Source organism: Vitis vinifera, chromosome 14 (assembly GCF_030704535.1).
Source record: "Vitis vinifera cultivar Pinot Noir 40024 chromosome 14, ASM3070453v1".
NCBI lineage: Eukaryota > Viridiplantae > Streptophyta > Magnoliopsida > Vitales > Vitaceae > Vitis > Vitis vinifera.
The window spans coordinates 11510284-11582372 of record NC_081818.1 but is presented as its reverse complement, the minus strand read 5'-3'; the positions used below and the strand labels follow the sequence as shown (position 1 = coordinate 11582372).

At 32.5% G+C, this 72089-nt stretch overlaps 2 protein-coding genes across 2 annotated transcripts; one reads left to right on the top strand and one right to left on the bottom strand.

Moving 5' to 3' along the window:
• Positions 1–16688: 16688 nt before the first annotated feature.
• Positions 16689–19345, top strand: LOC100247643 (uncharacterized). The gene is made up of 8 exons (XM_002266639.4): positions 16689–17113; positions 17214–17304; positions 17433–17578; positions 17721–17964; positions 18082–18186; positions 18285–18467; positions 18560–18764; positions 18855–19345. Exons 1-8 carry the CDS (start codon positions 16689–16691, stop codon positions 19343–19345), a joined length of 1890 nt encoding a protein of 629 aa, XP_002266675.1.
• Positions 19346–34446: 15101 nt separating this feature from the next.
• LOC100242512 (uncharacterized) lies at positions 34447–42762 on the bottom strand. The gene is made up of 3 exons (XM_002266679.5): positions 42258–42762; positions 39809–41813; positions 34447–35182 (listed from the first exon to the last, which is right to left on the bottom strand). Exons 2-3 carry the CDS (start codon positions 41402–41404, stop codon positions 34796–34798), a joined length of 1983 nt encoding a protein of 660 aa, XP_002266715.2. The 5' UTR covers positions 41405–41813; positions 42258–42762; the 3' UTR covers positions 34447–34795.
• Between the last annotated feature and the right edge of the window lie 29327 nt (positions 42763–72089).

The following is a 72089-nucleotide window of genomic DNA, read 5'->3' as shown; positions in this document are numbered from 1 at the left end:
GCAGGAGCATTACATAACCCAAAGGGCATTCTCCTATACGCAAAAGTACCAAAGGGGCAAGTAAAGGTTGTCTTTTCTTGATCTTCCAAATCAATCTCTATTTGGAAGTACCCCGAGTACCCATCTAGAAAACAGTAGAAAGGATGTCCTGAGACTCTCTCAAGGACTTGGTCCATGAAAGGCAAAGGAAAATGGTCCTTCCTAGTCACTGAATTCAACCTCCTATAGTCTATACACACCCTCCATTCTGAGGTAGGACGTGTAGAGACTTTCTCCCCTTTCTCATTCTGGACCACAGTAATTCCAGATTTCTTTGGGACTACTTGGGTGGGGCTCACCCACAAACTGTCTGAAATGGGATATATGATCCCAGCTTGGAGTAGCTTCAGAACTTCACCCCTCACCACCTCTTGCATGTGAGGATTCAACCTCCTCTGGGGCTGCCTCACTGGTTTTGCATCATCCTCCATATAGATATGGTGGGTGCACACCAAAGGGCTAATCCCTTTCAGATCAAAAATTTGCCATCCAATGGTTTTCTTGCATTTCCTGAGGACTCCCAAAAGATTATCCTCTTGATCAATAGTAAGAGTTGAAGAAATCGCCACTGGACATTTCTCATTTTCCTCCAAATATGCATATTTCAAATCAACAGGAAGTGGCTTCAAAACAAGTTTTGGAGGGTCCTCCACAGTTGCTTCTTGTGAGTCTTCCTGGTTGAACAGTGGTAAGATCTCTTCCCGTCTCCTCCAAGGAGACATGATAGGTAGAACATCAGAGGGTTCAGGTAACCCTTCTTCAAACATTTCTAGGCTTTCATTCAAGCTCTCTTGTAAATTCTTGTCACAATGCTCTTCAACCAAGGTGTTGATCAAGCACACATCCTCCAATCCTTCCTCTTCTTCTGGGTGAAGATGCCTCTTGCATAGGTGGAATATGTTTAATTCCAAGGTCATATTCCCAAATGTGAGCTGCATCACCCCATTTCTACAATTGATAATGGCATTGGAGGTAGCTAGGAAAGGTCTCCCAAGGATGATTGGTACATAGTTTGCTTCCTTCACAATGGGATCAGTATCAAGCACAACAAAATCCACAGGATAGTAGAATTTGTCCACTTGAACTAGAACATCCTCTATCACCCCTCTTGGGATTTTGACTGACCTGTCAACTAAGGAGAGAGTAATGGCTGTGGGCTTCAATCCTCCAAGTCCCAGTTGCTTGTACACAGAGTATGGGAGCAAATTCACACTTGCCCCCAAGTCTAGTAAAGCTTTCTCCACATGTGTCCCTCCAATGTTGACTGAAATGGTGGGGCATCCCGGATCTTTGTACTTAACTGGAGACTTACTCTGAATGATAACACTTACTTGCTCAGTGAGGAATGCATTCTTTGTCACATGTAACCCTCTCTTGACCGTGCACAAGTCCTTTAGAAACTTTGCATATGTGGGGACTTGCTTGATCATATCAAGTAAGGGTATATTCACCTTCACTTGTCTCAAGACTTCAAGAATTTCTGATGAATTCTTGATTTCCTTCTTTCCATGTAAAGCTTGAGGAAAAGGGGGAGGCATATGTTTCTTCATCATATCCTCTTTAATCACTATCCTTGGCTCTTCTTCAATGCTTGATTTGGATGCACTTTTCTTCCCACTCTTCTCTTCTTGGTTATTGCTCTCTTTGACCAAGGTTTTCTTTGACATGAGTTCTTCATCTTGCTTCACCTTAGGCAGGGGTTGATCAACCTCTTTTCCACTCCTTAAAGTGATCACAGCTTTAACCTCCCTTAACTTTGAAGACTCCCCCTCTTGGGTTTCAACTTCATGAACACCCTTGGGATTTTGGCTTGGTTGAGAGGGAAACTTTCCCTTCTCATTCACAGTGTTGAGGTTGGTAAGCCTAGAGATGGAGTATTGAATATTATCTATCTTCTGAGATAGATCATTTTGCATCCCCTCCATTCTCTTAATTTGAGAACTCTCAACATTTTCAATCTTTTGATGCAATTGGGAGTTGATTGCCCTTTGTTCACCCACAAAGTCACCCATGACTTTACTTAGGTTCACAATGGCTTGCTCCACTGAAGAGGTTTGTTGAGGTGCTTGGGTTTGGGCTTGTGGTTGGTATGGAGGTGGTCTTGGTTTCCAAGAAAAATTTGGGTGGTTTCTCCAGCTTGAATTATAGGTGTTTCCATAAGGTGCATTGTTGTTAGGCCTAAATTGCCCCACAACATTGGCTTGATCACCTAACATCTCTCTCACAGCTGGCATGGTTGGGCACTCATCTACCACATGATCACATAATTGGCAAATGGTGCATGGCATGACATGGGCTTGGGTCTCGGAAATGGCTTGGACTTCATGCATCTTTTTCAACTCAAGTTCTTCCAATCTCCTTGCTATTGTTGCCACTTTAGCTTTCATGTCCATGTCTTCACTTAATACATACATTCCACCTTTTGGATTTTGGGTTGGTTGAGAGGGAAACTTCCCTTTCTCTCTTGAGTTGGGCTCATCCCATCCTCTTGACACCTCAGACACATAACTTAAAAAGTCCATGGCTTCTTCCGGATTCTTACTCATAAAATCTCCTCCACACATGGTTTCAAGAATTTGCTTCATGGAGGAAGACATCCCATCATAGAAATAGCTCACCAAGAGCCATGTATCAAAGCCATGATGAGGACAAGCATTGATGGCCTCCATATACCTTTCCCAACATTCATGGAACTTCTCATTTTCTTTTGCAGAAAAGTTTGAGATTTGTCTCTTCAACCCATTGGTCCTATGGGTGGGGAAAAATTTCTTCAAAAATTCGGCCTGAAGATCAACCCAATTCCTTATGCTCCTTGGCCTTAAAGAATTAAGCCATATTTTTGCTTTTTCCTTCAAAGTAAAAGGGAATAGCTTGAGTCTCATCAAGTCTATTGAAGCTCCTCCCTCTCTAAAGGTATTGCAAACCTCCTCAAACTCCTTGATGTGGGCATATGGATTCTCACTCTCCATTCCATGGAAAGTTGGTAGAAGGGGCACAATATGGGGCCTTATAACCAGCTGCTCAAGAGGAGGCAGGATGCATGAGGGTGCACTCATCCTTGGTGGATGCATTCTATCCCTCATGGATAAATATGCATTGGGATTACCCCCTTGACCTTGTTGAGAATTCTGATCCTCTGGTGGAGGGTCCATGATGTTAACACTAATATCCAACTCTGTGTCTTGAGGATTCTCAATCCTTACTAATCTTCCCTCTTGGTCCCGAATCCAATAGGGCATGCAAAAGTTACTACTTACCTGAAATAAAACAAAAACAACAAAAACAAAAGAAACCTAGAAAAAAGTTAAGGTTAGAAAGAAAATGAAAATAAACCTAACAAAAATAAAATGAAAGGAAATGCAATTAGTGAAAAAGGAATTCACCAAACTTGTGATGGAAATCACAAGTAGCCTCTAAAAGGTTGCATCACTGTATTGTGGCACCATCCCCGGCAACGGCGCCATTTTGATTCGCATGTGTAACTCCAAATGGGTCATTTAATCAAAAACATTTATAAAACCTATGACCTCATACTAATGTAGGAAAGCTACTATAGTATAGTGGCTCTAGGGTCGAACTCTGGGATGGGTTTTCATTCTACCAGTGATGTATTCAAAATTAGAAATTGTATTTAATGATTTCCTTAATCAAAAACTTAAAGTTTAAAAGAAAATAAATTTTTTTTTGAAAGTGTTTAAAACTAAACTAACATAAACTAATTAAAAATGGAAGAAAGAAAGTCTCCCGGAGCTAAGGGTTGCTAGGATCAAGTTCAGAATAGAAAGTGGAAAATTCCGGATTTTTCTCCTCGCATTGGGGATTTAACCTATAGTTATTTCCCGAACCGGTATAGGTTTGACAATGAAGATTTAATCCATAAAAGATCAATAGAAATGGTAGTCAAGGTCCATTAATGGCTTAAGACACTATGGGTCTTCACCTTGAATCACTTTCCAATGACTCGTACATGATAACTAATGGACTAATATGAATCTAGCAATAAGCATCCATAAAGACCTGAAGCTTACCATGTATTGGTCATTCAAAGTGATTCTAAGGGGTTTAAAGCAAAACTTTGGATTTAGAAGCCATTTATGAATTCCAACTACCTGAATTTAATGCACGGGAGCTTTCCACCTTTTCATCTGGACTTTTCACCTGGCTTCCTTTACTCCAAGAAACCGAAAGTTTAGCCTCTCATCCTCTGAGAAAACATCCTCAGAGGTTGTTTGGCTTCCAAGAAAAAGAAAATAGTAAAGAGAAAATGGAAAACGAGAGAGCTCTGTAAAATATATTCTAAGTGTCAAACGTAATACCTATATTTCATCAGAGGTAATTTCCACCCCTTATAAAGTCTTTACAAAAGCAAAAGCTTGTGATTGGTTAGTTACAAGGATAGGAAAGGAAATTACATCAAAAATTACATAGGAAAATATCTAAAGTGGAGTCGGCAAAAACAGAGCACGCATGGGGTGTGCGAAATTTTCGCACACCTGAAGGAGGTGTGCGAACTTCGCACACCATTCGCACAGCTAAAGGGGGGTGTGCGAAATTCTCGCACACCTGGAGCAGTTGTCTTCCAAAGGCCATATCTTCCTCGTTTCAGCTCCAAATCATGCACGGTTTGAAGCGTTGGATTCTTGACTTCAAAAGATTTAAAATGGTATATAGCATGTAAAAATTGGACTTCGGAAAGTGCTCCAAAAGTGCGAAAGAAGACTGCAGCTGCTACATTTTGATTTTTCTTCACTTTGCTTCTCTTTGGTTTTCTCCTTTGCTTGACTTGTTTTAACGATCCAAAAAGCTGTCAAAACATTAAAACTAGCCACAAATATGATTAAAAGACATTGCTAGGTCCTTAACATGCCAATTGGACTAAAGATGGAGAACTACTACACAAAAGTGCTTAAAACATAATGCATTAAAGGTGTAAAATAGCACTTTTTGGGTAGTAATCAACTCCTTTCCCATTAATTTCCATTTATATGTGTTCACCATTGTTAGATGTTTCAATTTAGGAAGCAACTTCGTAGTTGGGTTCTCAAATCGATTTAAGGGTCTCTATTCTACATATTCAAGAAGTTGCCTATCAGAAAGAGATTACAGGATTATTACTTGTAGAACCCCTCATGGTTTATGTCAAAAGCCACTCTTGTATGTATTTTTACTTGTCCGAGTCTAGTCAAAGTTCAGTTGGTGGGTCAAAATATGGAGTCTCAACAATTGTGCCTAGAAAATAATTATTTGGTATTTTTACTTTCTTTTTTTAGTGAGCAAGTGACAAAAATAATAAAGTCCAAGCAAAAATAATCTATGCAATTTTAAAGTATAAAAACTCAAGCATATGATAATAGTAAATACTCATGTTAAGGATGAAGGTACTTGTGGCAAAGTTTTCTTTAGGATTTAGGGCCTGTGCAACCAAGGAAGAGAAACTTTGGAGAATAAAAAATCTATTGAAATTTTAGAATTTTTTTAACCTTGATAGTTATGCACTTTTTTACAAGTATTCTTGAAAGCTTCTTTTGTACTAGGACATAAGGTCTTAAATTGAGATTTCTGGTGAGCCTGAACTAGAACTTGTTCCCTTATCATCTATAGCAACAGAAAAATCAAATGTAGCTACTATTTGGTTGTCTACTTGAAGCCATAGAAATGGAGAACTCTATCTAATGAAATATTTTTAAATGTTAATATGAGGGAATGAAAACTATGGAGCAAACCTAAGAAGTGATAAGAAAAGAAATAAACATAAGGATGAAACCCTTGATCAAAAATGAATTTAAGGTGAAGTCTCTAGTCTTCATTGTATTCAACTTTCTATTCAACTTGATATTATGTTAAGATATTTAAAACTATGGGGGATAGGAGCTCACATCAAGTCAAAACAAGGCTACAATTCATCGATAAAAAATCAAAATCATTTACCTTGTAAAGATTTTTCATTTTCTTAATGCTAAATGCCTTTATAGTTATGCGGTAATAACACTTGATTTGAATACAGCATATATAAAAAGTACTAGCAAATATAAATATACAGGTAACCAATTTAAACCTTGAGGTATTTTAAAAGTAGTCATTTTCCCTCCTACTCTATTATTGTTTGTTAACAATTGACACTTCTTTGATCATTTATTCCAACTTAAAAAGAATCATGAAAATTTGTTAAACCCTAACTTTTTGCTATGATGAGGCAAACTCCAACAGCTTTGTAAGACCTTTGTGCTATAAAATGTAAATAAACGCAAAATGTAGTCAACCTTGTGGTGAACTGGTGCTTCCATTAGAGTTTTAAACCAACTTCAATCTAAAAATTTTAGAAAAATAAAATAAAAGAAATAGATGGGGAAGTTATACTTGAAAAACCTCCAAATCCTCCAACAAAAGTTGTAGCAAGTTCAAACCCTCAAAAACCAAATGATATGTAAGACAATTAGAAAGTGAAATAAATAAAAATAAAAAAAAAAAAATGAACGATTAAGGAAATTAGAGAGTGAAAAGCAATTAAAAAAAAAACTCAAGGTAAAGTGTTGATGATTCATACCTAGAACGATGAATATAAGCAAATGGGTCTCGATAGCTTTAGCTATCAAGGGTATGCAAGAAAGGTTTTGGGTTAGCTTATATATGGGTTTTTATTATAATAGTTGAAGCCCATGTGGCTTTAAACCACATACAACAACAACTTGAAGACATCTGTGTTTATTGGATTGTCTTTGGTAGTGGTCAATTTTTGTTGTAGCTATATAGGAATATAAAAATGGGTCATTTAAGTGCTACATGTATAGGAAAATGAGATTTACGCAGCCAAAAAAATGGTCATGCCTATTATCTTGGCGGGAACCTTTTAGATGCAATTGGAATAGGTGTGAGGTTGTATATCATTTTTAGTTAGGGATTTTGTTGACCCTACTAAAATTATGTGACCATATCATATTTTTCTTGTAGTGACTTAGCTTTCAAATGTCTTCATTCCATTCCTCATCCATTTGAAACTCATGTTGTTGCCTCCTACATTAGTCCATGTACCTATCCTTCAAGTCCCTGATATGTGGTGCAACACATCTTCCTTAGGTTTGCCCAATGCCAAGATATCTCAATATAGTCTATCGTATTCATCTCTATGCATCTTGTGTGCATGTCAAGCCCTTTCTTGGCATGCACATCCAAATCATGTACATGCATGCCAAGGCAACATGCTCATGTATCCATTTTGTTGTTGTTGTAACACCATGTCATGGCTAAGCCCTTTCTTAGTATAAAAACAATGGCATTGTGCCCATGATTCCTCATATTCGTACACAAGGCATTATGCCCTTATACCCAACATTAAGTATCACATCTAAGTTAGCTTTGTTGTTTTTACATCACCATGTCTTATCCAAGTCCCCACTTGGTGCAACAATGAGTCATGGCATTGCATCCATGACTCTACCTTGCTTTTTCTTGGAGCCCTTAGGGATGCAAGGTGACTACCCATGAGGCCCTTAATGCTGCAATATTCAAGTCAAGGTGTTAACAAACTATCCTCGTCTGATAAGGTCAACGCCCTCATTGAATTAAATTGCAGGTAGTCTTGGACTGCATCTTTGAATTGCCATAGTGTGACACTACACTTCTAACTTGTTTCAAATTCAAGCCAACCCTTCTATTGAACCAAAAAATTAGCTTTACGATTTTTCTTACTTGCCCTCATGGTCCGATGATCTAGTATCCTCTCAACCCCACCATAAAACTACTTTTTAATCACAAGTAAAGCATATTTAGTCTGTATCTTTCCTTGATCTAGGTTCTTGTGATAAGGCTTATAGAAACTCAAATAAATCATACAGTGTATCTTTAGCCTACTTAGTAACTTCAACGTTTAAGCCACTTGACCCACTCTCATCATTACTTCAAAACTTAAGAATCAAACCCCTCTATACAATCTTGTTATAGATATGAGAAGTCAATTTTGGGAGGACCTTGTCCCCAATCTAAAATTTCAAGGGTTTTCTACCCTTATCAGAATACTTTTGCATTATTCTTATTGCCTTCTCTAAGCTCTCATGAGCTTTACCAAGCATTTCATTTCTATACTACACAAACCTTTTGGTTGTTGGACACACACACCCTAAACTTCTGTTTTGCCACTTCCAAGGGTATAATTGGTTGTTGCCCTATGACTAGTTCAAAAAGACCCCTGTTGTCGAACTCTTCTGCAAGTTATAGGACATCTAAGCTATAACCACCAAATCAACCCAATGCTTCTATATTGAAGAAACATAGTGTTTGAAGTATTCTTTCAACAAAGTATTGACATGCTTTATTTACCCATTTGTCTGAGGATTGTCTGTTGTAATTTCAACTTTGAACCTAGGAGTTTGAATAGTTTGGTCCAAAAACATCTAATGAACTACGCATCATGATCACTAAGAATGTCCTTAGGCAACCTAAAATACCTGTCCACATGACTAAAGAATAACACGATTGTCTCCTCCATTAGACAAGTAAGTAGCACAGGTATGAAACATATTTGAAAATCTATCCATTATCACGAAGATATATTAAAGTCTCAAACCTTTGGAAAGCCACTAATGAAGTTCATGCATATAATTATCTAAGGTTTCTCTGGAATAGGGGAAGAGTTACAGCACTCTTGCTACTTTCTTTTTCTCTATCTTGTTTAATTAGCACACCAAATAAGACCTTACATATGTTTACATATCATCTCTTATCTTTGGTGGTATTCTAGAGTTCGTTTTTCACTAGGGTGCCCTACCCATTTTTGCATATCGTAGTTCTCTCTTAGCAACTCTTTTTGCAAGCTACTTCCTAACATATATAGTCTACCTCCCTTAGCCATCAAAAGGTCATCTTCTAACCATTATTTTATGATGAAACCATATTTGACTTGCTGCCTCATCTTCTCATAAGTTTCATCAAGCTTAGTTTGCTACTTGATGCTCTTGTTGGATTCAGAAATCACTTATGATAGTGCAATAAGATATTCTATCACATTCTTCCTACTTAAGGCATTTGCACCTATGTTGTGTCTTTCTGGTCAATATGATCATTCAAATTTGAATTCAACTAATAACACTTACCATCTAGCCTACTTAGGACTTAACCTCTTCTAAGTCTTGAAGAAAGTGTTGGTTATGTTATTATGGAAGATAAATGATGTGTGAACTTCTTGCTGCAATGATTAGAACAAACTACTTGGTAGACTACAAGATGGTTGGTGCTACCTTCACCAATTAGAAACCCAAGTCAAAGGGAATAAAGAAACCCAAGGTAGAAGGAAAATCTTTTGAGAAGTCGGGTTGGAATTATCCAAAGACATCTAATGCAACACCAGAACAAGTGGAGAAAACCACTAAATCGGGTTAACAAATGACTAAAACTATGGGTTGTTTCATTTGTAATGAACCTCATCGTGTTAAAGATTGTCCAAAAATAGAGAATCTATTAGTCCTCATGACTGCCGAAATCAATGGTGTTTTTTATTCTAATGCGCCTTCAAGGAGTTACCTCTTAGGCATCTCATAGACCATAAGATCAAGATACTACCTAGAACCAAGCCTTTTGTGCAAGTTCCATATCGAATATCACCTTCAAAATTGTTAGAACTAAGGAAGCAATTGAAAGGGCTATTGAATGTAGGTTTGCTCCAACCTTCAAGAGGCTCCCTATAGTGCTCTTGTCTTGTTCCAAAAAAAAACAAGATGACACTTTATAGATGTGTGTTGGTTATAGGGCCTTAAATAAGGTTATGATCAAGAACAAGTATTCAATCCCATTGGCAGCAAAGCTATTTGATAGATTGGCCAAATTAACATTTTTCTTCAAATTGAACTTGAGGTCGAGATACTTGCAAATGAGAATTGCATAAGGGGATAAGGACAAAATAACATGTGTAACCCGCTACAGGTCATATGAATTCCTTATGATCCTATTCAGACTAACCAACAACCTAACAACATTTTTCAATCTAATGAATGAGGTGTTATACAAGTATAGCAACTATTTTATGGTGGTCTATTTGGATGACATTGTCATCTACAACATAACATTACAGGAGCATAAAGGACACTTGAGACTAGTGTTTTAAAGATTAATGGAAAATATACTTTATGTGAAGAAGGAATAATGAGTTTACAAAAAAGCAAATCACTTTCTTAGGGCATCAAATAGTGAAGGTCTGATCAAGATGAATAAAGCCAATGTTCAGGCCATCAAGGGTTGACCAACTTCGAGTCAAGTGATAATATTGAGATCCTTCTTAGAGTTGACAAATTATTATTGATGGTTCATAAGGGATTACTCTAAAAATGTGTCACCCTTTACTAATCCATTAAAGATGGATGCTAGTTGGGAGTGGGGCATGGAATGTCAAACAGATTATGAGAAGTTCAAAGTGACTATCTCCACCGAGTTGGTTTTGCATCTACCATACTTAGATCTCACTTTTGAGGTCCACACAAATGCATCAATTAGGGCCTTAGGAGGGGGTCTTTATAAGAAGGGCATCTAGTGACATTTGAAAGTGGGAAGCTTAATAAGGTAAAGTAAAGGTACTCTACTCATGAGAAAGAGATGTTAGTTGTTATATATTGCTTGTAGCAATTGAGACATTATCTATTAGGAAACATCTTTATAATGGGAAATTTAGTCCAAGCCTAACCTTGTAACCCAGACATGAAGTTAAATAATTTGTCTTCCTCGAACATATTTTTGATATCCAACATCAAGGAGCTAAACTCCTTGATATACTCTTACAAAAACTTAGTGTGCCTTAATCTCTTCAAAGAATCTTGAGCCAATCATGTGGCTTTAGTGAAGAGGAATTGATCTTTCAACTCTTTCTTGAGAGTATCCTAGGTGATGATTTGGGGCCTTCCTAACTCAGTATTATTCTTATCCCTTGTCTGCCACCATAACTTGGCATCACTAGTAAGTTGCATACTAATGATAGTGACCATCTCTGTCTCTAGAATTCAAGCAATCTTAAAATACCGTTTTATATCTCATAAGAAATTCTCTAACTTTTTAGCATTTTGGTTACTATTAAAGCCCTTTGGTTCTGGGACATGAATTTTGGAAAGGGTTTGCGAACTAGATAAGGTTTCTTGCATTAATACAACCTTCTTAAGGACTCCTTTGTCTTTTTCAAAAGATTGGATAATGGCATTGAAGTCATCTAACATGGCCTTGACATCTGCTCCCAACCCAACAACCCTATCCTCAATGAATTTGTCATGAGACTCTAACAAATCCTACTATATAGCAATGTCTGCCATAGTGTGTTCTACCCACAATGCCACTGTGTCATTATCACGTGGCCATTCTCCCAATAATTCTTCCAATCAAGAAGTCTTTTCTCTCAAGGATTTTGAAGCGCTTCTTAGAGCCATTCTCTTGCTAGGCTCTCATATCAACTATCACAAGCACGAATTCTCTATGCAATGTTTTGTGACTATGCAATGCTTAGGAGCCCTCTAATCCAACCTATTCTACTCCACATGAGTTGGTAATAAAGAATAACCTACTAAGGAACATGAGATTATGGGGCTCAGCCCTTGTATTTTATTTCCTCTTTGAATAATAATATAAGACATAGTTTAGCAAGATTCCCACAATAACTCTAGTGAGTTGATACTTACTCTTATGTTATATGCTCGGAGGCTTTCTAGGCCTTCATTTTATAATTGTGGTGCCACCCACTTCCAATTTGACTAGGAGTACAATCCTAGTCCTACTCAACTATAATTATAATCAGAATTTGAACTCCTAGTCATACTCAAATCGGAATCACAAATTGACTCCAATTATTAGCTTTCAATTTGAAACTCTCATATTGTTTCCTCTTACATCAATCCACATACTAACCCTTCAAGTCCCTGATTCGTGGTGCAACACATCTTCTTTGGGTTTGCCCAATGCAAAGACATCTTAAGACAGATTGCTACATACATCTCTATGCATCTCGTGTGCATGTCAAGCCCTTTCTTGGCCTGCACATCATCATGTCCATGTCGAGGCAGCATGATATGCATCCATCTTGTTGCTATTGCGGCACCATGCCATGGCCTAGCCCTCTCTTGGTACAGTAATGAGTCATGGCATTATTGTTAGGATTTAGCCCAACAAAGCATAACATGATGTGACAGTTTAAGATACATTTGTAAATTTATTTATGTTTCTTTGTTTTCCTTTATTATCATATTTACATTAATTGGTTATTTGAGCATACATGACCCACATTACTTGCATTGTACATGACTTGGGTGCATCATGGGTTCCATGAAAAGTGATGAGTAGTCCACAATCTATTCATGGATTTAGGCAATCCATCTAAGACAGTAGTACACTACCTGTTAGTTGGAGGGATGACTTGTCTTAACCATTCAGATGGTTTTCCCATGGCGAACGTACTAGTGTATGTGATGTACACTAGATAGAACCTATGGTGAACTGTGATGTAAGGCTATCAATTATTGTAATTCACTAAGCTACTATATTTCATGGACTCTCAACCTTGAGAGGATATTAAGCTTGTGCTAAAGTCAACAAGAGGCTTTAATCTATGGGTGTGACCCTAAGGTGGTCATATATCCCTATGAATTAGGTCACTATTGATAGAGATTGGTCTTCCAAATCCAAAGAGAAAGAGCCTAGTATTCTCTCTTTCAAAGCCTACACTTTGGAATGCCATGATCATGGTATGAGTCATCAAGCGAAAAATCTTGGGTGTACGAGATCTCTAAAGTCTTCAAGCTTCATCTTCACTACGTATAATTGATTTCGAAATGTCCAAATTTGAGCTAATTCTAATATCTTTAAACTTGATTCTAAAATATTAAAAATGTTATTTTTCACTTCCATTGCATAGGATCTAGAGGCCTAGAGTAGTTTGCATGCACCTATATGATTTAGGGCTTAGGAACCGAGTGATATAGGGTTCCCAAAAATTACCCCCTTTAAGAGCATTACGGGCCATTCTCAAGATGTCTGGAGAAGACATCAGACCCCCTTGAGGAGTCATAATGGAATATTTAAATAATTAATAATTATATTCCCTAAGAAACCTCACCCTTCATTTGTACCATCTCCATAGCCCCACATGTGCATGATGTGCGCTAAGTGTGCACGCGGGTGTGGGCTGATGCGCGCATAGGTGCAACATAGTGCGCGAATAGGCACGGTATGGTGCGCGCATGGGCATAGCCTGGTGCGTGCGCAGTGCCTGTCTGGTGTGCACGCGGTGCCCGTCTAGTGTACGTGTTGTGCTTGTTTGGTGCGCACGCGATGCTCGTTTAGTGTGTACGCGGTGCCTGTCTGGTGCGCGCACGGTTAGCGCATGTCCAACCTGTCTCCCCATTTTTGTTTCCTAGGGTTTGAACCACCAAACCTCCAGGCTATCCCTGCTCTCTACCTAGGATTCCCATGGGCGAAAGGCCTTCCCATGAGGCCCTTTCTCCGTCATCGGGTCAAAAAGCTAAGGGGCTGACAGTAGGGGAGTAGCAGTGCAATAAAGACAAAAAAGTTTAATAAATGATGGGTCCCACAAATATCAGCATAAGCATGTGATAAGTCAAATGGGTATTTTAGTCCATCACTATTTTATATCCTTAAATTCAATTATAGGTGATATAGGGATCTTGGGTCAATTTTCAAGCCCATCTTACCTTAGAGTACAATTCTCCTTAAAACTTTTGTGCAACTATAAAATTAAATTACCCGATAAATTGATCTAAAAAACTCTAAATTAATTATCAGTAAATTCAATTTAAATTATAAATTAATTATAGGTTGTTATAAATCAATCACTAAATTAATCATTAGTAAATCCTTAGCTTAATTAGATGAGTACTCCCTTGATGAGGATAACGCATGACTAATGCCAAAAGCCTATGATACTTGCTATAGTTGTATCGAAATTGAAGGTTGTTGTTGTTTAATTTTTTTTAACCTTTCAATTTTTTTTTATTTTTTTATTTTTTTATTTTTACAATATGATGCAAGAGCTTTGAGTATAAAAGACTATCACACTGTATACACAAATTTCTCTTTAAGAAAAATTATTAATCAAATTGAAATTTTCTATCATGTCCTCTGACTCCTCTGCATAAAATATTAATAATGATCAAGGCCTCGAAAGCACTAGGGACATGGTTTTGAGGGACTTTAAATATATATGTTTAATTTATTAATTTTGTTATGAGCTTTTAACCTTCAAACTTTTCTATCAAGAATCATCAAATTTTTAACTTGATCTTGAAGAAACTGTGAATCCTTATATCTGTACCTGAAGAATCTTCAAATGTTCGAGTTTGGACATTAAAATCGAAGGTGAGGCTTAAAGAGCTGTTTAGGCTTTAAAATTTTCCATATAAGTTTGTTGTTCTATTGTGTCCTAACAAAAATATTTGTTGATACCTTGTAAATATTTATTAATTAAAGTTAATATTTTGTATGATTTTTTAAATATATTTCAATAGTTTGGACTCTTAAAATATTATTCTTTAATTAAAATTAATATTTAGAAAATTTGACAAACCATATTTGCTTACTTTTTAATTTATTTTCAATTTTTCGCAAATTGCACATTATCATTTATCATGATGCTCTAATGTACTTTATTGAATCCATTTTCGTAGTTGTGATGAACTTGATTTTCATATGGTCGAATTATTATTTTTTTATATATATGTTATAAATTTTTTAATAATCAGTTGAAACATTAATGAATTCATATTATAGGGACTGGATCATGTAAAGTAAGGCTATGTTTGGTTCTCAGAAAATACTAGGGAAAGAAAAAAAATGTTAAGGAAAATGATTTTCTCGTCAATCTTGCTATAAGAGAGAGAAATAAGTAAAATGAGTTTGAAGAAATATATAAAAATAATTTATTAAATTTAAACCTTTTTTTTCCTTCACTTTTTCTTTCCTTTTACTTTTCTTTTCTATTTTCTTTCCTTCGCATTTTTCCTCAAATTTTCCAGGAACCAAACACAACCTAAAGAAAACATTCATGATCCTCAAAGGGGATGTTTTAGTTTGAGACATAATGGCTTATGAATTTAGTGTCTACTATATAGTCACCATATATCCCTAATTGTAAATTTACAATTCAAGGTTAATTATCCATTGAGAACAAATAAAAAGTGAATAAAATGTGTGAAATACAAATAAAATTGGAAACAATAAACTAAAGTTTTTGAATTAATGATGTGTCACATCTTTATTTATTTTAATCTTTTGTTATTAATCTTCATGAACAACCAATTTTCCTAAAAGTTTAAGCTTATAGGATTTGAGTTTACAATATATATCATGCTCTTCAACACCCTTCCTCACATGTAGCCTCATTTTTTTAGGCTTAAACATGAGCTTAATAAATTAAGGAAATAAGCTTACAGTGATGAGATATGAACATGTTTGGTAAATAAACTTATGATGGTGAGATTTGAATATATAACCTCTCACCAAATGAGACTCTGATATCACTTTGAATAGAAAATGTTCCTAAAAGTTTAAGCTTATAGGATTTGAGTTTACAAAGTATATTATGCTCTTTAACAAATCTAAATTGTCATGACCTCTACATCCTAACATTCGAGTCTTCATCATGGTATATCGTTCAATCAGCACAGGTACTTTAAGCTCAAAATAGTATTACTTTTAGACCAAAACACATCTAAGGGTAGTTTGGAATAATGCTAATTAAGTGGGCACTATTCCAATGCATGAAATGAGAATTATTTTTTTGGGTTCTCTTCTTATCCATATTTTGTAAATTGACCATGTTTACATAATTCCCCTCATTCTAATGCCACAACCTATCATTTCAAGAAACACCTCATATATTATTTTACATTTTTTATTTCCTTAGAATCTTTATATCAGACAATAATCACTCTAATTATTGGAGGGCATGAGGCATTGGAAGGTGAAAATAACTATGCAGAGTGAAAAAGAACCGCAAATCAGAATCTCAAATTTTTGGTTTTAAATTTATTGTGACTAATAAGTGATTATGTGTTACTACGAAAATACAAGTAAAGTAAGTTGCGATTTGGTGAGCTTCAAAGTTTTAGTGAGAAATAGTGATCAATGGAAGAATCATCGAAGTGGTTCATTTGTTTTCTTTTAAAACTTTTAGCTTTCTTTTATCTCCTAAATTTCGGTTATTTTTAAGCAGTTACTAGATATGGTTCTCATTTAATTGGCATGAGCTAGATGTTTATGCTATAAATAGCTTGTTGTGATTGTATTTGTAGTTGGGTCTTTGAACGAGAAGACTAAACTTAGCTTGAATTCAGCGAATTAAGCCAAACCTGATTCTGGTAAAGGGAATTAGTTTGGATTAGGGCAATAAATTTAGAAGGCTGTAGAAGAACATGTACCTCCCATGCTCCTATAAATTCCAGGCTTCAATGCTTGTTTCAGATCAGAGAGTTGTGAAGAACAACTCAGACAGCTCTTGTTTTTGCTATCAGGTTGGTTGATAATGTGCTTGTGTTTGATAGTTTCATGGCGTGGAGGTGTTTGACTCATCATCACTATAATTATTTACGTACATTTTAGTGCAAATTAAATTACTGACGGTAATGAATTTTTTGTTTCAATTCGCAGAGTCATAAAGAGTTTGGGGAGCAAAGATGGCAAAGGTTTCAGTGATATGGGTAGGGCTTCTGCTCGTATTTGGTTTGGCAGCCATGGGAGAAGCGGCTTCTGAGAAGTACAAAGACCCAAAACAGCCCATAAACATTAGAATCAGAGACCTTATGAACCGAATGACTCTAGCAGAGAAAATAGGTCAGATGGTGCAGCTGGAACGCGCCAATGCCACTCCTGAGATCATGAAGGATTTCTCAATTGGCAGTTTACTGAGTGGTGGAGGGAGTGGGCCTGGAATCCAAGCTACTGCAGAGGATTGGATCAACATGGTGAATGAGTTTCAAAAGGGTTCTCTGTCAAGCCGCCTTGGCATCCCAATGATTTACGGTATAGATGCTGTTCATGGGCACAACAATGTGTACAACGCAACAATATTTCCCCACAATGTTGGTCTTGGGGCTACCAGGCAAGCATATATAAAACGAATGCCCTTTCAACCTTTTAACAATATTCTGGAAAGCTAGCCTTAATTTGCAATGCTGTCATTGATGGATATCATCCTGCAGGGATCCTGAACTTGTGAAGAGGATTGGTGCTGCAACCGCCATTGAAGTTAGAGCCACAGGCATTTCTTATGCATTTGCTCCATGTATTGCGGTATACAATCTGAGTTGATGATGAGAATCATTTCACAAAATTAAATGGCATATATACATATGTTTCTGTAGGTAAAACAAGGACATTGATCACTTTGATTAATCTTGAACCCTCTGTATATATAATAGGTGTGCAGAGATCCAAGATGGGGTCGGTGCTACGAGAGCTATAGTGAGGATCCCAATATTGTTCGAGCAATGACAGAAATCATACCTGGGTTACAAGGCGAGATCCCTGCCAACTCACGGAAGGGTGTTCCTTATGTTAATGGAAAGTAAGTGTACAAAAATAAAAGCTTAGATGATCTTCTGTTGCTCTTATGTTATTTTAAGTACATTAATATTGCATGGTGATTGTCTCTACTTGACCTTCAATTATTGCCTCTCGATCTCTCAAACACTCTTGTTTATGAAAAGGGATAAGGTAGCAGCCTGTGCAAAACACTTTGTGGGTGATGGTGGCACCACTAACGGCATCAATGAGAACAACACCGTTATTGATCGGCATGGATTGCTGAGCATTCACATGCCCGCCTATTACTCCTCCATCATAAAGGGTGTGGCAACAGTCATGGTTTCCTACTCCAGCTGGAATGGGAAGAAGATGCATGCTAACCATGAACTTGTTACTGGATTCCTCAAAAACACCCTTCAATTCAGGGTAATGTATTTAATTATTCGTTAGTCAATTCAAAATTTTGAGAAGCAAGCAATCGATCAATAAAATTAAAGCGCTAACTACTGCTACTGCATGCACTATTCTGTATAAATATTGCAGGGCTTCGTCATCTCCGATTGGCAGGGCATTGACAGGATCACCTCACCGCCCCATGCAAACTACACATACTCTGTCCAAGCCGGGGTTCAAGCTGGGATTGACATGGTCAGTGGCTCCCTTAAGTCCCTCCTTTGATGCTAACAAGTATGCATATGCATATGCAAGGGCTTCCTAACTCTCAAGCCTTTCTGGGTGTTTTTCAGGTCATGCTTCCATTTAACCACACCGAGTTCATTGATATTCTGACCAACCTCGTGGAGAGCAATGTCATCCCCATGAGCCGTATTGATGATGCTGTCCGCAGGATTTTGAGAGTCAAGTTCAGTATGGGTTTGTTTGAGAACCCCTTGGCTGACCTCAGTTTTGTTGACCAGCTGGGAAGCCAGGTTTAATTCCCCTCCTCTCTATCTCTAATCTCTTAACCACATGCTTTCCTAAGTATTAATTGAACAGGCTCATGATGTTCATTAATGAACAGGCTCATAGAGATTTGGCTAGAGAAGCCGTTAGGAAGTCACTTGTTCTTTTGAAGAACGGAGATGAGGCAGACGCTCCTTTGCTACCTCTCCCCAAGAAGGCAAACAAGATCCTAGTTGCCGGAACCCATGCCCACGATTTGGGTTATCAGTGTGGTGGCTGGACCATAACTTGGCAGGGACTCAGCGGAAACAATCACACCACAGGTATGCATCCTCTCCCCCATTCCATGCATACATTTGGGAATTACGCTCAGGCCTCAGCACATAACTAATGGGCATTAATAATGAAAACAGGAACAACCATCCTAAGCGCCATCTCAGCTGCCGTTGACCCTAGCACAGAAATCGTGTTTACCGAGAACCCTGATGCCGAATTTGTCAAGTCCAATAACTTCTCCTACGCCGTTGTTGTCATTGGAGAGCCCCCCTATGCAGAGACTGCAGGGGATAGTTTGAACTTAACCATTTCTGAACCAGGTCCTAGCACGATTACTAATGTATGTTCGGGGGTCAAGTGCGTGGTTGTAGTAATCTCCGGCCGCCCTGTCGTCATTCAGCCCTATCTTTCATCCATCCATGCTCTTGTTGCTGCATGGCTGCCAGGTACTGAAGGCCAAGGTGTGACTGATGTTCTTTTTGGGGACTATGGATTCACCGGCAAGCTTCCTCGCACCTGGTTCAAGACTGTAGACCAACTGCCAATGAATTCTGGGGATCCTCACTATGACCCGCTCTTCCCCATCGGTTTTGGACTCACAACCCAGCCAATTGTGGCAAGCTACTGATAATTAACACTATCAGCCTCCCCAAACATATACCATCTACAAATATTTGGGCTGTCATACATTAATTTTACTCCCGTTAATTTTCTTCACAAATACTGGTATTAATTCCATCAATTTATGCCATTCTTATGCATGTCATATTGCTTCTATTTCAGGCTGTAGAAACCCCACCCACCCTTACAATTCACCCTCCCAAACTTAATTATTACTTCACTAGACATTCAGGACTTTCAAGAGTACTGTAGAGTTTAATTTGCTCCCCCAAAAGCAATTAGTCTTTCTAATTAAGTACCGCAAACAGCTAGTTCCAGTCCAAGTGACTTTACTAGTAAGATCATAATCCAGAACCAAATGGTCTAAGTTCACTTAACATTCTCTTTAGTGCTACAATAAGATGATTAATCAATTAATTAAAACCTAAACCAATCCTTAATTAGGAAGTCTAAAACTCGATCCTAGGTAGGTATATTCCTACTTTCTCTCTCTCTCTCTCTCTCTCTCTCTCTCTCTCTCTTCAGCTATATCCCTGCATTGTATAATTTATAGGCAATTAGACTTCTTAATTGTAAAATCTTCTGGTTTTGAGTTGGCTTTATAAACAAGGGGTGTGTATCTCTTGCAAACTTCACAGAGAAGCCAAAAACTTTCCACTGAACAGAGACAAATGGATAACATACTATAATGGTAATGAGACGTTTTTAAGCATTGAGTTTCTCAATTTTAATTTGAATTGAAAACATTTGCAAGTTAGGATGAGTCAAATGCATGAAAAGTCTATGATGGATGTAATATCTAATCCTTATAGTCTTCAATGGCCTAACAACTGGTTAAGATAGTACAAGCTAAAGCTTAAGTGATTTTCTTATAGAAAAGGCTGCGACCAGTGAAATTCTATTCAAAAAGAAAAAAGAAAAAAGGTAAATGTGTACTATTTAGACAAAAATAAATAAAAATTGGTGAATTACTTAGGCAAATGGTTCTCTTTTCATGAACCTAATAGAAAGAATATATATCAAAATTATCCTTATATATGATGGTAAACCATTTGCATGAAGCACAAATTAACCCCATTGTGTTTTAATATTGAAGGGTAGCTTTCTAGATGAGAATTTGGCCTCATCCTTTTTACTAGACACTTTTGCTTTTCTAGATTTATTATAGGGGAATTGTTTGAAAATAGGCTCTTCCAGGTTTATTATAGAGGAAGAAATAATCTAATTTAATCCATTCAACATTAGGCTCAAAAGGAATTTTCTTATAATTTTTGTTATGAATAATATTGACTTGAGAAGGACATATGTCAAAATGAGTTGGAGACATAGACGAAGATTCTTGTTGTTGGTAAATAGGAATAGGAATATTTTGGGCAAAATTAACACTATTTAAATTTGTACTTGAAGTAGAGGGTCTTGTAGATAGAAATTCTTGAATAAATGAATATCTTGAAGTTGGACCAAATTCTATTTAAATAGTACCATCTGTTTGTTGTATGATTTTTTAAGGGGTTGTTAGAGGTTTAATTCGTTTTGGACTTGTTAAGTTTTTTAATTCCCATTGACCTCCTTGAGTAATTTCATTCCATTTGAGTTTTTTAGGAACATAAGCTTGAGTATTATGAGGATTTTATTGTAGTAATAATGTTTCATCTTTGACATATTGACATAGCTTTAGGATTTAATTGAGTAGTCATCAATTTGTAATATATCTTATAAATTATTGCTATTATTTGAGCTTCTTCTACAAAATTCATATTTTTCATTTTAATGTTTAAAGTTAAATTTGACAAAATAATTGGATTATTTCTATTCATGGAAAAACTTGGATAACGATTAAAATAAATAGGACCATTTGCAAGGTTTGAATCAATCATATTAAAGACAGAATTAGATCAATTTTGGTGTCTTGTCGTCTATTAGGTAGAAAAACGCAGGGATATCTAGGACTAAGAGAAACAATTAAATTGGGACTAAATTGATGACTACAGATTATTCCATGTCGTAATATCATTCAGTTCTTAAGTAGAACTTGACTCTAATACCATTTCAAATTGCATTTTTTGTAATTCCTCTCACTTCAAAAATATTTCCTTTGTAATCAAAACCCTCCATTATCAACAAGCTTATATCAAGATTCCTAGCTCATTTATATTCATGGAAAAATTTGGATAACAATTAAAAAGAATTTCAACAATAACATCATAATTAGGTTCTCAACCACCTCTAAATAATCATCAATTAACTATTTTATGTTCTGAGTCGAAATGGTATTAGAGCCAAGTTCTGCTTAAAAACTGAGTGATATTATGACTAATATAATTAAATTTCTTCTTATGTTGATTAATAGTGTTTTGACAATTAACAAAATCATGTTGAATATGTGATACAACTAATGAATCTACAGTATTTGCAAAACTGTCTAACATACAGGCTTAACGGGAGTACCCATTAGGGTTGAGAGTCCTTACCCTGTAAAAACTCTTGAGTAAGGAAGTCAAGAAGAGAATTCAACTCTCCTTTGATAAATTCAATTTCAAAATCAAAATTTGAAAGTAAAGCTTCTCATCTTGCAAAATTTGTTTTGAAACCAAATTTTTAACAACCTTTTATAAAATATCTTTTGCAGGTTTGCAATCAATTTTTAAAAGAATTTCAACCCATGACATATAACAGTTCATAAATCAAAAGATAAATTCTACAAATATAATTTAAAACATAAAATAAAACACATAAATTGAATCTAAAATTAACTTTGTATTAAAATAACACCTCGATTATAGAGAGATTGAATCTTGATACAAGCTTATTGATAACAGAGGGTTTTGATTAAAAATGAAAGATTTTTGGAATAAGAGGAATTACAAAAAAAACTAAGAAGATTTTGGGAACACTTTTCTAGCTTTTATTTGCTCTAGATTACCTCTGCCTTGTGATGAACTTCATGACTCTATTTATAAAGGAAATTGATGGACTTGAAACTTGTTAAAATCCACGGGCTTGAAACTCATTTAAATCCATGAAATTATTTGAGTTGATAGTTGTTTCTTCTTGCAGATTACCGATAAAATTGCTTAGATGTCAAGAATCTTTTTTCTTGATATTTTTCACATGTTCTTATAAATGAGAGATATCTTTGGAGGCTACCTTTCTATTTTTTCAAAAAGTTTTTCATCCACTTTCTTTCTTTTCAATTTTTTTTTTTTTACTGGATAACTACAAAGATACAATTGTGTAAAAGATTTTTGAAATCTACAAAGATACAATTGTACAAAAGATTCTTAGAAATTTTCAATTTGTTATCTCTAAGAGAAGATTTTCAAATTATTTTATAGTTTACTTCTCTTGGACGTACTCTCTTTTGTACATATCAACAAGATAAGAAAATTGAAATTGAAAAAAAAAAAGCCATGAAGGTCATTTGAAGAAATAATTTTTTGAATATTGTCTTCGACAATGAGTTTATAGTTAGAAGAATTATAAATCTTAAAGTCTTGTTGTCTAGCAATCATTCTTGATCTCCAATGACGAATTTGTTTTTTGAGACTTGATTTGCAAGGCCAAAGGGCCTCTATTCCAAATAAAAGATGTTTTCTTGAATAGGCTTTGAGGAAAATTAGGTGTTGGGCAGGATAAAATCCTCCATTGGGACTAAACCTCTTAGCAAAATCATCATGTGTGGGATACAAAACCAACTTCTTGAACATAGTTATGTATTTCAGCCCATTCGAACACAAATTTGAAAACATGGATACTATAAGCAAGTCATTGCTTCCTCTTCCATCTTAATCCATTTCACCAAAACATCAGAAAAAATAATGAGGTACTCTAACTTCGAAAACCCACCTACTCTACAAAACTCATTTCCCATTAATTTCCATTTATATGTGTTCACCATTGTTAGATGTTTCAATTTAGGAAGCAACTTTGTAGTTGGGTTCTCAAATCGATTTAAGGGTCTCTATTCTACATATTCAAGAAGTTGCCTATCAAAAAGAGATTACAGGATTATTACTTGTAAAACCCCTCAAGGTCTATGGTTTTTTTTTCCCTTAGAAAATATATGTCAAAAGCCACTCTTCTATGTATTTTTACTTGTCCGAGTCTAGTCAAAGTTCAGTTGGTGGGTCTAAATATGGAGTCTCAATTGTTGTGCCTAGAAAATAATTATTTGGTATTTTTACTTTTTTTTTTTTTAGTGAGCAAGTGACAAAAATAATAAAGTCTAAGCAAGGATAATCTATGTTATTTTCAAGTATAAAAACTCAAGCATATGATAACAGTAAATACTCATGTTAAGGATGAAGGTACTAGTGGCAAAGTTTTCTTTAGGATTTAGGGCATGTGCAACCATGGAAGAGAAACTTTAGAGAATAAAAAATCTATTGAAATTTTAGAATTTTTTTAACCTTGATAATTATGCACTTTTTTACAAGTATTCTTGAAAGCTTCTTTTGTACTAGGACATAAGGTCTTAAGTTGAGATTTCTGGTGAGCTTGAACTAGAACTTGTTCCCTTATCATCTATAGCAATTAAAAGATCAAATGTAGCTACTATTTGGTTGTCTACTTGAAGCCATAGAAATGGAGAACTCTATCTGATGAAATATGTTTTAAATGTTAATATGAGGGAATGAAAACTATGGAGCAAACCTGAGAAGTGATAAGAAAAGAAATAAACATAAGGATGAAACCCTTGATCAAAAATGAATTTAAGGTGAAGTCTCTAGTCTTCATTGTATTCAACTTTCTATTCAGCTTGATATTATGTTAAGATGTTTAAAACTATGGGGGATAGGAGCTCACATCAAGTCAAAACCAAACTACTATTCATCAATAAAAATTCAAAATCATTTACCTTATAAACATTTTTCGTTTGCTTAATGCTAAATGCCTTTATAGTTATGTGGTAAAAGCACATGATTTGAATACAACATAAATAAAAAGTACTAGCAAATATAAATATACAGGTAACCAATTTAGACCTCGAGGTATTTTGAAGTAGTCATTTTCCCTCCTACTCTATTATTGTTTGCTAACAAATCACACTTCTTTGATCATTTATTCCAACTTAAAAAGAATCATGAAAAATTGTTAAACCCTAACTTTTTGCTACGATGAGGCAAACTCCAACAGCTTTGTAAGACCTTTGTGCTATAAAATGTAAATAAACTCCAACTTCAATCTAAAAATTTTAGAAAAATAAAACAAGAGAAAGAGATAGGGAAGTTATACTTGAAAAACCTCCAAATCCTCCAACAAAATTTGTAGCAAGTTGAAACCCTCAAAAACCAAATGATATGTAAGACAATTAGAAAGTGAAATAAAATAAAAAATAAAAAATGAACGATTAAGGAAATTAGAAAGTGAAAAGCAATTAAAAAAAAAACTCAAGGTAAAGTGTTGATGACTCATACCTAGAACGATGAATATAAGCAAATGGGTCTCGATAGCTTTGGCTATCAAGGGTATGCAAGAAAGGTTTTGGTTAGCTTATATATGGGTTTTATTATAGTAGTTGAAGACTTTGTGGCTTTAAACCACATACAACAACAACTTGAAGACATCTGTGTCTATTGGACTGTCTTTGGTAGCGGTCAATTTTTGTTGTAGCTATATATTAATATAAAAATGGGTCATTTAAGTACTACATGTATAGGAAAATGAGATTTACACAGCCAAAAAAATGATCATGCCTATTATCTTGGCGGGAACCTTTTAGATGCAATTGGAATAGGTGTGAGGTTGTATATCATTTTTAGTTAGGGATTTTGTTGACCCTACTAAAATTATGTGACCATATCATATTTTTCTTGTAGTGACTTAGCTTTCAAATGTCTTCATTCCATTCCTCATCCATTTGAAACTCTTCATGTTGTTGCCTCCTACATTAGTCCATGTATCTATCTTTCAAGTCCCTGATTTGTGGTGCAACACATCTTCCTTAGGTTTTCCCAATGCCAAGATATCTCAAGATAGTCTATTGTATTCATCTCTATGCATCTTGTGTGCATGCCAAGCCCTTTCTTGGCATGCACATCCAAATCATGTACATGCATGCCAAGGCAACATGCTCATGTATCCATTTTGTTGTTGTTGTAACACCATGTCATGGCTAAGCCCTTTCTTAGTATAAAAACAATGGCATTGTGCCCATGATTCCTCATCTTCGTACACAAGGCATTATGCCCTTATACCCAACATTAAGTATCACATCTAAGTTAGCTTTGTTGTTTTTACATCACCATGTCTTATCCAAGTCCCCACTTGGTGCAACAATGAGTCATGGCATTGCATCCATGACTCTACCTTGCTTTTTCTTGGAGCCCTTAGGGATGCAAGGTGACTACCCATGAAGCCCTTAATGCTGCAATATTCAAGTTAAGGTGTTAACAAACTATCCTCATCTGATAAGGTCAACACCCTCATTGAATTAAATTGCAGGTAGTCTTGCCATAGTGCGACACTACACTTCCAACTTGCTTCTAATTCAAGCCAACCCCTCTATTGAATCCAAAAATTAACTTTACGATTTTTCTTACTTGCCCTCATGGTCCAATGATCTAGTATCCTCTCAACCCCACCCTAAAACTACTTTCTAATCACAAGTCAAGCATATTTAGTCTGTATCTTTCCCTATTCTAGGTTCTTGTGGTAAGGCTTCAAGAAACTCAAATAAATCGTAGGGTGTATCTTTAGCCTACTTAGTAACTTCAGCCTTTAAGCCACTTGACCCACTCTCATAGTTACTTCAAAACTAAGAATCAAACCCCTCTATACAATCTTGTTGTTAATCTTGTTCTAGATATGAGAAGTCAATTTTGGAAGGACCCTGTCCCCAATCTAAAATTTCAAGGGTCTTCTACCCTTATCAGAATACTTTTTCTTTCTTATTGTTGCCTTCTCTAAGTTCTCATGAGTTTTATCGAGCATTTCTTTTCTATACTACACAAACCTTTTGGTTGTTGGACACACACACCCCAAACTTCTGTTTGGCCACTTCCAAGGGCATAATTGGTTGTTGTCCTATGACCAGTTCAAAAGGACCCTTATTTTCGAACTCTTCTGCAAGTTATAGGACAACTAAGCTATATCTACCAAATCAACCCAATTCTTCTATATTGAAGAAACATAGTGTCTGAAGCATTCTTTCAACAAAGTATTGATATGCTCTATTTACCCATTTGTCTAAGGATTGTCTGTTGTAATTTCAACTTCGAACCTAGGAGATCGAATAGTTTTGTCCAAAAACATCTAATGAACTACGCATCATGATCACTAAGAATGTCTTTAGGCAACCTAAAATACTTGACCACATGACTAAAGAATAGCACGACTGCCTCCTCCATAGGACAACTAAGTGGTGCAGGTATGAAACATAATTTGAAAATCTATCCATTATCATGAAGATATATTAAAGTCTCAAACCTTTGGAAAGCCACTAATGAAGTTCATCCATATAATTTCCTAAGATTTCTCTGCAATAGGGGAAAAGTTGCAGTACTCTTGCTAGTTTCTTTTTCTCTATCTTGTTTAACTAGCACACCAAATAAGACCTTACATATGTTTACACATCCTCTCTTATCTTTGGTCATATTCTAGAGTTCGTTTTTCACTAGGGTGTCCTACCCATTTTTGCATATCGTAGTTCACTCTTAGCAACTCTTTTTGCAAGCTACTTCCTAGCATATATAGTCTACCTCCCTTAGCCATTAAAAGGTCATCTTCTAACCATTATTTTATGATGAAACCATATTTGACTTGCTGCCTCATCTTCTCATAAGTTTCATCAAACTTAGTTTCCTACTTGATGCTCTTGTTGGATTCAGAAATCACTTATGATAGTGTAATAAGATATTCTATCACATTCTTCCTACTTAAGGAATTTACACCTATGTTGTGTCTTTCTAGTCAATACAATCATTCAAATTTGAAGTCAACTAAGAACACTTACCGTCTAGCCTACTTAGGACTTAACCTTTTCTAAGTCTTGAAGAAAGTGTTGGTTATGTTATTATGGAAGATAAACGATGTGTGAACTTCTTGCTGCAATGATTAGAACAAACTACTTGGTAGACTACAAGATGGTTGGTGCTACCTTCACCAATTAGAAACCCAAGTCAAAGGGAATAAAGAAACCCAAGGTAGAAGGAAAATCTTCTGAGAAGTCGGGTTGAAATTATCTAAAGACATCTAATGCAACACCAGAACAAGTGGAGAAAACCACTAAGTCGGGTTAACAAATGACTAAAACTATGGGTTATTTCATTTGTAATGAACCTCATCATGTTAAAGATTGTCCGAAAATAGAGAAGCTATTAGTCCTCATGACTGTCAAAATCAATGGTGTTTCTTATTCTAATGTGCCTTCAAGGAGTTGCCTTTTAGGCATCTCATAGACCATAAGATCAAGACACTACCTAGAACCAAGCCTTTTGTGCAAGTTCCATATCGAATATCACTTTTAGAATTGTTAGAACTAAGGAAGCAGTTAAAAGGGTTATTGAATGTAGGTTTGATCCAACCTTCAAGGGGCTCTCTATAGTGCTCTTGTCTTGTTCCAAAACAAGCAAGATGACACTTTATAGATGTGTGTTGGTTATAGGGCCTTAAATAAGGTTATGATCAAGAACAAGTATTCAATCCCATTGGCAAAGCTATTTGATAGATTGGCCAAGGTAACATTTTTCTTCAAATTGAACTTGAGGTTGAGATACTTGCAAATGAGAATTACATAAGGGGATAAGGACAAAATAGCATGTGTAACCCGCTACAGGTCATATGAATTCCTCATGATCCTGTTCTGACTAACCAACAACCCAACAACATTTTGTAATCTAATGAATGATGTGTCATACAAGTATCACAACTATTTTATGGTGGTCTATTTGGATGACATTGTCATCTACAATAGAACATTATAGGAGCATAAAAGACACTTGAGACTAGTGCTTTAAAGATTAAGGAAAAATATACTTTATGTGAATAAGGAAAAATGAGTTTACAAAAAGGTAAATCACCTTCTTAGGGCAACAAATAGTGAAGGTCTGATCAAGTTGAATAAAGCCAAAGTTTAGGCCATCAAGGGTTGACCAACTTCAAGTCAAGTGATAAAATTAAGATCCTTCTTAGAGTTGACAAATTATTATTGATGGTTCATAAGGGATTAATCTAAAAATGTACCATCCTTTACTAATCCATTAAAAATGGATGCTAGTTGGGAGTGGGGCATGGAGTGTCAAAATGATTATGAGAAGTTCAAAGTGACTATCTCCATCGAGTCGGTTTTGCATCTACCATACTTAGATCTCACTTTTGAGGTCCACACAAATGCATCAATTAGGGTCTTAGGAGGGGGTCTTTATAAGAAGGGCATCCAGTGACATTTGAAAGTGGGAAGCTTAATAAGGTAAAACAAAGGTACTCTACTCATGAGAAAGAGATGTTAGTTGTTACAGATTGCTTGTAGCAATTAAGACATTATCTATTAGGAAGCATCTTTATAATAGGCAATTTAGTCCAAGCCTAACCCTGTAACCCAAACATGAAGTTAAATAATTTGTCTTCCTCTGACATATTTTTGATATCCAACATCAAGGAGCTAAACTCCTTGATATACTCTTACAAAAACTTAGTGTGCCTTAATCTCTTCAAAGAATCTTAAGCCAATCATGTGGCTTTAGTGAAGAGGAATTGATCTTTCAACTCTTTCTTAAGATTATCCTAGGTGATGATTTGGGGCCTTCCTAACTTAGTATTATTCTTATCCCTTGTTTGCCACCATAACTTGGCATCACTATTAAGTTGTATACTAATGATAGTGATCGTCTCTATCTCTAGAATTCAAGCAATCTTAAACTACCGTTTTATATCTCATAAGAGATTCTCTAACTTTTTAGCATTTTGGTTACTATTAAAGCCCTTTGGTTCTGGGACATGAATTTTGGAAAGGGTTTGCGAACTAGATAGGGTTTCTTGCATTAATACAACCTTCTTAAGGACTGCTTTGTCTTCTTCAAAAGATTGGACAATGGCATTGAAGTCATCTAACATGGCCTTGACATCTGCTCCCAACCCAACAACCTTATCCTCAATGAATTTGTCATAAGACTCTAACAAATCCTACTACACAGGAATGTCTGCCATAGTGTGTTCTACCCACAAGGCCACTGTGTCATTATCACGTGGCCATTCTCCCAATAATTCTTCCAATCAAGAACTTTTTTCTCTCAAGTATTTTGTAGCGCTTCTTAGAGCCATTCTCTTGCTAGGCTCTCATATCAACTATCACAAGCACGAATTCTCTATGCAATGTTTTGTGACTGTGCAATGCTTAGGAGCCCTCTAAGCCAACCTATTCTACCCCACATGAGTTGGTAATAAAGAATAACCCACTAAGGAACATGAGATTATGGGGCTCAAGCCCTTGTATTTTATTTCCTCTTTGATCAATAATATAAGACATAGTTTAGCAAGATTCCCACAATAACTTTGGTGAGTTGATACTTACTCTTATGTTATATGCTCGGAGGCTTTCTAGACCTTCATTTTATAATTGTGGCACCACCCACTCCCTATTTGACTAGGAGTACAATCCTAGTCCTACTCAACTATAATTACAATCAGAATTTGAACTCATACTCATACTCAAATCGGAATCACAATTTGACTCCAATTCTTAGCTTTCAATTTGAAACTCTCATATTGTTGCCTCTTACATCAATCCACATACTAACCCTTCAAGTCCCTGATTCGTGGTGCAACACGTCTTCTTTGGGTTTGCCCAATGCAAAGACATCTTAAGACAGATTGCTACATACATCTCTACATCTCGTGTGCATGTCAAGCCCTTTCTTAGCCTGCACATCATCATGTCCATGTCAAGGCAACATGATATGCATCCATCTTGTTGCTATTGTGGCACCATGCCATGGCCAAGCCCTCTCTTGGTACAGTAATGAGTCATGGCATTATTGTTAGGATTTAGCCCTAGAAAGCCTGATTCGTTCCCAATTGGTGTCTCAACTGATTCATGTCCAGCTGATGCTCTTTGATTGAGAGAGTAATCAACAAAATTTATAACCTATATCACCATGCATTAGGATAGCTTAGCTAATATAGCATAGTGGCTCTAGGATCGTTCACTGGGAAGGGTTTTCAACTCACAACTGATACCAATTCAAAGTAAATTGGTGCTTTTTCATTTCAAGGTTAGCTTAAGAAATAAAACACAAACTTTGTTTAAATGAGGTTTTGTTTAAAGCTAACTAAAAAGAAAGTAATGGAAATTACTTATGAAGAAAAACATTCCTTGGAGGTTTAGGTTCACAAGGGAGGTTCCTTATGCAAAAACAGAGCTCTGGTCATTTGGTTCATTTCCTCACATTAGAGAATTAACATATAGTCAATTCTCTAATCGGTGTTGTACAGATGTAACCTTTAAATGGATTTCAGCTCTAATTCCCTTTCACTGATGCAACTTGCAATGGCTCGTGCCTCTCACCTAGCATTTGCCATTCAAGGTGATTTTTAACTTTGGACTTCCCTTCTCAAGCTCGCAAGAGATAACTAATGGATGTCTCCTTGGAGTCCAAAAGCTTACCAAGTGTTGGAAATTCTAGAAAATCCTACCTCCAAGTCACTTCCCAAAAGCTCGCAAGAGATAAACAAGTGCATCTCCATGGACGGAGATCACGTGCCTTACCAAGTGTTGGCTCAAGTGAATTGAAGGTGTTTTAAGTTAACTAAAAACATAGAAATCATTAAAGGATCACACTTTCTTTTCATTAATGGTTGAAACCACAAAGCTATAAATTCTTGCACTTGGAACCTTTCCCGGCAACCTTAACTCCAAGGAATTAAAAGTCTAGCCACTCATTCTCTGAGGAAAATTCCTCAGAGCTTGTTTTGCTAGTAAGAAAAAGAATGAGAAAACAAATATATGAAGGAAAAACAGAGCAAGCTCTCTAAAATATATTTCTTCCTTCCACTGATTACATAATAATAATCATCCATTCTAAAGAAAATTACAAACTATATATATGAGGTTATTCACCCTTTTCCTTGCTTAAAGACTAAGGAATCCTATGATAGGTGGGTTACAAGGAGACTTTGGGGATTTAGACAACAAATATCTAAAGCAAAATATCTCAAGATGTCGGTCGGAAATATCATAAAGCTCTAGGAGAACACCGCGGCACTGTATACTGAGAGAAAACTCTCCGGGTAAGCGCTATCAAAGGATCCGGATATGTCTGACCAGAGAAGTTTAAATGTCCTCCTCTCTCATCCGGCTGTGAGATATCCGGATGTAAAATGTCGGTGCACTGAATTCCGGATGTGAAATGTCGGCGGACGGAATTCCGGATGTGAAATGTCGGAGCACGGAATTCCTCCCCGGGTGGACTGAGCTATGTTGCCCAAGGGGGACCGCGAAGCGCTCAAGGATATCCGGATCAACTCCATCCGGATTCCCCAAGAGGATATGTGGCGTGCTCCCCTATCCGAACTCCCTCAGGGAGAAGCACACGACACTCATGAACATCACACCCGAACGATAGCATATCTTATCCGGATATGTTGTCCGGATCATTGACTTAATGTGAGCAAGCCTTGCTACAATCCATATTCCGTCGCTCTCCAATGGTGTGTCCAGACACCCTGTCCGGATATCTTTGCCATGGATTCCAAAGAACTCTCCTCAATCTCTGATTGCTTTGGTGATCAAAAAGCTATCAAAACACCAAAACTTAACACAATTTGATTAGAATTGATTGCAAGGGTCCTTAATATGTTAATTGGGTTAAAAGGTGATAACTACTACTCAAAAGTGTTTAAAAGAGTTAATTACAAGCTATGAAATAGCACTTTTTGAGTAGTAATCAAAGGCTAACACAATGTGATAGTTTAAGATACATTTATAAATTTATTTATGTTTCTTTGTTTTCCTTTATTATCATATTTTCATTAATTTGTTATTTGAGCATACATGACCCACATTACTTGCATTGTACATGACTTGGGTGCATCATGGGTTCCTTGCAAAGTGATGAGTAGTCTACAGTCTATTCATGGATTTAAGCAATCCATCTAAGACAGTAGTACACTACCTACTAGTTAGAGGAATGACTTGTCTTAACCATCCAGATGGTTTTTCCATGGTGAGCACACTAGTGTATGTGATGTACACTAGATAGGACATATGGGGAACTGTGATGTAAGGCTATCAATTATTGTAATTCACTAAGCTGCTATATTGCATGGACTCTCAACCTTGAGAGGATATTGAGTTTGTGCTAAAGTCAACAAGAGGCTTTAATCTATGGGTGTGACCCTAAGGTGGTCATATATCCCTATGAATTAGGTCACTATTGATAGCGATTAGTCTTCCAAATCCAAAGAGAAAGAGCCTAGGATTCTCCTTTTCAAAGCCCACACTTTAGAGTGCCAAGATCATGGTATGAGTCATCAAGCGAAAAATCTTGGGTGTATGAGACCTCTAAACTCTCCAAGCTTCATCTTCACTACTTGTAATTGATTTCGAAATGTCCAAATTGGAGCTAATTCTAATACCTTTAATCTAGATTCTAAAATATAAAAAATGTTATTTTTTGCTTCCGTTGCATAGGATCTAGAGGCCTAGAGTAGTTTGCATGCACCTGTATGATTTAGGGCTTAGGAACAAAGTGATATAGGGTTCCCAAAAATTACACCCATGACTCCTCATCTTCATGCACAAGGCAGCGTGCCCTTGTGCCCAACATCAAACATTGCATTTGAGTCAGTTTCATTGTTGTTGCATCACCATGCCTCATCTAAGCCCTTTCTTGGTGCAACAATAAGTCATGATATTGCACCCATGACCCCCACCTTGCTATCTCTTAAGGTCCTCATGGTTCAAGTGGAAGTTTTCATAAAATAAATGAAAGAGTTTAGTAGAAAAGTAAGGTGTTTAAAAAATAAAAAAGAATTTTTAAAAAATTTGATGTTTTCTCAAAATATTCATCGGACTAGTGTTTTCCTCATTGTATAAGCATCATTGAATGTGGTTTTAGCTCTATGTTTTTAACTATATTCTTAAAATCAAAATCACCAATGCTAGCTTTAGCTTTACAATTAAAACCACTTATGATTTTAGCTTCTTTTTTTTTCTATTTTTTGTTTGGTTAAAATTTTAAATTTTTTACCATATAACATAAACTTATTTGTTATATATATATATGCTAGTTTTCTTTCAATTTTACCATTAAGTAAAAAATTTTACATTCTAACACTAAATTTTCACTTGTTACAATATTTAATTATCAATTGCTATATTTTAAATGATTAGACAAGAAGTATTAAATCAAGGTAATAGTTTTACAATAAATAAAAATTAAAAATAGTATAAACATAAAATAAGATGATTAGCATATATTTTTTTCTCTTTTGCTTTACATATAAATAAAAAAGTAAAATTTTAATAGTCATAACTCTGATTCTAAGCATCTCTTTTTTTTTTTTTTTTTTTTTTTTTTGGAATGGAATTTGAGTGATGTTTAGGTGACTCTTCATGTTGGCAGATGACCCATTTTGAGCTTTTCTCAATCTTGTGGTTTTAAGTTTTAACTCCTGTGTCCCGGCACTTACTTTCTTTTCTTTTCGTCCTTTCATTGCTTGGTCATCTCAACTCTCAAGGGTTACCACCATTCGATTTATACTTCCCACCACACTAATGTGGTCACACGTATCTTTTCTATTCTTTCTTGCCTTTTCTGATCCACAATAAATATGCTAACGATTTATTATTTTTCTTATTGTCAGACTATTTGCAATTTAGAATACGAATATAACAATTTGAGCACAATGGAGTTTAGTCTATGCCCTGAAGAAAACCATTTCACAACAAAACGAAGTTTGAGATGGGAAGCACTGAGAGAGAGCACAACTCATCTGGGAACAAACCAAATTAGGAGTAGTATTCATTCAAATATTCCTCACCTTCATCATTCTCACGTCTCATGGGCCTTTCTCTCTTGAGGAATTGGAAAAAAGCTTTGCTATCATTTTGAGTTGGGGACTGAATGAGTAAGAGTTGGAAGGAATTAGGGCAATTAAATTTAACCAATATGAAGAAAACGGGAAAAGAATGCCAATCACAAAAATGAAAGTTTAATCAACCTACATACACAGATGGGTTTAACGGAGAAAGACAAAATTAGAATGAAAGCAAGCAATTAAAGAAATGAGGAGATCCTGTTCCTCTCCTACTGCAATCACATAACAATACAACATGAGTAGAAGACAAAGCTCTTCATCAGCAAAGGTTATCCCTCAACTATTTATCCTCTCAAACCTTCCACCACATCCAAAGGGATGAGTAAAAGGTTAGATCTGCACAGGAATGAGCCTTACCTTCTCACTTGCAATGGACTTTTAAGGGATAAAACATCATTTTACCCATCTTTTAAGTGTGTTGTTAGTCTTCCAAATCTTCGCTCATCTGATGTCCTCCGTCCCCACCACCTTTAGCACCCACATGTTTCCTATGTTTCTTGCTCTTAGCTTTCTTGGCTTTCAAGCGCCGTTTTTTCTCGTTGGCATCAACCCATGTATAGTCTGATGGTATATGGAAAGGGTCAATGTCATCTTTATAACGGTGACTTTCCCCATCACTTGATTGACCCCCACGGCTCCCCCTCATCCATGAAATCCATGATGTGGATCCCTCTGATTCCTTCGACTTGGCGTCTTGGAAATGTGCTGGGCTGGAGAGAGGGGTTGAAAATTCTTCCACCGGCTGAAGTTCCTCAAATTTTGTAAATGTAACTAGGACTCGTATGGTTGGGACAATTGGGATGGCAACCTGCAATAGTAAAAAAATCAACAGATTGATTATGTTCATAAGACAAGGCTTAAATGCAGCAGTCAGCACCTATTTTACCTGCAATAATTTCTCTTCAAACAAATAGTTATTATCACATCAAATTAATACAATTACTGAAGCAAGAAAACCAATAGACTTGACAAGCAGTGAACAATATTCAATTTGATGGAAATTGTTTCAGGCTTACTTTACAAATAGGATATTATCCTCAAAACAACCTACTAATTCAACCATATGTTGCAAACATGGACCATTCACAACCCCATGATAGGCCTAATAAAAGTCCAGTGCTTCGACTATCCAGTTATGGGGTTTGCCTATGACATTCAATTTGTAATCATAAGTAAATTAGCAGAACTCATATAAAACCAATTGGAAATAACTCCTCTGCTACAAAACCCAATTGCAAGCAACAGCCCCAAGTCATCATTTCATCCTAAGATAATATAAAATTTTAGAGAAGGATGCTTCCAAAATTCTTGTTTTATTGTTCAAAGAAGTTTTCCAAATACCCTGATTCTTGGACACATTAAAGATAATAAGTTTTTGACAGGAATTACAAGGAGAACAAGGTAGATTTCTTTTAAAAAAAAAAAAAAAAATTGTTCGCAATGGGCATCTCAATTTTACCATAAAATTTGTTCACATAGTTGTGGTTATGAGAATTACAGTAAGAATATGAAAGTTAGGTCATAAATTAGCCAAAAAAACACAATCCATATCCAATGAGTATCCATTAACATTAAAACATTTCTATCAACTGATAATACCTACTATCTAAAAACAAAAGGAGAATATGAAGTAGCTGTGAGACCATATTTACAACTGAAGAACAGAAAAACTCACCCATCACAGTGTGCACATAGTAGTAGCAAATCATCCCAGTATTCAAATGAAAATATTAATGCTAGATCAGAGGGAGTTTATTTCATATTAACATAAAAAAACAACCAACAGAGGATCTAGAAGGTTTACAACATATTTTTGGACTACTGAGATATTTGTTATTTCTTTATACTCAAATACCAACACTGAACATAAAATGATAAATTATAAGATCAAAGGGCTTCCCCATCAACCCAATGTACATTATCTAATCACAAATGATAAATACATGCATAGGGTATTATTTGGAATACATATGCTTCTAATCTTCATAGTTATGCAACCACTAAAGTAGGGTCGTATACAAATACATATATTATTAATGGATCAAACAATAAAATTAACTTAACCAGCTTTTGAAAGAATAATCGACTTCAGAAAATAAAGGAAGGCTAGCAGGCTAGGAAGTCCTTTATAGAAAACTATAGAAACAAAAGGATAAATCAGGAAAGCCGCAAACCCAAACAATGTAATGCACCAAGGAGAATGTGCCTCTTTAAGCCAAAATATCGGCATACTTGCTAGCAGACATAGAAATCACAGTACAGTTCATTCTACTTGAAGCAAATATCTCCAAGACCACAGAATGGAATTGGAAGCCCATTTACCCATTTAATGATGATGGAGAACAAGTCACCAAGGTATGCTAAAGATTCAAAAAGCTGATGCTGAAGCAGCTATTATTAAAGCAGCAAAAAGAAAAACAACAATGGGAGTGTGCAAGAGTGAGTCTGAAGTCTTCAATCAAAATATTATTCAGACTTGAACCCAAAGCTCCTCTGAGATCCTTGAGTGTAGCTGAACACTTTTACCCCAATATCCCCCTTATGCTCCCATCATCAATATTATAAATAAATTATGTTCCCATTATAGATAAACTAACACCACCCAAATTTAGTTTATACCATCCACCCTAAACCTGAACCTGATTGCCAAATGAGCACCCATCAAATTCAAAGCTTATTTATTTCTCCTGGTGAAAGCCTCACTGGTTCCCATAGAGTCCTTCCTTTTCTTATATACGAGGAAATGGTCTTACAACTGTTCTTATCAAGTCTAGAGGAACCCCACTGAGTTCCTTTAGTGGAGGATCAGAAAAAAAGAGATAACAAATAATCCCTTTCAAAGATATTCTCAACAAGGTCACATTTTTCCTTATTTTAGCACTTACTTCACCTAGATAATCCAAGTCACAGAAAAATTGGTAGACCACCACTGCATCCTATCCCCAGATCCTCTATCTAACTCACCAAATCTGATCTGCATCATGGAATAGGAGTCCTTGAGAGCCCAAGCCATACATTTCGATGAGAAGAAGACTTCTTCACTATAGGAGTGTGAAACCTACTAGTAGGAATAGGAGATATCCATCCAAGAAAACATCCTTTCAGTTTCTCTCATATTGTACACAATTCCCAAGATCTCTCCAAAATCCAAAAGTGGAAGAATCCCCTTCCATGTCAACTTGATCTGACCCATACCACTATATTAAGAACTCCTTATATTTCTTCTCTTTACTTATCAAAAAAAAAATATTAAGAACTCCTTATCATAGGTAAAGAGTGAAAGAGAAATGTTGAAAAGGGGAAGTGGTTCACCTCAAGTAAAAAATGTCCTCTCAAATAGTGTATTTAGCCATACCAAATCAGCCAAAAAAAAAAACTATCCAGTTCCATCATTTCAGAAGTCCCACTCAATATCGCATATTCGCAAAAGAAAATTTTGATCATATACTTTTAACCATTCACTTTGAGTAAACCTTCTGTTTCCCACCTTTACTACCATTACTGTTACTGGCTAGATGCTGCTACCTTGCAACAACTGCTGCAACTATAGATCAGCATTTGGACAATAATTGTTTATCAGATTGGGTCAACTGTTATCATGCTTCCAAATAGGTCTCATCTACTACAGCTAACTACTACAGCATTAGGAGGATATTAATGCTATCAAGCCCGAAGATCTACACAAGCATGTTACCAAATATACCTTCCTCATTGGGAGTTTTAGTCGCATTTGATTAGTCAAAAGAGAATTAGAAGTTGTGGTGGTTGTGATGATGATAAAATTAGTGATGGTGCAGACTCTGTAGTATCAGAAATATTAATATTAGCTTATAGTCAGCGGTTCCACTGGTCATATTGATGCAGGAAGGAAGGGTAGTAGCAAAAGCAAGCAAAACAGAAGTAACCAGTGCAGTAATAGCACTAGTAGCAGCAGCAAAAGCAGTAGCATTAGAAGCTATGATGCATGAAATTTACATCACACAGGGCACTAGAAGCCCAACAATACTAGGATACCACCAAATCAGTAAATGAATATTTGTGTGTATGTAATGTACATACATACTATATACATATGTATATCTAATATATATCAATTTATCAAACTTTATGTATTTGTAACTTCTATTATAATTAACAATTAAAAGGCTCATACTAACTATCAGTCAAAAGGAAGCAAGATTTGATTAAAATCCATCCGCAAATCACAATGAAGTATAACAATGACAGCAATTCCATCTTTCAGGCATAACTCAACTCCATCCAACATACTGAACTTAGAGAGTTGTAGTTGTGTTAGTAGTAGCCACACTTGTATGTGCTTTGTCTGCATTCCTAATACATTTATTTAAATTAACATATTATAATTACTTTATACTCTAAAACTGCTGTATGCTTATACAGATTTTAAATGCAAATCTATGAAATTAGACATGTTAGAACCTCCATATTGAAGCAATTTAGCTGAGGGTGATTTCAGGGACTTATTCTCACTAGGCATGTTTAATTACCATTTCCACTGAGTTTGAAGCCAGAGGTAATTTTAAGGAACTGTCCTCGTAGGCCGGTTTAATGGCATTTCTACTCATTTCAAACAATACATACAACAAAATATGCAATCAGGTTTATTGCAAGAAGAAATAGATATCCAGACATAACTACAAGCTTCATATTGTCAATTTGATGATGTGATGGCTTGACAGATTAGTTAAAATGGTATTATCAGAGACATAAGACAATATGTGACACTGTTAATCATTTTTTAATACCATGCATTTGTTGAAACATCTGCCAGCCATCTACTTACAGATCTCCATACAATGTGGTTTTCTCTTATTATTTTTTTTTCTTTCTTGTACACAAAAAAATACAGCAAGAACACAAAAAAGAGAACCAATTATTTCCAATCAAGTAGGAGTTGCAATCTCACAACAACAGTCTATATGGCCTTTTGCTCATTCATTGGGGACCTCCAATACCACCATGAGAAGAGAAAATTTTAATTTCTCGTAACAGTAAATAGAGGTACACATGAATATCTTCTGTTAAGAATCAATCAATTTCTTGTATGTACTGTAAACTATATCCTAGATAATAGTTCCAAGTTTTTTCTGTGTTGGAAAATATAACTACATACTGCAGTGAATAGCCTAGGTAAATATTTTAGGAGATGAAGATATATAAACCAAAATTGAAGTGTTTCTTGGATCCTAAATTCCCATAGAAACGGAGAAATATAAACTGAAAGCAGCCTAACAAGTTTAGGTTTGAAAGATAAAAACAAATTTAGGTAGAGAAACTAAGGTGATCACCATAATAATGGCAAAGGATCTCAAAAGCATTTGCCAAAGTAAAACCATGGGGGGAAAACATACAGGAGAAAGATTGGAATAACAGTACCACAAAATGAAGAGTTCAAGATAGTATTCCAGATTACCTTGACAGGAAATGTGCCATGAGGTAGTTTAGTGGTTAGAAGTTCCCTGAGTCTCCTAACAGCCTTGACTTTGTTTGCTAAGATGTCGAGTAAAGGCAATAGCTCATCAGTTTGCAAAGGAAAATCTGGTGTCAACCACAAGACAGGTCTCAGACCCTTCTTATACTCACTTTCATGTTTAGAGTCACCACTGGCACCCTTCTTCTTTTTCTTCTTACTGCTTTTTTCTTTTCCCTTCTTAACATCCCCCATATCCTCCCTAGATAATTCAAAAGATGATTTTTGATTATCAACTGTTCTCTGGTTGCTACTTTCTGGGGCTAACTTTGAGAACTTCTTCAGAATCTTTGAATCCTCAGGATCATCACTTCCATTTTTTGACCCTTTCTTGTTCCATCCAAACCAACTTTTCTTCTCCTTAACAGTGCCATTGGATTCACAATTTTCAAAAGAACCACCTGAACCATGTTCTTGGGAGTCATGGACTCCATGGTCCTCATCTTCACAGACACCATCTGAATTGCCCATACGGAGAGCAGAATCCAATTGCATCCTTTCTTCAGCTGTCAATACATCATCATAGTCATCATTGTCACCACCATTTGCTATCCTTTCATCATCCTCCACTGCAAAAAGCTCCTCATCAGTCATAGCACCTGGGACCCTCCTCGATTTCACACTGACCATTACATGAAGCATGTCATAAACCTTAGCCTTCCAATTCCCAACCACCTCAGTCCTCTCTTGCCGCCTCCAATTTAGGTGAGGAACAAGTTCTGCCTGAGTAACATCAATTCCTGGCCTATACATATTAGTTTGAGACATCAAGGTCACTTCATGGGCAACTTCAGCTTCAGTTGGTTGAGCTCCAGCCCCCTCTAAAGCATTTGTGATTTCTTTCTCCTTATGAGCAAGGACAATCAAGGAACCAGGAGCCAGAGATACATTACCATCTTCTGAAGAGTAGCCCTCCCCAAGAAAGAGAAATGTTTGGTCTGACCGTTGAATGCGGAAGCCATCAAAGCCAGCAAGGGTCATATCAGCACGAAGATTGGACCCACGTTTCCAAATGCGGTATGTATCTGATGGGGCAATTCGACCAATAAATGGAATGACAGAGCTCTCAAAGTGGAAGGTTATCTCCATGTAAAAATCACGAATCCGAGCTGCTGAGGCAACAATGCGTGGAAGCCGTCGACACCATTTGGCCCAAGCAAGGGGCTGATAATGACGGGCAATGATCATAGCAATAGACTCCTCTCTTGTACAAACCGCTTCTTGAAGAGCACTCCATCCATTCTCATTTTGTAGACTCCAATCAGCACCAGCTGCCATTAAAAGCTCTGCTGAAACTGGATCCCTCAATCTAACTGCAAGGTGTAGGGGGGTCTCACGACCTGGAACATCACGTCGATCGATGATTGCCGATACCTCATCAGCTTGGAGCTCAGCAGCAACAGAATCATCTTCGGTATTTACCTCACCAGCCTTAGCAAGCCGAGGAAGAGCTGAGATGATCCGCTTGAGGGCAGCATGGTCACGCCGAGCAACTGCCAAATGAGCTGGACTGTGGGCATATTTGGAAAAATCTTCCATGGATTCTGTTTTATTTTGTTTTTCCCCTTTCTATTTCTGTTTCTAAGCTACAGAAAATTTTCCATTTCTGCTTAAATTCAAGCAACGAAACAGAAAATCAAGAACTTCAAGGAAATTCTAGGGTGTCAAAAACTAGAAAGAATCAGAAAAAAATTAGGGTTTTTTTTTTTCACTTTAAACCCTCTACTACTATAGTCAACTTCAGATTCTCTAATGAATCTAGAACATTTCCAATTGCTTAACCAGTTCAGGCTTCAGACGCCTCCCAAAAACAACACTACTCTTCAGAAATTCGAAGTCAAATCACTTCAAATTGTCACCCATTCTGTTGGTCAAATGCGAAAATAAACTTCAAAAATCTGTTGCCAGCTCCATTCGAGTGTGCTGAGGCTATTATACAAACTCAAATCTGAAAAAGAAATAAAAAAAGTCAAAGAAAACATCTTCAAATCACTAGGAGAAACCAATCTCGTGTATCTAAACTAAGACTTCCACATCGCATAATTGATTTTTTGCCTATCAAAAATCAATTACCTGATGAAATCTGTCTGTCCGCCGAGAAAAAGAAGGAAAACAAAGGAAACCAAAATTCTGGATCTTAATGCTTTTTCACTCTTCCTCCTTGCCGGGGAAATGAAAGAAAATAAAAAGTAAAAAAAAAAAATCTACAATTTTATAATTTAAACTTGAAAACCTCAACTCCACCGCATCCAACACGCCTGGAAACCTAAGTCAAAGTCAATTCTTCACCTTCCCCAGACCAAATCAGCACAAACTTTTCCACACTTTCTCGGCCACCAAACAGACCATTTCTCCTTTTAAAAAAAAAAAACAAGAAAATGCAAGAAAATACCTGAGAAAGCAGCATCTGAGGAGCGCTGGAGGCTTCGTTGGCTCCTGGATCGAACTGTGGACTAAGGCCTAGAGAGATGCAATCGAAGGGCTGATAAGCGTTGGCGAGATGGGATCTACGCTCCGGATCGTCTGTGCACGGCCTCCTCCATTAATGCTGACACACTGGGTCTGACCCGGAAGGACCCGACCCGGTTTTCACTTTTGATCTCTCTCAAAATATTTTTCTCTCCCTCCCTCCTCCGCTGCTCCTCTCTGTGTCTCTCTCTCTCTCTATCGCCCTGCAATTTCAGGTGTAGGGTCTCTTCACTTTTGCTTTTCAAGGATAACGTTTTGCCCCTTTTATTCACTGCGATTTACATTATTGCCACTGCCACGGTGGTGGGAGAGCGAAGCGTCGGGCGGGTGACGTGTCATTGAGTGTGGTATGAGTTTCCTTGAATGTCATCACCAAACCCAACAAAAACAAGTGTTTGTGGAAATTTCTCCCCTCCTATCTTTTAATTTCTATGGAGATCGTTATCTGCCTATGTTTCTTTAATATTCCTATTCCTATTCCTTTTTCTTTTTGGAATGGTATGTGTTTGGCAGGAATCTCCCCCTATTTTCTCCTAATTAAAAAATTAATTTTGATAAAACCTAAATTTTAATTATTTAAACAATTTTCTTTTTTTTTTTTGACTTTTCTCTTACATTTGACTCAAAGAAAATATTAGGAGAAAAATATTAAAAAAAATTATTTTCTTATAATTAGTTTTACTCATATATATTTTTAAATATTTAATTTTTATATAGAAAGATAACATTAAGTCAAATGAATTTAAAGTAGTATATATAATTGATTTATTGATTTTAAATTTATTTTCAAAATTTTTATTTTTTTTTTATATTTCCTCAATTTTTTTTGGAAACCAAAGATGGTCTTTCCTTTTTTTTTTCCTTAAATTTTCAAGAAGTATACATATACTTGAAGAGATATTTAATTTTTTAACTTTTGACCAAAAAGTAATTTACTTTCAAATTTTAAATGATTTGTTATAAAAAATTTCGTTGACCTATTACTTATTTCTTAAATTTTGTTACTAAACAAATAAATCTAAAATATTTTATTTTTTTAATACTAAAAATGAATCACCATAACTAAAATAAGCCTATTGTTTTTTTTTTTTACTTTTTAATATTTAATATAAATAAAAATATTAAAAAATAAATAAAGTCTTATTTAAAATTAAGTAAAAAAAATGGCATAACTCTCAAACAACATAATATTTAAATTATTTAAGACCAAAATTGCTCTAAAAAACATTTTAACAGACTTATTTTATAAAATTAATTGATTAAAAATAATAAAATAATTCTCATATTTATAAATTTAATTTATTCATATTTTTATTTGAATGATAACATATTTTTAATATAAATATTATTAATCATTTTAAGTATTTATATGTATGTTTTTTAAAGAAAAAAATAAAGATATTTTCACCAAAATAAGTTAAAAAAATTGAAATGTTAAGTTTCCAAAATTGAATTTTCGGTAACCTTTTAATCAAATAACCCGAATTTGTACAAGGACAGCCATAAACTCATCCGATCGTACATTTTGTAAATGTGTACGTTGCAAAAATGTACTTTATCCTTTATAATAATAATAATAATAATAATGGACGAATAAATTGAGAATCCAAGTCCAATGGTTTGTTTCCACAGTTACCAAGGTGAATAAAGAATAGTCCTCCATTAGAAGCATGTACGTAGCACGTGTTCCTTTCATTTTCTTACTTCCAAACGTTAGTAGTGTCAAATATTAGTTATTCTACTAAAGAAAGAATGAAGCCCACCACGTGAAACTTCCTCCTCTCCTCGTATTCCTCTTCCTAATATTACCAACTCTTTTAAAGCCCATTTGGCAAGTTTTCTATTTTATAAATAAGAAAATTCGGAAATTTCGTTTGGTAATAAAAAATTATTTTTATTTTTTATTATCAAAAGTTAAAAAAAATAAAGTATTTTTAGATAATATCTTTTAGTTATTTTTAATTATTTTCACTTATTTTTTTAGAGTTGTTTTAAAAAATAATTATATAAATATATATAATAATTAAAAATAAAATTATGGACATAAAAGTTATTTTCAAAACATCTTTATAATTATTAAAAACAAGTTAAAAACACTTTTAAGTTTTCAAATAGACTTTTGTTTTCAGATAACAGTTTTCAAAAATTATTTTTAAAAACTATTTTTTAGAATTATTTTAAAAATAGTTACCAAGTCATTAATCTTCTAGATTTTCTACCTAAAACTTTATGTGCCAAAATAGGTATACAAATGGGAATGGAGATTTTATCCCATTACTCATTCATTCATTCATTCATTATTTTCTATTTCTATAAATTCATACTCCTTTCTTTTCCTGTTATAAAATCCATAATCAGCGTGGAGTGTGAGAAGAGGAAGGTCTTACCTACACTTAATTCCAAAACTTTTCCATTATTACGTTTGAGAAATCAAAGACTCAATTCATCTTATGACATTTACAAGTAAGCCTAAATTAAAGCCTTTTTTTCTCTCTCACTTCATATGATTTTTAAGTTAAGGTTTAATTCTAATAATTTTTTTAAATGAAAATTAAAAGTATATAAATTTTGTCCAAAATATAAAATTTGGATAACAATTTGGGAAAATTGAGTTTTAATTTAATAATATGAAAATATATGAAAAAAGAACCTCAAATTTTTAAAATCGATATTATTTTCATCTACTTAAAAATAATTTGAAATACCTGCACTTTTTTTAATGAATCATCTTATTATTGTATAAAATACTCATTTTACTTTTCATGTCATAAAGATCAATTAACAATTAGATTCGTCCACCTAAATGTTTCCTTCTTTTAGTATTATAATTATAATAATAATAATCGAGGTTTAAAATATCAGTAAATACGGATATATCAATATTTAAATTTTACAAATATATCATAAATATTTGAAAAATATAGGTGGTTATTTTTACACAAATATTGATCAAACATAAATGATTCAAAATTAATGGAAATACTTAGAAAACTTCCAAAAATGATAAAAATAAGAAATAATAAAGTTATTTTGTAAGTGTCATTGTCCTAAGTACGACTAAAGATAATATTTATCATTTTTTTATATAAAAATTTAGCTTAAATTCTTTTAATATAGTTATATTAATTTATTTTAAAATTTTTAAAATACTATTATTAAAATATGTTTTATTACATTTTAAATGAAAAATTAAATTAATTTATATAAAATATTTTATTTGAGATTTAATTTCTAAAATTTTATTAAAAATATGTGTTAACAACTTTTTCTATTAACATTAATTTATTTAAACAATTGAAATTATTAATAATTTATATTATCAAATTAATTTTAATTTATAAAATATTAAAACTTCCTTAATTTTTTATAATAAATAAACACTTGGAAAAAAAAGGCATCACCCAAAAAATAGGTGATTTTTTAGAAAATCGCAAAAAATCTGCTATATGTTGATATTTTCGATTTTTTGTTGAAAATTCCCCCATCAATAATCAGTTGCCGATTTTGTTTCCGCCACCTCCAATATCCAAAATATGCTAATATTTGGACGATATTTTTAGATTGTTTTTATCACTGATAATGATAGTAATAAATCTAAAAGGAAAAAAAAAAATTATGTAAGTGAATCTAGTTGTTAATTAATGTTGATGATTTGACAAGTAAAAAAAATATTTTATGAAATAATTAAATGAATCATTAAAAAATGTCTAAATTTTAAATTATTTTTAGATAGATGAATATAATATTGATTTAAAAAATTTAAAGTTTTTTTTTCTATATATTTTCATATGAAATAGTCAAAACCCACTCTTTCCTAACAATTTTATATAAATTTTTATTTAGATTATAAATAATTTCAAAGGTATAAAGCTATTCAGACTCCAAATGAAAAATCAATTTGTATGACATGTATAAATGACTCAAAATTCGCTTGAGGGACCAATGACATAAATGTTTTTAAAATATATTTAATTTTATATTATAAATCCATAGTTACATTGAAAATTATATTTAATTTATTTGATATAAATATGTATAAAATTTTTTTTAAAAAAAATAAATTCTCATCCTATTAACTTTAAAAAAGAATTAAATGTTTTTTTTTATCAAAATTATTTTTGACATATTTTAAAGAATAAAAAATCATTCGATAAATAATAATTAAATCTAAACAATAATAATTTTAATTTACAATGTTATTACAATTTTTCTACTACAAGTTAATAAAAGACGTATAAAGAGTGCGTTTGATAGTATTTTTATTAGAAGTGTTTTTTTAGAAAATACTACAAATGATTTTTCAATATTAACATGACCCATTTCTTCTAGACGTACTTAGGTAGGTCAATAATTTTTTTCTGGAACATGTCTTCCAACATGCTAGGCACATCAAAGTCAAGAAAATGATACATTTTCTCCTTTAATTCCTTCAAGGTGAACCGACACCTCTCATTTTCCAAGGTTGGTTCATCCTTTTTTACTTTCTTCTTTTTATCTCGTGTTGAGATTTTGATAGGAGTCGTATTTATCGTCATTGACTCTTGGATGGGTTTTATTGAAGTCTTATTACTTGCTTCCCCATTGTATCTTTCTCTTTGTCGATCAACAATAAGGTCCTTTTTAGTACCATGGTTGGCTATGCTGAGCTCCATGTCATGTGTTCGAGTAGCTAATTCTTCAAAGATATGGGGTCGTATCCCTTGGAGGATGTACAGGAGACCCCAATGCATTCCTTGTATGCACATCTCCATGGTTAATACCTCAGATAATCTATTTTTGCAATCAAGGCTTAAGGAACGCCAATAGTTGATATAGTTTACAACCGACTCGTCTTTCCATTGTTTAGTATTAATAAGCTCCATCATGCTTATAGTTTGTCGGGTGCTATAGAAATGGTTGAGGAATTCATGTTCTATTTAGTCCCAACTATCGATACACTCAAGTGCAAGGTCTATATACCAATCGAAAGCATTCCTTCGAAGAGAACAGACGAATTGTTTAACTAATAAGTCATCATTTGTACCTACATTGTTACTAGTTTCAATGAAATGGGCAACATGTTGTTTTGGATTTCGCTTCCTGTCAAATGATTGAAATTTTAGAGGTTGATAACCCACAGGCATACATAGGTTATCAATCCTCTTAGTGTAAGGTTTAGAGTACATGAGTGTACTCTGTGAGGGTCCACCATACTACGCTCTAATGGTGTTAGTTATGATGTCCTGAAGTTGTTGGACAGATAATGATGCAACTGAGGCAGATTCCGCCATTTGTCTCTCAACTTGCATTGTCCTATATGTATGTGGTGCATCATCAAGAGGAGATGCAACATTCGAAAGGTGGTTAAATCTTTGACTTGACTCACTTGTATTTTGTATCTTGTGCCTCAACCTTGTTTATGAGGAAGGCTATCTGCATATCCTTCTCCTCAACTGTCTTGGTGAGTTTGGCGATGATGCAAGCCATCTCTACTAATTGTTCCTTTACGGATGTAGTGTCGGTTGCCATTACCGACATAGTCATTGAGAAGGGAAAAGTAAAAGAGTCGGAATGATTGAAGTAGTTTTCCTCCTTTGACATTCTAGTTGGCGATCCAAAGTGTGAGTCGGTGCTAAAGTTGGCATCGATAACAAAGCAAATAGATTTATCCCTAAAGTCCTATAGTGTTGAAGGGAGTTTTCCCTTGCTACGAGGACTATGACTCTTTGCCCCTAGAGAGACCAAGGTGATGAGTGGTTGGTGCTCATCACGCGTTCTTACCAGTTTTAGCAAACAAACAGACTCACTTGTTTGTTTTGTTGAGAGTGAAGATGTTGATTTTGTTTTGCTATAAGTCATGGGGCCCATAACGGCGTCGTGTGTCGATTGTGCAATGATGATCTAGTCATTGGTTTTGTTGACATGCACAACTTAAGTTCTTTTGGGTGCCATCAACGTAGCAGTGATAAATCTTTTAATGAAAGAGATAAGAGGTAGAGATGTCCCACTGGGCGTGCCAGAAATTTGTACGCACAAGTTTCGTAAATTGGTCCTGCAAAATTAGCAAAACAAATAGGAAAATAACGTGGACAAAATATTTATTGAAATTAAAAATATTATGGGTACAATCTCAAAAAATTATATTCTTTCCAAAAAAATATTTCCCTCTGATTTTTTTTCTTTGACTACAACTTGAAGAACGACTATAACGTTTTCTTGATTTCAAAGATCAATCGAGGGCCAAAAGTGGCTTATTCCCGAATGAACTTGTTGAATGGCAAAGAACGCGTGTAACAGTTCTTTTGCAATTTATCAAACTTGCAGGGAGATTTGATGAAACTTTTTCTTTTGTTGTGAAGCCTCTTTTCACGTACAAAGTCGCCCTTTGGATTTTCTCCTTAAGATTTTTCTTTCTGGATTTTTTTGATTTCTAAATTTTTCTCCCCCTCTTCTTGATAGAAGACACATTTATTTATAAGTGAAGATAGAGAATTTGAATTTCAAATTCCCGATTTTTAGTTGCTTAATTCAAGGGATTTAGTTCCTTAATTTTATCAAATTTTCTTCTCCGAAGGTTTTACAAACAAGATAATAATAATAAGATAATAATAATAATTTTCTCTTTTTATAGTTGGAGATTAGGGAAACTTATCCATAAAAGGATATTGTTTATTTTATTTTATTCATTTTGAAGACCAAATTAGTGGTAATTTAATCTACTATTTTTTTTTATGTCTACATATACATATCTATCTATCTTGCCAACTAAATGTAGCCAAAATGAAGAACCCACGAATGAATAAATTATTGTGTGAAGATCTATATAAGCATAACCTACCATAAAGCGAATAACCTCTAGACAAATTATCTAAAATTCTCAAATTAAAAGATTGATCATAATACAAATAATGTAGAATCAACGAATGAATAAATTATTGTGTGAAGATTTATATAAGCATAACCTACTATAAAGAGAATAACCTCAAGACAAATCATCTAAATTTCTCAAATTAAAAGATTGATCATAATACAAATAATGTTATCACAATATAATATTCAATGCTATAAAAATTTTCTCAAATAAAACCTAGTTAATTTCATTAGATAACTAACATAACTTAAGAATTTGAGTCATTTATTTGAATAAGTTATTAAAATTGAGTTATTAATATGAATATCATTTTTATATTATTACAAGAAGAATATCTTATTACAGTTGGTTATATTTTTAATTATTCATAATATGAAAATTCAAAATTTATTTCTTTATCTAAATCTTGAAAATTTTATATAAAATGTTGGTTTCATAACCAAATTTTTTAAAAAAATCAGAAGCTTGATATGGATCAAATCGTATATTTTGAAAATTTTCTCAAAAAAAAAAAATCTCAACAATGAATACTTATATTAATTTAATGAAATAATAAAAGTAAGAGATTTAAAATTGTACCATTGTGTGAATAGGATGATAATTTTTAACTCCACCAAAAACACTTTAGAACTGTAAATCTTTTAAAGCACCATGAATCTCTCTCAACATTCTCCAAATTATGATGAACACAAATGAGTGGGCATTTTGATTTGGGTTTTTGAATCACACAACTTAATTTCAAATCACTTTGTTTTTCAACACATGAGACAAAGTAAGGAAGTTAGAAATCTCTCTGGAAAAATTGAATCTTTTATACATGTGTAGAGTGAAAACTCTCTGGAAAAATTGAATCTTTTATACACATGTGGAGTGTGGTCTTCACCACACTGTATCATTATCAATAATAATTAAAAAAAAAGAGAAAATAATGATTGTGTGAAATTAATTTAGAATTCATAATTTCAAATTAATAAATTTAACCTAACATAAAATATTGTTCATATAATTTAATGGAGTCGTTGAGAGGAACTATGGACATTATAATTTTAAGGTCCAATAATTTTGACAATTAGTTAACACCTTAATTAAAAAAATCAAAATTATTAATTCCAAAATTACACCACTAAAAATTTGGAATTGCACTCTTAAAATTATAAAAATAATTATATTCAAAGGGTTTGAATTGTCCATTGATATACGAATCAATCCTCCATAAATAGTTCATAATTAAAGTTAGGTTTTTCCGTTAACCTCTTTATTTATATCTTTCTCCTTAAGTGTCATTGATTCTTTAATGAATAATATATTTATAATCTAATCATAAATTGAGCGCTCTTATTATTCAAGTCTCGAATCAATACTTATGGGAACCATCCATATGATTTCCTAATGAAGGAATGAATTTCATCTTGTATATTAATATTTTTGACTATTTATTTTATTATATTTTCAATATACCAAGAAATTGACACTACATACTTGTGTCATTTCCCGATATGTCAAAAAAATACAATACAATAAATAGGAGTCTATTAATTACTTAGAATTGAGATTGATCCATGTATGATCATCATTGATTAATGTTGACTGCTCTGTATAATAATGGAATTTATCAGAGATTCATAATTAATCAGGCTTCAATCCTATATAATCAAATTATATAAAGTGCTTTCATTCTAATAATCTCATTACTAATAATCTGGATAAGATTGTTTCATTTAGAATCTAATGAACTGTGCTAGTAATTTTAAAGTGAAGATCCCAACTTTAATTTTTAATTATGGACAAATTTAGATTATTTTACTTTAAATATTATCCTCATGTATATAACACTTATATACAATATTTAAAATCACATTTAAGTAATCCAAGGTTTTCAATATTTATAAAGCATCTAAAAAATGTATGCAGAAATAATATTGAAAAAAAAATCTCAAAATGTATTAATAATTAGCAAAAATAAACATCTCTTTCATTTATGGCCACATCTTCCAACATAAAAGAGTGAAGGGTTAATTTGCCCACTTTTTTTTCCCTAAATATCCTAAACATCTTGTTTATATATGCTTACTTTCTATTATTATTTTATTTAATTAATCTCTTTTTTAAAGTTAATCACTTTTTTAAATGACAACCTAAAAATCCATTTAGATAGTGATTCTCTTTAAAAAAATATCATAATCTAATTAAAATAATTTTAACTTAAAATATTATTATGAAGAAGAAAAATAGATGATTAATTTTTTCTATTAATAAAAACGAAAACATATAAAACGATATAAAAAAATGATTTAGAACATTTTATCTTTTAAAAAATTATCATAATTTAATTAAAAAATAATATTTCAAGATGATATAATTTTTTATCTTTAAAAGTTGATAATAATTTACATTTAGTTCTAATTATTTTACTCAATAAAAAATTATTTAGATAAATATTAGTTTTTTTTACTTATTAAAAAAATGCAAATATCCATTAGAATTAAATTGTTTTTTTCAATCCAAATTTAAAACAAACAAAATCCCTTTAATATCTACTCAATTCTCTAACAACAATAATAATTCTCATTCTTGATTTATTCAATAAAAAAGTAAGTCTTAATAATGTTTCCCCTTTTAATATGAAAAGTTAGAAAAAAAAAAAAAAACTTCATTGATAAAAATCGATTTAGGTAATTTTTTTTCATAATTTAATAATGCCCTTATTATATCACTTATATCCATCAAAATTTATTTTAACTATTTAACAAATTCTTCATGTATTTATCTATTTCCTATCCATTTCCTATCCACACTAACTTTTCTGTTTTTAGTTCATATTGGTTCATCGTCTCTTGATATAGGTTTTAGTTCATGTTCTCCTTTTTGACATCCCCTGACGAATTCATTCATTCATTCAAGTTCTTTTGACATCACCAATTCATTCTTTTATTCATACCCTCTTGACACTGGTTCATTCACCCTCTTAATATCGATACATTTCCCCTAATTCATTACCTTCTTAACATTGATACATTCTCCCTCTTGACACTTGCTCATTCCCCCTCTTGACGCCACTTATATATAACTTGTGTTCTTGACTTGTAAACATATAATTGTGGAGTTAAAAAACAGTTCCCTCTTGATCTTTGAAAACTTCACTTTTTCTTTGAATCATAAATATAAAAGATTGGTGTTTGTCTTCGTAGAGCATTTGCGAACTTCTCTAAGGTTGCTATAGTGTCAGTGCAAGATAGCGAACTTCTCTAAGGTTGTTATAATTTCAATGCAAGATACCTCCCTGACTCCTACTAATGTTGGATCTATGTTCTTTTCTACTTGGTATTGATTGTTGATTGCTCTCTTTGGCTTTTTCTTTCCTCATTCTCTCATGAAGTATTAATTTGATATTATTATTTTTTTTATGGATTAATTTCGTGAAAGCATAGATAACTATATTATATTCATTCTTAAGAATTGTATTTGATTTGATTAAGGATTATTTTATATTCATTTTTTAGAATAGTTTTGAATTTAAATTTATTTTTATTATACAACATTTATCGATAATTATCTTTATTCTTATTTAATTATTTTACTATTGATAGCAGTCAAATTAATATCAATGTGGAAAAAACAATGGAGGAAAGAAGAGAAGAAGGTGGGTAGATAAGAAATTGGAAAGATAATTGTGAAAAAGTTTGCAAAATAATTGTGAAAATGTTGCAAAATAATTGTGATGAGAGTTATTTGGGTCATTTTATATATTCATGTATTATTTTAATTAATTTTAAAATATCTAAATTTTTTTTTAATGTTTAAAACAAATCTTAAAATTCTCAATTTAATTAAGTTATCTCATCTAATATGATTAAAACATAATTCACAAAACTTTTGTGTATTTAAAATAATAAATTCAAGCATTCATAAAAACTGTAAATTCCATATTAAAAGATGAAAGGATATTATACACATTATTAGTAATTATTAAATATTAATAATATAATTGGTTTTCAATATTTTATATCTATAAAGAATTTATTTGAAGTAGTCATAAACACAAAACTAAATGTCTAAGTGTTTAATTAATTTTAAAAATATCTAAAAATTATTTAAAGCAAATAATTTATCAACAAATTGTCTTAAAACTCTCAAATTTAATTTAAATTATCTTATCTAATGTGATTAAAATATAATTCATAAAACTTTTGAATATTTAAAATAATAAATTCAACTATTCATGTGATCTTTTAAAAAAAAATAATGTTGTGTTAATTTTCAATATTTTAAGTCTCTAAAGTTATTACAATAAATTTCTAGATGACTATAATAAAAGAATAAATATATGACCTATAAAATGAATCAAGAGCATTTATAATGATGAAGATTAAGTTAATTATAAAATGTAAAAAAAATTAAAGGACAATCTTATGTTATTATAATAAATATAATTTTTATGTATTAATATAATCATATATATTATAGGATAATATATTTGATATATTATTTGTAAATATTATTTATTGATGAATATCTAATTCTTAACTAAGTTATTGATATATTATGTTATTTTATATAGTATTTTAATTATTTTTAAATTATTTAAAGGAAATAATATATCATTAAATTATCCTCTTTGTAATAATAAGTTTATATAGAAAACTCCTAAATTTAATTTAAATTATTCTTCTGAAAAAATAATTCATAAAAGTTTTTAAAATTTAAAATAATAAAATAAATATTCATAATCATTAATTATCTTTTGAAGTGTTATCTCTTCCAATCCAATAGACTTCACCTACGTAATCTTTAAAATTCATATTAGAAAATCATTCTTTTGGAATGATAGAAATATGAAAAAGGATGTGCTATGATACACATCATTATTAAATATTAAAAATTAATTTGATGAAGGGATATAATACCAATAATTTATTTATTAAAAATTAAAAGTTAAAATTGAATTTTAAAAATTAAATTATTGATATTCTATATCTCTTGAATTTTCATAATGATTTTGATCTAAATTCTTTAAATGAAATAGTGATAAAACTAGAAGTTTAGATGATTTAAATATAGGATAGGTATAAAAACTAAGTTAATCACTTAACTATAAAAAATATAAATAATTTAAAGAAATATATAATATAATCTTGTTATAGTGAAAAAAGAAGAAGAAAACAAGAGAAGATGAAATGCTCAGAAAAAACTGAATAGATTTTCATTAAGGGTCTCTTCTTTTTATAGTGGTATAGAATCTCATATTTTATAATACTCCCTTCTTGGATGATCATAAGAAAATGTAAACTACCTTGTTAAAAACCTTGCTAGTAAAACCCAATGGGATGAAACTTGGACAAAGGAAAAAAGAGAGCAATATATCCATATTAGTATTCTCCCTCTCATGTAAACATGATTATGATTTCTTCAATATTTCAATTGGTAGATCTCTCAATCTTCACATTCTGATGTCATACCTTAACTTTTTCAATGTAGTCGAAGGCAACGTCTTTGTGAATAAATTTTGCTAGATTATTGCATGATTGAATCTACTGAACATCAATTTCACTTTTTTCATAGAGCTTGTGAATATAGAAGAATTTAAGGGAGATATGCTTAGTTTAGTCACCTTTTGTGAATCCTCCTTTAATTTGTGCAATACAAGCATTATTATCTTCATGTAACTTGGTTGCATTGCCTCTAATGGAAGGTAGTCCACATGTTTTTTGAATATGTTAAATCATTGGCCTTAGCCATACACATTCACGAGTTGCTTCATGAAGTGCAAGAATTTCTAAATGATTTGAAGAGGTAACTACCATTGTTTGCTTGAGTGATCTCTAAGATATTATTGCACCACCATAAGTAAAAACATATCCCGTTTGACATCGAGCTTTATAAGAATCTGAAAGATATCTTGCCTTTGCATACCCAATTAATTTTGATTTTGATTCTTTTGAATAACATAAGTCATGTCACTTGTTCCACGAAAGTATCATAATATATGTTTAATCCCATTCCAATGCCTTCTAGTTGCGGTAGAACTATATCTTGCTAGCAAGTTGATAGAGAATGCTATGTCTGGTCTAGTACAATTTGCAAGATACATTATTGCACCAATTACACTAAGATATGATATTTTTTGACTAAGCAATTCTTCATTTTCTTCTTTAGGATGAAATAAATCTTTGTTCACTTCAAGTGAATGAACAACCATGGGGAATTGAGTGGATGTCATTTGTCCATATAAAATCATTTTAATACTTTCTCTATATATGTCGATTGATAGACTAATATGTCATTTGAATCATGCTCGATCTGTAGGCTTAGACAATATTTTGTTTTCCCCAAAATTTTCATTTCAAATTTCTTCTTTAAATAATTGACTGTTTTTATGAGCTCTTCAAGAGTTCCTATAAGGTTTAAATCATCCACATATACTACAGATTGTAAGCCAAATTTTCACTTTCTTGATAAAAACACATAGGCAAATAGGATTATTCACATATTCTTCTTTTAACAAATACTCACTCAAATGATTATGTTACGTGCGTACGAATTGCTTTAATTCGTATAGAGATCTTTGTAGCTTGATTGAATACATGTTTTGAGGTTTTGGATTAGTTGCTTCAAGAAATTTGAATCCTTAAGGGATTTTCATATATATATGTCAATATCTATAGATCCATATAAATAGGTTGTAACAACATCCATGAGACGCATATCTAATCCTTCAAAAGACTGTTAAACTTATTAAGTATTGAAATGTGATTGCAACCATTATAGGGGAATAAGTTTCCTCTTGCTTTATATCTTATGATTCATCATTCTTATTTCGCTTTCTCACAAATACCCATTTATATCCAACAAGCTTTATGTTTCTAGGTGTTTGAGCTACAGGTCCAAATACTTTTCATTTTGCTAACGAGTTTAGCTCTGTTTGGATTGTTTCTTTCCATTTTGGCCAATCCTTCTTTTTTTGACATTCATCAACAATTTGTGGTTCTTGATTTTCATCATTTCTCATGATGTACATAGTCACTTGGAATGCAAATATATTGTTTATGATAATGTCACTATGGTTCCTTGTTTCTCCATGTGACTCAATGAGATCTCTTCAGTTTTACATATCAGTATTTGATCAATTTGTGCCTCTTTTGGGGCTAACTGTTTATCAAGTTAGGTTTCATCATTTCACCTTTTTATATTTGTAAGCTCTTGAAGAGTACCAAGCTTTTCATATGTTTTTTTTTCTAGGAACTAAATCATTTGAGCCAATAGGTCTACCACGCTTCAAGCGTATCTCATATTCACTTCTATGGCATTCTCCAATTGTTCTTCATAGACATCAACATGTGTCGGGGTATTTATGGCCAATATGTATGAATTTTGTTACTTTCTTTATATTTGTGAAAGCATTAGGTAATTAATTTTCAATTCCTTACAAATGAATAATCCTCTAAACTTCTAGTTCGCATTGCCTCGTATGGGGATCAAGATAAGACAAGGAAGATACCCATGTGATGTCTCGCCATTCTTCTAAAACTGACTTGCCTCCCTTTAATGGCAGGAAACTTGTCTCTTTAAACTAGAAATTTACATAACATGTAATAATATCCTTCAAAAGTTCAAATATACCAATCATTAGTTGAAAAAACTTTTGGTTCTTTAATGAATATCCATTTGACATATTAAGAAGTTGATGCATCGTTGTTCAACCCGGGGGACCAAGTTAGTCCTCTCAAATTCTTCTAGATTTGATAGAACATCAAGTAGCATTCATATGGATTCATGTGCCGCTAGTGACAAAGTATAAGCTCATCTAGAGCTTTCAATCAAGTTTTCATAGATTGATATATGTAGTAAGGGCATCAATCAACTAGTGACATAGAATGAGCTATTTTGGAGCTTTCAATCAAGTTTCCATAAATTGATATATACGCTAATGGCATCACTTGTATTATTACAATTAATGAGACAAACATCTTAGAATATACTTATTAAGCAATCAATATTATGTGTAAATAAAACATAAACATGTATTAGAAAATGTGATATGTACTATATTAAATAAAAAGACACAACATAAGAAAGTAAAGATCCTACATGAAAATTTAACAATAAACATTTTTCATCACCAATCAATTAATAAATTTTATCATTAGGATTTCTAAAGAAAGTTATAATAATCTAGGTTAGATATGTTAACCTTCTATTTTTTAATCTTTTTCTTCTAATTTTGGTAAAAATCAATAAAATGTTTGATCGCATGACTAGTATGCATCAACAATCATTTTTTGTTAAACTATGGTAGGTTTATTTAGCAAACCTAACTTTTTTTTTCATTTCATCATTTTTGGTGGTAGGGTCTGAATTTCTTCTTAGGAAACCAATGACCCTCATGGATTAAGAAGTTATTGTATACTAGATTTAGATCATATCCCAGTCTATGATCTTATTCCTAATCGGTTACATGCACTTCGGGTAACAATTCGAATCCTACTAGAAAAGATTGGTAGTTATTAATGAAAAACTTATTATTCTCAATTACATCTAGTTATGGTGAACTTAGAGAAGGATCGTAGTCTTTTAGTGGGCATATTTTTTTTTTATATATACTATTATAAATAGTTAAAGGGATATCATATTTTAAAGACATAGAAATTACATACAATAACAAGCTAAATATAAAAACTAAAAATATTTAAATAAATTTATAAATGTGAAACATTTAACTATGCCTTTTCATGAAACTTGACAACTATTTTAAAAATGAAGCATGGAAATTATAGATCTAGATATTTAAACCTTCATCTCTAACAAAAAGAACACTAATGATACATTTCAAATCCAAATAATAGAAAATTAAGGATTTCAATAATTGAATTCTAAAAAAAGATAAAAACTCATATTTCATAACTTCAGGCTATAAAAAATATATAAAATTCTTATAGTCCTAGGATATAAGTGAAACAACAATGTTTATATCATAATACTTATGATAATCTCTATTTATGTATAACATATATCTTGTTTCACATAAGTCATATTTTTCGTACCTTACTACCTTAGTCATATTCTCTATACATCTAGGTCACATTATTCATACCTTAGTACTGAATTATATTCTTTGTACTTGAGTTGCATTATTGCTACCTTAGTACCAAAGTCACTCTTTTCATACCTTAGTATCTAGGTTACATTTTTCTTACTTTACTACCTAAGTCACATTTTTCATACTTCAACTATATTATTCATATCTTTATACCTAGGTCACATTTTTTGTACCTTAGTACTTAAGTCACATTCTTTGTATTTAGTACTTAGGTAACATTCTTCGTACCTAGGTCACATTTTCGTATCTTAATACATAGGTCACCTATTTTGTCCCTTCAGAATTAGGTCATTTTTATATACCTTACTACTCTAATACTCTTTTCATATCTTAACACCTAGCTAGGTCACATTTTTTGTACTTTAATACTTTGGTTACCTTTTTTTTTTTCATACCTTAATATTTAGGTCACATTCTTTACACCTAGGTTTTATTATTCATACCTACATACCTAAGTTACCTTTTTTTGTACCTTTATAATTATGTCACATTTTTCATTTCTAAGTTAATTTTTTATGCTTTAATACTTAGGTCACCTTATTCATACCTTAATATTTATGACACATTTTTTGTATCTAAGTCACATTATTCATGCCTTAATATTCAAGTTACTTTTTTCTTACCTAAGTCATTTTTTATTTTATTTTATACATTAGTACTTATATCGGATTCTTCATATTTAGATCATTTTTTCATACTTAGGTTACATTCTCTGTACCTTATACTCATATTATCTTTTTAATAAATTTTTATTTTTTAATTTTTCTTTACTTTTATTTTATTAGTAGTTGAACACGTGTAGTGCACGCGGTTGATATTTGGGTGATATTGCTTTCACAATCTAATATTTTATTCAATTACTGCCTGCATTTATTATTATTATTTTTTTATATAAACTTTTAGTTTTTTCTTATTCACCATGACCCCTATATATCAAATTCATAGAATATTAGTGATTTAATATTTCAATAAGTTTTTTTTTTCCTTTTGAGTCTATTATATTGGATAAAAGTTAGAAACTCATATAAGAATTTATTTTTATTTTTTATAGCAATCCAAAATTTTCTACCTATTATTACTTTAACTAAATTCTTTTAACTCTTTTTCTCATATGATTTCACTGAGAATTTATACTGTGGGGCTTAAGAGGTGGAGTGAATATCCCAATCCCACACAATTCTTATAATAAATTTTTAGAATATCATGTAATGTTTGAAAAATAGTTTTTTAAAATAATGTGTTTTTTCCCATTATATTTGATAAAAGGTATGTGAATTTGTTATTTATTCTTATCTTACTTTTAGCTTTTTGCTAATCACTATTGCAAAATTCAATTTTTATTTTTTTATTTTTTTTATGGTAATTCTAAGATCAAATTTTTAAATATTAATAATTTAAATTTTAAAATACTTATCTTACTTTTAGCTTTTTGCTAATTTCAATTATAAATTTATAATAATTAATAATGATTGGTAACATATCTCTTTATTAAATTTAGAAGTTGTATATATATATATATATATTCATTATTAAAAAAATAGAAGTTTAACTATAAATTATTTGCTTTAAATAATTTATAAATAAATTAAAATTAATAAAATAATATATAAAATGACAAATTAAAATACAATATTAGTTATAAATATATTAAAATAATTTAACTATTTCTTTTTTTTTTTTTGCGGGCGCGCGCACACATATATATATATATATATATATATGAAATGACCAAAATACCATCTTCTTCAAGCTCTTACACCCACTCATCCAAAACTCTAACCCTAGCCCTATTTTTTTTTCCCTTCATGATCAATTGTTGCTATCAATCACAATTGGTAGTAATAACCTGTTCTACAACCTAATTTTTTTTCAAAGTAAAAAAAAACGGAGGAATAAAATCAAAGAAGGAAAGAGAAAAGAAAACGAAGAAAGAAAAAGCAAATGATAGAAAATGAAGAAGAAATTGGGTTTTGAATGAATAGGTAAGTAAAGGTTGAAGAAAAGAGTATTTTGGCAATTTCACATCTAAAGTTTATTTTTTAAAAATAATAAAAATAGATTGATGTGTAAAGAGATTGGATGGATGCATTTAAGAACACTGTTTCTCTTTCTTTCTTTCTTTCTTTCTCTCTCTCTCTCTCTCTCTCTCTCTCTCTCTCTCTCTCTATATATATATATATATATATATATATATATATATATATATATTAAAGAATCCTAGAAAATTTGATTAAAAAATAAGAAGAAAACAAATATATCGTGAGGTCTTCTAGTTCTTCCTCTTATTTAAAGGATATAGATTTGAAGCAAATCTCAATTCTTAAATAATGAATGAAAACTTTTTTATTTCTCTCTATTTAAACTAATTCTTAATTTTCTTATTCCTTACCTCTCTATTTAATTTAATGGATGAAAAATGTTTAACATTATAAAATTTGTTCTCTTTTTTCTTCACCTCTTAATTTAATTTGACAAATGAAAGCTTCTTCTTCTTCATCATTTTATTTCTCTCTTAATCTAGACCATTGATTTAAAAATCGGATCAAACCAGACAGTTTGACCGTTAACCAGTGATCTTTCTGATTTGATCCACCCTTTTGAGCTGGTGAGCTATTAAAGCGGACTTGAATCATCGGAACTGATGATCAGGTAGGTGAACTGAGTGAACTGACCGATTTTTAGTGAACCAAACGGTTCACTACATATCCATTTTTTTCCATGAGAGAGAGATAAAGAGATGGTAGGAATGTGATGATTGTTGGTTGGCAATTAACAGTCATGCTCGAGTTCTTGTTGATGGTGAGGTGGTCGCTGCTTAGGGTAGGCATGGGTATGGTGAGAGAGAGAGAAAGAGAAAAAAAAATTGATAAGAGGAGGAGAAGAAGAAGAATAAGAAAAGAAATGGGGAAAAAAAGGAAAAAGGGAAAACACAACAAAGAAAATAAGAGCATTAAGAAAAAAGGAGCCTTGGGATGGGGGGTGTGGGGGTGGAGATGAGAAGAGAGGATTTTAGGGTTTTGTTTTTTAAATGAATGGTGGAGATTAAGTATGAAAATGGAGGGTCCAGATGGATTCTTTGAAAAATGATTGAATGTTCTAAAATGGGTATAAATAAGTTTAAAATTGGGTTTTTTTTTCAAAATACATTTATGTTTATATTTATTATTTAATTTGATATATTAAACATAAAAATGAAATATTATTAAAATTTTAATTATATATATATATATATATATTTAATTTCTTATAAATATTTTTAATTTTAATAATATATAAATTATATATTTATGACATTATCGATTCGACTACGGTTCAACCATCGGTTCGACCAGTGAACTATGAACATGTAATTTTTTTTGGTTTAGTGATCGGTTCGATTATGAAAACATTGATCTAGACTGACGAATGTAAAATATTTTATGTTTCAATTTTTTTTAAAAGGCCCAAGCTACCCTTCTATTTATATATTCTTCTCTCATTTATGCTAATCCTTCTTCTTTTATCATATATATTTTTTTAAAATCTTATTCTTCTATTACAAATGCCTAAGTTACCCTTCTATTTATCTTTTCTTCTCTCATTTATGCTAATCTTCTATTACAATTTTTTTTAAAACCTTCTTCTATTACAAATGCCCAAGTTACCCTTCTATTTATCTCTTCTTCTTTCATTTATACTAATCCTTCTTCTTCTTCTATTATAAAATTTCTTCTTCTTTTTCTTTTTCTTAACTAATAAATGGTAAGTGTTTAACATTAATTATGAAATTTGATCCTATTCTACTTCTTCTTCACTTAACTTAAATTAATGAATCAAAGCTTTTTTTTTTCCTCACCTCTTAATTTAAACTAATAAATGTAAAATGTTTCTCTTTTTCTTCTTCTTCTTCTTCTTCTTCTTGGTTGTCTAATGAGATATTACACATAATAAGATCTCGTCTTGGGCAAATCCCATATTGCGGACTTACCACTTGTTTTATTATTTTAAAAATTGGATTTGTGCTTTATCGACTCATTTTAAATCATAGTTCAAAGGTTACAAATTGGTGGGTTTTACTTTTACCTACTTGTTTTATTATTTTAAAATTTGGGTTTATACTTTATCGACTCATTTCAAATCATAGTACAAAGGTTAAATACTTCTTTTCGAAATTCGAAGAAGTTATCATATGTTCTTCTTCTTAACTAATGAATGGAAAATGTTTGACATTTTGAAATTTGATCCTATTCTATTTCTTCTTCACCTTTTTATTTAAATTAACCTCTTAAATTAAATTAATGAATCAAAGCTTTTTTTTTTTCCACCTCTCAATTTAAACTAATGATGTAAAAATGTTTCACATGAATTTTATTATTTTTAAAAGCCCAAGTTACCCTTTTATTCATTCCTTTCACAAAGAAAGAAAAATGTTAAGACTCAAACAAATCTAATCCTAAACCAATGAATCAAAACATTTCTTCTTCTTTCTATTTAAACTAATTCTTTTTCCTTCTTCTTTACTTTGAAGTTATAAAATTTTTAAAAATGTCCGACTCTTCATCTTGAATGGAAAGTGTTTGGCAATATTTGTCTTCTTCTTCATCATCTAACTAACCCACACATTGTTATCTTTCATATTTTGTTATGGTTCTTTTTGTATTTAAAAGCTAAAATTCAAACTTCAGATTAGAATCACTTGATCTGATTGTAACAAATTCGTATATACTCTTGTATATTTCAAACTCGATAAATGCATATACAAAACCTCTTAAAGAACAATAGAGGCTTTAAGTAATTTATCATCACTTTTGTATTTCCATGGTATCAAAGCTTCCAACTCATCTCCAAATATCATCAACTGAATATTCTAATACAACATCTCTAAACATTACAAACGAAAATATATACCAACGTGCCTCTACAACAATTCCCAACTGTTTCCATAACACCTTTAGTCATCTAGTACCAATCAAATTTTGTTGTAGAAATTGTTTACTTTGGAAATCTCAAATATTACTTGCAATCTAAAGCCACAACCTTGGCAACTATCTCTTTGACACTATATCCTATCCTCCAAAATAACTTATTGAGCTTGAAATAAAGCAAAACATCAATCCATAGTTTGTTGTGTAGGAACTATAAGACCAACTTCTATTATATATGCTGACTCTCGATTTCACTTTTTGAAACTATCCTTGGATATATAGCTGGTTGTGAAGCCTCTCATGCAATATAGACAACTAGTCTTCAATTGTTGCTAGCTTCACAAACCTCCTTCATTGTCAATTTTAGTTACCAAATACTAAGAACAGTTCATTCACCATTGATGATTACCTCCTTAAAATGAAGTGCCTAGCAGAGAAATTGGTAGTTGTAGGAGAACTAATTGAGGACCAGTGTCTAGTTTAGAATTCGAGGACTAGACATTGATTACAATCTGTTTGTCACTTCATAAAAAATTTTAGTTAAATTTCAATATTTTTTAGTAAAGTAATTAGAAGACTAATATGAATTCTTGTACAGTTATGAGAAGCATTGGGATGTGGTACTAAGTGACGAAATTTCATTGGAAAAAATAATGTAGCAACTATTTCAACAACCCTAGAGAATCAAGCAACTGAGTTATAGTAGCTTGCTTAATTTTAATGGCTGAGAATTTAGCCAATATTTCTACTTTTAGGTGGCTATTGTAGTAGCCACTTATTGTCACAAGATCAACTCAAAGAGGGCTTAGGTACATGTGTAAACTGAGGATCTAGTTGGAATACTTAGGATGATTAGTTGTATAATACATGGCAGCAGCTTGGAAATGAGTCAGGTGCTAGCTATAATTATGCTTTGCTGAACCATTTTTAATGAAGCAAGTAGAGATTTAAAAATTGAATGAAAAGCTCTAAAAGTTGCTTTGTTTTTTTTCTTTTGGTATAAGGTTGCAACTGAGGCGTTATCAAAGTAGAGGAGCTGAAAATTGCTAAAAATCAACTTATATACCTGGTAGACAAATTATTTTAAAATTTTATTTTCTAATAGTTCTTTGAATTGAAACCAGTTATTTAAATGATAATTTGGGTTATTTATGTCTTGTGAAAACAGTTACTTTGCTGAATTATTCATTTTTGTGAAAACTCTTATTATATTTGATGATGGAATAAAAGTAACATTGATTGAAATGTTGAAATTTGTTGCTTATGGTTAAAGTATGCTTTATTTTGAGATATCTATTTTCATGTTTGGAAACTAACTTGAATATGAAACATGGAGAAGTGCCAAAGGCATTATAAATTTAGATTCAAGGAACCATGATTAGTAGCCCTATGAAAAGTAATGAGGGAGAATAATCCCTAGGTGAGAGCCTTTGAAGGAAGAATGGTAAATTACTCTAGGTTGAAAAACCCAAAAACAATCCTTAAGAAAATCCTGACATGGATATAATTTGTGGGTGGGTGGGTGGGTGGGTGGGGGAAGGACAGACATGTTAAGATAGGGCCATTAAAAGTATGATATGATGTAATAATAAAAATATTTCATTGTTATTTATATATTATACATGATAGATTTCTCTGTAGTACCAAATTACTTAAGCTTAAATACACAGTAACTTTGGTTAAGAAAAACCAAAGAAAAAGTTACTTTGACTTTTGTAGTATTCCAAGTATCGTCCTTAAGGACTAGCTTATAGAAATTGTCAATACTAGGTTAAATGAAATGCTTTTACTTAAGTCCTAAAAGGGAAACAATATATGAAATGATCTTTATGAAATAGAGTTAAATAAAGGAAACTAAATTGATAATGGTGAAAATATTGATTTTTAATTCAAATGATTCAAGTCTAGAGCTTTCCATAATCTAACTTTGGGTATAGAAATAAGAGAAAACAATGGTTTCTTAAATAGGGCGATCTTAGGGATTTGGGATCATTGTTCGCAATCAATCTAAATTCTATGACTTAGAATTGCATCCAAAACCTGATTTTTTTTTTTTTAATAGATTGTTCATGGTTTGACGTTTTAACATTTTCTATTCTGTGTAGCTTTATCTTGGGGTAGGTAATAATAGGGAAAACCAAGATAACTAGTGATCAAGAGTTATTGAGAATCACTATATTGAGTAATAATCTACCGTATCATTCCCTAATACCACTAACATGGATAGGACCAAAGATTTATAAATTGTAACCTAACCATTCATTAATCTTGTTGTTAGAACTATTTATCCATTGATCCTATAAATTTCTAACCCTTAGGTTTTTATGTTTCAAGCCCCAAATTGGTTTTTTAGTCTTTTAAGGGGTTGATGTCACATTCACAATCTATAATAGAGTAAAAATCCATATATTGAATCAAAAGAAACTAAAAACAATTTATTAAGTAAAAATGAAAGAAAACAAACTAAAATCACTGTCTTTTTCCACCTAAAACATCAAAACTCCAAAAAAAAAAAACCTCCAAAACCTAGAACTAAGAAAGTCTATGTGGTAAATTCAATAACTTATGACACACTTTCATTGACCACTTATTTCTCAAATGATTGCCTAAAAATAACAAAAGAATATGAAGATCTTGATTTCCAGTTATTTGGGGTCCACTTACAGCTGGTGGAGTGCCCAAGACACAATTCTCAAGGTAGAAAAGTACAATCTCAAAGTGGAAGTGAGTAATTTCGAAATTAGGGTAATTTTGAAATCACCATTTCGATTTCGAAATGGCTATTTAATTTTGTCTAGTTGTCTTCAAATGACCATAACTTTTTCATTTTAGCTCCAATTTGCACATTGTTTAAAGTGTTGGACTCTTGACTTCTTAAGATTCAAAATGATCTTTAACCAAAATTAATCTGGGGAAGTCTTTAAAAAATCATATCAAATTGAAGGTATGTGATGCTACCAGGTTTAAATTCTAATCCTCATTTTGAACTTTGAGCTATGACCTCTAATCTTCTTTCTTGTGTTTTCTTGCTCTACATATCTCTTCGTAATATTTATTTCTCATCCCTTATGCTATGTATTGCTTCATTTGTATTTGTTGCAACTCTCATCATACTTAAGAATTGTTAGAGCTCTTTGTATGTACATTAAGATCCTTCATTATCATGGATGAAAGAAGTTCCTTTAACTTGTACCCTTTTCATCTCTTAAACTTGGATTTTAGCTCAAGATATATGTTAAACTCATTGCTAGGGTTAGTAACAATTTGACTTAATTGAGATGATTTAAGCCTTTTTATCACATAATTTGCTCTTTAATTGTGCAATTATAACACAATTTATGACTCTAATCAACGACTTGAATGCATTAGGAGTTGCATGGAAGATCCAAGTCATGGGTTCCTTGCAAGTAAATGAATTGTTCACAACTATTTCATGGACTTGAGCAACCCATTTGAGGCTATAGTGTACTACCACTTAATTGAAGAGATGACTTGTCTTGGTCATGGGGTTAGGTTTCTTATGGTGCATGCATTAGTGTGTATGATTGCACATTGGATAGGACCTATGGAGAATCATGGCATTGACTATTAGGTATGTTGCAATTGAACCCCTAAAAGCAAGACATAATGTAACAAAGTTAGACTTAAACCTCCCCTTGCTATCCCTTTTATGTATTGACATTGATTTGATCATTCAATTAGTATTACTTGCATTGTGCATGACTTGGGTATATTAAGAGTTGCATAGAGGATACAAGTTTTGGGTTCCTTGCAAGATGATAACTTGTTCATAGTTGGTTCATGGATTTGGGTAATCTAATAGAGATTGTAGTGTACTACCTCCTAATTGGAGGGATGATTTGTTTTGGTTGTAGGGATGAGTTTCCCATGATGAGTGCACTAGTGTGTGTGGTTACATATTGGACAATACTTACGATGAATCATGATACAAGGATATCAAATTGTCATGATTCACGAAGTTACTATGCTGCATGCACTCTCAAGGACCTTGAGATGACATTAAGCTTGTGTTGAAATTAATAGGAGGCTTTGACTTATGGGTGACACTTTGAAGTAGTCATATCTTTCCTACAAATTGGGTCACTGTTGATGGAAGCTGGTGGCAACATGTATTTTCAATAAAGGTGTTATGATATCTCATAAGATTGAAACAACATTTCACATTGGATGGTCTAAAGGACAAGTGATCAAGAAATCTCTAAATGTAGTAATTCCTTTAGTGGAATTTGACATATGCTCCTTGAAGTTAGAATATGTTAATTGATCACATAATAGGTGGATTTGTAATTCAAGGATTGGAGAAGTAATCTTGATGGGTTAATAACACTACTTTGTTAGATTACAGACACCAATTCATGAAGAGTTTGTATACAATGAATAGTAGGTTACAAACCTGAGCTTTATCTCGTTCTAATTTCATAGGGTACTAGATTGCAGTTGACTCTCTCTAGTAAAGTGTTGAGCCAACTTCAAAATTAGAGTTTAAGGGAGCCAATATTTTCCTATTGGTCCCAATAGTCCTTACTCAAGCTCTTAGTTCATGGTGGTATTGACTCCCTTAGTGAAAAACTGATTTTTATAAAGTTAGAGTTGCCACTTATTTTTATTTTTATTTTTTAAGGGAAAATAAAATAAGAAACAAAACCCTAAAAGTGACTTCTTGTTTTTAGAAAAACGTGTCTTTGAAAAATCTAAGTCTAAGTCCAAATGTTAGGTTACCTATCAGGAAGGTACTATAATGGTAACACCCTTCCAAGCCCTAAAAATAAGTCTCTGGTAATAAGTTGAGGTGCAAATGATCAATAAATCAAGGATACCAAGGATAGCAAATGTGATTATATCTAAAGCCAAAGAATATTTTATTCCATTCAAAACATTCATAGCAAAGGAATCAAGCATACGAGAAAGAAAGATAAGTGTACCTGAGCTATAACCCAAAACACTTTCATGAAAACATCAAAGTTAGTTTAACATATAATACTTATTTCATCCTATTCACGAAACCAAGTACTAATCAAAACATAATGAAGCAATATAATGTATGAAGATGTTCACACCCAAAGCATGTCTACTTACAAAATTAAAGGGATAGAAGGTGTGAATGATGTACTTGGATAACATACATAGCTTTTAATGTGCTTACATATCGTTAGAGAGGGTTAGAATAATTATAATAACAAAAACCATGATATCAATATGAAATATACATGACATATATACAACCTAAATGAAATGACAAGAACTCAATAAAATTAAATGTCAAGAAAAATCTAAACACAAAAGTGTATATTTCATGCAACCACTATCACAAGGCAAGTCCTCATAAAATGTCAAAAAATAGTTTAAGACTTAAAGAAACATTAGCTATCACATAGGACATACATATATTTCATTGTCAAGGCTAAACTAAAATACTAGAGAAATAGAAACACCAAAATTAATGTCTAAATCAAATGACACAACAAGTGGTTAGAATAGTCAGATTCACTTGAAAAATCCTAAATAAATACCTAGAAACTATTTTAATGGAAACAATGGTAATAAAAAACCATATAGAATAATTATCTACATAAAATAGTAATCATACCTGGATCTAGATGTTCTCATATCAATTCCAAGTTGTATAAGTTGTTGTAGATGAATCTGAAACCACGAAAGTCTTTGTAGATCTTGTCTACCCACTAGTTTTCCACCCAACCTCTCTTCAAAAGGCTCCAAGGATGAGAAATGAGTAGACTTTTCTCTCTTAGAGGAAAACTAGGGTTCACTCTTTGGAGGCTCTCTGGAAGAAGATAGTAAAATAGTGTGGGAAACCTTAACCTAAAGGACTATATATGGGGCTCCTAATGGACTTAAGTGAATTGAGCCCAATTGGGCTTGGGTCACCTAATATAGCTCACGCGAGTCCTAATTAATTAATTAGCCTTATTAGGCTCCAATTAATTAATTAGCTAGCTAATGCTAGAAAACTAATTCATAACTAGTGTAACCTTGTATTTGTTCCAAAACACCCCTATGCACACTTATGAAGCTAAAACCCAATATCATCAAAATAAATGTGCCTCTTTGATTTAGAAGCTTAAGAGGGAACCATTGGAACCCTAAGTGAATCTCGAGACTCTTTTTTAGCATCAGATTGCAACTACAAAATCAATAAATAAATAGAAGAGGAAAATAAACTCTTAAGTAACCATTATGAATACATTTGCTACTTGTATTTTAAAAATTAACAAATTCTACACTACTCTTTTTGTCAAAAATACATGTTGGCAACCTTTTTTTTTTTTTTGAATAATTTAAATAATTTTGAGAGCAAAAATAAAAATTGGTTAAAAAAGAAATTGGAAAAAAAATGGACATTGCCAACAAACTTCCATAGTTGGATAATTTTGGTGATTTTCGAAAAAAAAATCCATGTTTGTGATTGTATATTTTATTGTCATTTTGTTCTTGTTTTGGAGAGAAAAATTGGTTGTAAGATAAGACAAATGTCTTTTTTTCCTTTTTAGTTTTTTAAATATGTCATAAAACCAAAATGATAATAGGTACACCATGTTTTTACTTTTTAATTTCTCATGTCCTTATTTTTTGTCTCCACCCAAAATGAAAACATGGGTGTCATATCATTATCTATACATTGTTCCCTACTCTACATACTAACCAATAGGGATGGGAATGGGTGGGATTTTTTGGGTAATCGCCCACCCCACCCCTAATGGGACGGATTTAAAATTTAAATAAATAGGTTAAGGGCGAATTTAGGATTTTTTTTAAAAACCTCGAATGAGTTCATGGTGGATTCGAGTATTGCCTTGTCTCACCTCGCCCCAATTGTATATAAAATTAATTTAATTTAATTTTTTATTTTCTCATTTTTAATATACATATAATAATAATAATAATAATAATAATAATAATAATAATAATAATAATAATAGAATATTTTTCAATAAAATAAGTTATAAAAAAGTATAAATTTTAATTATTTATAAAATATATTTATTTTAATGTAATAAAAAAAATTAATATATATATATTAAATTTAAACAGGGCGAGTATGGAGAATTCATATACTCACCCTACCCCGTTTAATTCTTTTAATAGGATGAAGATGAGAATTATTTTGAATAAATTGGATGGGGTTGGGATGAGATCAACCCATCCTGAATCTGCCTCGTGTTGTCATCCTTACTAAGCAACCTTTTTTTTTTTTTTTTTTTATGCCAAAGTGAATAATTTTTATATGTTATTTTTTTTCTACACATATTTTTCACATTCCATGTGTGACTAGTTGTGTGAATTCTAACTTTTTAGAATTAATATGTTTAAGGTTTTCTATTTTAAATTTACATATTTAATTTATATTAATTAGTATTTCAATTATCTTTTAAATTCATTAAATACAATTCAACAAATGTATGCAAAGAAAAAACTATTTAATTATAAATATACGAAATTATTGTTATCCTCTCTACTTGATTTCTTTTTGCGATTTCAGATTATTGATTCTTGAAACTTTATTGTTGTTTTTGTTCACATGGGAATCATGTGTTGAATTGAACATCCATGATAAAAATTTATACTACAAAATAAAAAAGGTAGGTTGCTTACCATTCTTTATTAATTCCTTTTTCTACATGTACTACTTAATAACTTAAACACTATTCTCTATAGATTTTCATACAAACTTTTTGACAATTGCATCTTTTGTTTTAATAGTGGCTATATATTAGGGATTCAAGAAAGATATATAAGAGGTATTTGATGTTCATGTTTTGCTTCATGCTATGATATAACTATTTCACCTTCTAAACTGAATATTGCATTTCTATACTATACATTTTTTTTTTCTATTCAACCATTTGTGTAATTAAAGTTTTTACTTGGAAATAATTAAATTAAAAGATCAATAAAAGAAACTATGAGATCCTATAGGAAAAAGGCATAGTAACTTTCTTTGGTTCTTTTGTGCATGCATATGATATATTATATCATTATTATGCATTGGTTCTTTTTTTTCTAACTTTTTGTTTTGTTTCTTATTTTGCATTCATGCGAGAAGGATGCTAGAGTCCCCTCGCCAACTATTAATAAAGGGAGTTGTGCTAACCATGATTGAGGTGGAAATTTGTGACAAATTTTGAGGTAAAAGGTCATCATGATCCATCCTTTATGGTACATATATGATCCGCATATGATGGATTCTCCTCACCCTTTGTTCATGTTGATTGATTGTTTTGTGATTCATCCTTGTTAGACCACTAATTTATTTTATTATATAATTAGCATACATATTTTGTTGTTAGCATCACTTACTATAGATACATTTATTACTAGTGAAGTTATGTGGTATATGTTGTGATTTTCACAAGCAAGTTGTAGAATAAAATATTTGTTACTATGAATCATGGTTAGATAGTACAAAAAATATATATAATTATAATATGGAAAATAAAAAATTGTAAATAAATTGTGATAAAAATATTTCATCATTAAATATATTTCTTGATGAAACATTTTCATTGTTGATGGTTCTCATATTTTATAATTCATTGGCAATATGTTTTAGAGATGAAATTATTTTGTCAGTAAAAAGATTTGCCGATGAAATGAATTTTTCAGACCAATTTTGTTCATTTTTAGAGATATTTTTTTTTTTTTACTTTTGTTGATAAAATATTTTGTTGGGAAAAACCTTCAATAAATTTTTTTATTTCATTAGTGAAAACATTAGGTAATGAAATATGATTTTTGTTGGGATACTTTTAGCAATGGGTCTAGCTAGGGTGACTAAAATGACACAAAGCATTTTTCATTGATAAATGTTTTACAAACGAAATTGAACTTTTAGTGACAAAATATTTTGTCATTAAAAGTTTTTTTTTT

Coding starts and splice junctions, on each gene's coding strand:
- LOC100247643 (XM_002266639.4), top strand. CDS start 16,689: ATGGCAAAGGTTTCAGTGATATGGGTAGGGCTTCTGCTCGTATTTGGT. Junction 17,305..17,432: donor CATTTGCTCCATGTATTGCG/GTATACAATCTG, acceptor TATATATAATAG/GTGTGCAGAGATCCAAGATG. Junction 18,765..18,854: donor CGGAAACAATCACACCACAG/GTATGCATCCTC, acceptor TAATGAAAACAG/GAACAACCATCCTAAGCGCC.
- LOC100242512 (XM_002266679.5), bottom strand. CDS start 41,404: ATGGAAGATTTTTCCAAATATGCCCACAGTCCAGCTCATTTGGCAGTT. Junction 35,183..39,808: donor ATGGCACATTTCCTGTCAAG/GTAATCTGGAAT, acceptor TTACTATTGCAG/GTTGCCATCCCAATTGTCCC.